This window comes from Miscanthus floridulus, chromosome 14 (genome assembly GCF_019320115.1).
Source record: "Miscanthus floridulus cultivar M001 chromosome 14, ASM1932011v1, whole genome shotgun sequence".
NCBI lineage: Eukaryota > Viridiplantae > Streptophyta > Magnoliopsida > Poales > Poaceae > Miscanthus > Miscanthus floridulus.
In genome coordinates this window covers 17,617,644-17,688,985 of record NC_089593.1, presented here as the reverse complement: position 1 = coordinate 17,688,985, position 71,342 = coordinate 17,617,644, and the positions used below count along the sequence as shown (strand labels likewise).

Here is a 71,342-nt window from a genome sequence, read left to right as displayed (position 1 = left end):
GTGAGCCTGGCTCGAACACCTTCCCCCCGCACAGATCCACGACTGGCGCGACTTGGTGAGGGTCTTCGTCGGGAATTTCCAGGGCACCTACGTGCACCCCAGGAACTCCTGGGACCTCAAAGGTTGCCGCCAGAAGCCGGACGAATCTCTTCGAGATTTCATCTGGCGCTTCTCCAAGAAATGCACCGAGTTGCCCCGCGTCGGTGACTCGGAAATCGTCCAAGCATTCCTCTCTGGCACCTCCTGCCGAGACCTGGTCCGAGAATTGGGCCGGAACATACCAACCACAGCGGCCGCACTCCTTGACATCGCCACCAACTTCGCCTCGGGCGAAGAGGCGGTTGGGGCCATCTTCCCCAACAACGACGCCAAGGGGAAGCAGAAGGACAAGGCCCCTGAGGCCTCGCCCACCCGCATCCCCAAGAGAAAGAAGAAGGGTCGCCCAGGGAAGCAGGAGGTCCTCGAGGCCGGCCATGTCGCCACAGCAGATCGTAGGAATCCCCGAGGCCCCCGGGGCCCCGGGCTATTTGACGACATGCTGAAGAAGCCCTGTCCTTACCATCAAGGTCCGATGAAGCATGCCCTCGAGGAGTGCACCATGCTCCGGCGTTACTACGCCAGGCTTGGGCTCCCCGACGACGATGACGCCAGGAAAAGGGGCGCCGGTGAGAGGGACGGCGATAAAGATGATGGGTTCCCCGAGGTACGCAACGCCTTCATGATCTTTGGCGGACCCTCGGCATGCCTCACGGCGTGCCAGCGAAAGAGGGAACGCCGGGAGGTCTTCCCGATCAAGGTGGCCACCCCCCAGTACCTCGACTGGTCTCGAGAGGCAATCACCTTTGATCGGGATGACCACCCCGATTATGTTCCAAACCCCGGGCAGTACCCGCTTGTCGTCGACCCGATCGTCGGCAACACCCGGCTTACCAAAGTGCTCATGGATGGAGGCAGCGGCCTCAACATCCTCTACGTCAACACTCTAGAGCTCCTGGAGCTCGACCAGTCACGGCTCCGAGGTGGTTCCACGCCCTTCCACGGCGTCGTGCCAGGAAAGCGCACACGACCCCTCGGGCGCATCGACTTACCCGTCTGCTTTGGCACTCCCTCCAACTACCGCAAGGAGGTCCTCACCTTCGAGGTGGTTGGATTCAAGGGGGCTTACCACGCCATCTTGGGGCACCCGTGCTACGCCAAGTTCATGGCGGTCCCCAACTACACCTACCTCAAGCTCAAGATGCCAGGCCCCAACGGCATCATCACCGTCAAGTCCACGTACGAACATGCATACGACTGCGACGTCGAGTGCATCGAGTACGCCGAGGCCATCGTGGAGGTCGAGACCCTCATCGCCGATCTCGACCAGCTTGGTAGCGAGGTTCCCGATGCCAAGCGGCGCGTCGGGACCTTCGAGCCCGCGGAGGCCGTCAAGCTCGTCCCCGTCGATCCCACCGTCCCCAACGGCCGAGGACTAAAGATCAGCGCCACCCTCGACAGCAAATAGGAGGCTGTGCTCGTCGACTTTCTCCATGCGAACGTCGATATGTTCGTGTGGAGTCCCTCGGACATGCCAGGCATACCAAGGGAGGTCGCCGAGCACGCCTTAGATATCCGGGCGGGCTCCAGGCCGGCAAAGCAGCGCCTGCGCCGGTTCGACGAGGAGAAGCGCAGGGCCATCGGCGAAGAAGTGCAGAAGCTCATAGCGGCCGGGTTCATCAAGGAAGTATTCCATCCAGAGTGGTTGGCTAACCCTGTATTAGTCAGGAAGAAAAGTGGCAAGTGGAGGATGTGCGTGGACTACACTGGTCTAAATAAAGCGTGCCCGAAGGTCCCATTCCCACTACCACGAATTGACCAAATCGTCGACTCCACTGCAGGATGCGAAACCCTCTCCTTCCTTGATGCGTATTCCGGTTACCACCAAATCAAGATGAAAGAGTCCGACCAGCTCGCGACTTCTTTCATCACTCCATTCGGCATGTACTGCTACATGACCATGCCGTTCGGCCTCAGAAACGCAGGGGCTACTTACCAGCGGTGCATGATCCAAGTCTTTGGCGAACACATCGGGCGAACCGTCGAGGCCTACGTGGATGACATCGTAGTCAAGTCCAGGAAGGCCGGTGATCTCGTCGGCGACTTGGAGGTTGCCTTCACATGTCTCAGAGAGAAGGGCATCAAGCTCAACCCCAAGAAGTGTGTCTTCGGGGTTCCCCGAGGCATGCTCTTGGGATTCATAGTCTCAGAACGTGGAATCGAGGCCAACCCGGAGAAGGTCTCGGCCGTGACCAACATGGGCCCGATCTGAGACCTCAAAGGGGTGCAGAGGGTCATGGGATGCCTTGCGGCCCTAAGCCGCTTCATCTCGCGCCTCGGCGAAAAAGGCCTGCCCCTGTACCGCCTCTTGAGAAAGTCCGAGCGCTTTTCTTGGACCGCCGAGGCCGAGGAAGCCCTCGCCAGGCTCAAAGCACTGCTCACCAACCCCCCGTCCTGGTTCCGCCCACCGAGGGCGAGCACCTCTTGCTCTACGTCACCGCGACGACCCAAGCGGTCAGCGCGGCCGTAGTAGTCGAGAGGCAGGAGAAGGGACATGCTCTACCCGTCCAACGACCTGTCTACTTCATCAACGAAGTACTCTCTGAGACTAAGACACGTTACCCCCACATCCAGAAGCTGGTTTACACCGTAGTCTTGGCTCGACGCAAGCTGCGTCACTACTTCGAGTCCCACCTGGTGACTGTGGTGTCGTCTTTTCCTCTGGGAGAGATAATCCAAAACCGGGAGGCCTCGGGTAGAATAGCCAAGTGGGCTGTCGAACTCATGGGGGAAACCTTGTCTTTCGCACCTCGGAAAGCGATCAAATCACAGGTCCTGGCCGACTTTGTAGCCGAGTGGATCGACACACAGCTGCCACCCGTTCAGATCCAATCAAAATGCTGGACCATGTACTTCGACGGGTCTCTGATGAAGACTGGGGCTGGCGCGGGCCTGCTCCTGGTCTCGCCCCTCGGAGTACACATGCGCTACATGATCCGGCTGCACTTCGCTGCCTCCAACAATGTGGCCGAATACGAGGCCCTCGTCAACGGCCTGCAAATCGCCATCGAACTTGGAGTGCGACGTCTCGACGTACGGGGTGATTCGTAGCTCGTCGTCGATCAGGTGATGAAAGAGTCAAGCTACCATGACCCCAAAATGAAGGCGTACTGCACGATAGTACGTCACCTAGAGAACAAGTTCGACGGTCTCGAACTCAACCACGTTGCGCGAAAGTTCAACGAGGCCGCAGACAAACTAGCAAAGATGGCGTCGGCGCGGACCCTGGTCCCCCCGAACGTCTTCGCCAGAGACCTCCACAAGCCATCCGTCGACTACGCCTCGGCGACGGAAGAGGGCCCATCGGCCGAGCCCACCGCAGGGCCCGAGGCCCCCTCTGCCACCGAGACCCCGCCAGCTGAGCCCGAGGCCATGGCGATTGACGCAGAGCCTCCCAAGGCCGACCAAGGAACGGACTGGCGAGTCCCTTTCCTTGATCGCCTCGTTCGAGGAGAGCTTCCTGCGGACAGAGCTGAGGCCCGACGGCTTGCGCGACGAGCCAAAACCTACATCCTCTGCAACGGCGAGTTGTATAGGCGTAGCCCATCTGGTATTCTCCAACGATGCATCACCACCGAGGCTGGCCAATCCCTACTTTGGGACTTGCACGCGGGAGTCTGCGGGCACCACGCGGCGCCTCGGGCGCTCGTGGGTAACACCTTCCACCAAGGTTTCTATTGGCCAACAGCGGTGGCCGACGCCACGAAGCTAGTACGCTCCTGCGAGGGATGCCAGTACTACGCTCGACAGACGCACCTCCCGGCCCAAGCCCTCCAAGCCATCCCCATCACATGGCTATTCGCTGTGTGGGGACTGGACATGGTTGGGCCTCTACAGAAGGCACCCGGGGGCTATACCCATCTGCTGGTAGCCATCGACAAATTCTCCAAATGGATCGAGGCTCGTCCGATCACTCAGATCAAATCCGAGCAAGCGGTGCTGTTCTTTACGGATATCATCCATAGGTTCGGAATCCCAAATACCATCATCACCGACAATGGGACACAATTCACCGGCCACAAGTTCCTGACATTCTGCGACGACCGCCACATCCGTGTGGCCTGGTCAGCCGTAGGACATCCCAGGACAAACGGCCAAGTAGAACGTGCGAACGGCATGATCCTACAAGGTCTCAAACCTAGGATACACAACCGGTTGAAGAAATTCGGCAAGAAATGGCTTGCCGAACTCCCATCGGTCATTTGGAGCCTGAGGAATACACCGAGCCGAGCCATGGGATTTACACCGTTCTTCCTGGTCTATGGGGCCGAGGCCATCCTCCCCACTGACCTGGAATACGGTTCCTCGAGACTACAGGCCTACAACGAGCAAAGCAACCGCACTGCCCGCGAAGACGCCCTCGACCAACTGGAGGAAGCCCGAGACGTCGCGCTGCTACACTCGGCCAGGTACCAGCAAGCCCTACGACGCTACCAAGCCCGGCGCGTCCAAAGCCGAGACCTGAAGGTGGGCGACCTGGTGCTGAGACTGAGGCAGAGCAACAAGGGCCACCACAAGCTGACCCCACCCTGGGAAGGGTCGTACATCGTCGCTCAAGTGCTGAAGCCCGGGACCTACAAGTTAGCCAACGAGAAGGGCGAAATCTTCACCAACGCTTGGAACATAGAATAGCTATGTCATTTCTACCCTTAAATTTCCAAGCATTGTATATTTTGTTTCTTGAAATACATTAAAGAAGCGTCTTTAGTTGTTCTAATTTTTCGAGAAACCCCCATCAAGGGGAACCTGTCCCGTACTAGGACAAGTCGATTACAGAAAAAACCTAAGGATCAGAGGTTCGCCTCAAGAGCGAAAGGCTGGCCGAGCCGAGAGATAAGCCTACGCCTCCGGGCTATGGCAACTCCCTCACCACCTTTTACTCGAGAGGCAGCCCAGGCTCCGAGGGGTTTTTTTTCAAAGGACTTGTCTAGAAATCGGAACAGAAGGTAAAACGCTTTACGATAATGCTTCAAGGGAGACTCGGCCATGCCTCCGCAGGGCCGAGCCTCCCTCGGGGGCTAGAAGGGGGGAACCCCCCTAAGTCCCGGACACCATTTCTTAATCGATTTTCAGTTAAATTCCTACGCCAAACTCTCTCTAGCGCGCTCTAACAGACCATTTGTAAAGAACCTAAGGACCAAAAGTATGTCTCAAGGCTAAAAGGCCGGCCGAGCTGTGAGAACGACCTACGCCTCCGGGCTACGGCAACTCCCTCACCACCTTTTACCCGAGGGACAACTTAGGCTCCAAGGGAGTTTTTACAGATGATGCGTTCGGAGGCAAGACAGAGGACAGAGGCTTGGAAATACAATAAAACGATTAGAAAAAAACGCATATATATACAAGCACCTCACAAAGGCCTCGACGGCCACAAACGTCATGATATAGTAACAAATCTAACTTATTACATGGCCCCCTCGGCCCAGGTCAAGGCGCAGGGTCTCCCGCATCGGCAGACGGCGAAGGAGGGACCACCTCCTCTTCGAACAGCTTCGCCAACGCCGTGCCGGGGCCCTCGACTGCCGCTTCTAGCCTCGTCAGCTCCTCCTCGGCCTCGACGGCATCCTCGGACAGGACATAGCCGTCACTGACGCCTTCGACGTCGACGCCGGCGTAGTGCGAGGAGACAACGGCTAGGGCGCGTTTGACGCCTGTGTGTAGCGCCTCTCGCAATCGCTGACGTGTTTGGCCAATCAACGCAGTCAGGCGGCTCCTAAGGGAGCTGCCCGATTGAACCCCCTCCATCTCCAGGGCCTCGCAGACGGCACGAGCGGCGCTCTGCAGCACGTCGTGCTCCTCGATCTCGCGATCGAGCACTGTCTGCAGCGCGGCGGAGGCCTCGGTCAACCGCGAGACCTCATCGTCCAACCCTGCGCCAAAACAAGTAGAATGGGATTAAGCGTCGAAGAAAACAAGCCAAACAGGGGCGCGAGGCCTACGGGACTCACCCTTGGCCTTCTCCTCCTGGCACCGGACCTCGACCTGAGAAGCCTCGGCCTTCTCCTTCCAGCGCTGGACCTCGACACGAGAGGCCTCGGCTGCCCTGGAAGCCTCCTTCTCCAGTTCTGCGTCGCAACAAGAAGTCAGGTGTCGAACGCATGAAAAAACGAACGAAACAAAGGGAATAGGACTCACCCTCGGCCGCCTTGGTAGCCTCTGCCAAGGCACCTTTCGTCAACTCGTGTGCCCGCTGCTCCGCACCCAGCTGCCCGGCGGTGGCTATGGCGGTGGCCCTCGCTTCTTCCGCCCGGGAGTTGGAGGCGTCTCGCTCGTCGACCACACGGGTCAGTTCCTCCTCCAGCTCCTTGACCCGTGCCGCCAAAGGGGCGACCTGCCCCTGAGCCGTGGCCGCCTCAGCCTCCCGGTTGTCACAGCGAAGACGGAGATCCTCCGCCTCCGCGCTCCGCGCCGACAGAATCTCGTTGGCATGGGCGAGCAGCTCCCTCTGCCGACAGAGCTTGTCCCAGACGCCCCTCTCCCGCCGAAGGAACAGCGACTTCCTGAAAGACCGGGCCTCGAGCTCCTGGATAGGCAGAACACAAGTTGAGCACTACGAGTAAACCCGGAGAAAGACGACGTCACACGAGAAAAGGGGGATACGTACCTGCGAGACCCCGGGCAGGTCATTGGCCACGACGGACAGCGCTGTCCACAGCGACCGTTCCGCCAGGCTATGGTACTGCTCGAGGGTGTCCCAGCGACCCCCCTCGGCCACGTCCTCAAGTGCAAAGATGGGCTCCCCCTCGGGGTCGTCCCGGCTCCGCCACCAGACGCGCGGGTGATCCCACCCGTACGGCTCAGGCCGCACTCGCACGAGGGCCGCACTTCCCTCGCCCGAAGCCGAAGCCGGCTGTTCCACGGCGCTGGCTGCCCCGGCATCGGCCACCCCCTTCCCCCGGGAAGCATTGTCGGTAGGGATCGGGCGGACCTCCGCCTCCCGGGCGCTCCCCTGTACCGGAAGGTCGCTCTAAATTGGCGGCAGGGTTGAGGCTTGCCTCGCCTCCGTCTCCACCTCCAGGGCCGCCGCGCTCATTCCGGCCTCCACCACTTCGGCCCTGAAGTTCCCGGGCGCCGCGATCTCCACCACCTCGGCCCCTGAGGTCCGGGGGGCCTCGGCAACCGTGGGGGCCTCGACCTCGACCTCGCCCTCGGTGGCCTCGACAACCGAGGGGGCCTCGACCTCAACCTCGCCCTCGGTGGCCTCCACGGCCGAGGAGGTCTCGGCCGCACCCACAGTGGCCTCGACAGCTGCAGGTGCTGCGGCCTCGCAGAGTATAGGCTCCTCCTCCTCCTCTCGCCCCACGGCCACCTGGGTAGCCCCTACCTGGGCGACCAACTCCTGTATGTCCACCGCCCCTAGGGCGATGGAACCCGTGCCCACCTTGAGCGCCTTGCGTGGCACAAAGGCAGGCACTTCCGCCTGACGCTTCCGGCTGAAGGCAAAACACGGTCAGACCCGCGACCAAAACAAAAGCAGGAGATGTTAAAAAACTTCACTAACAAAATGCTCACCTCGAGTGGATGCCCAACCGCTTCTTCACTGCGTCCCTCCTCTGCAATGGCGGCGGTGGCGGCAGCAGCACGGCCTCTGTGTCCACCGGTGCCAGCTGGCCTCCGCCGGAGCCCAGCTCCTCCTCGACCCTTCGCGGAGACAATGGGGTCGCCCCCACCGTTGCTCGCTCCACCTCCACCGTCGAGCCCATCAGGCTGACGGCACGCTCCTCTGACATCCACGCCTCGGGCGGTCCGGCCTCGGCCCCGGGACGGGCCGCCACCGGCCCCGGGACACCTCCTCCTCCTAGGAGCGTCAGGCTCCTTGCCGGCGCCCCGGGCACCATCTCCCTAATGTCGGGAAGGTGTTCCAAGCAGGCCGTCCCCACCTCGCGCCCGCCGCCGTCGCCCGAAGAATCCGACACCGACGACGAGGGAGACGGCTCCAACGGGAGACCGTCGAGCTTCTAACGCCGGCGACGGGCATCCAGCTTTTCGCACGCGAGGAGCTTCTTCGTGCGCTTCGCCTCCTTGGCGTCTTTCTTCTTCTTCTGCTCCTCGGCGCGCGCCCTGTTCACGGCTCACCACCGGGCGTCCTTAGGAACGGGCGGCGGGGAGTCTCGCACGTCTCTTATCCCCTGTGGGAACGACGAAGTAAGACAACAGACAAAAAAGGCGAAAAACAAGAAGGCCGCGAAAGCCTCGGCAACATCCAACTTACTAGTGAAATGTGCCCCCGCGACGGGCGCATCGGGAACGGCATCAAATCGTCGATCTTCGGCTTCCCGTCTACCGCCTCTCTCACCCGACGCAGGGTCTCGTCGTCGGTAAGAGCGAGGGCGGACATCCTGATACCGGCGATCGGATCGCTCGGGGTCATCTCAAACAGCCGCCGCCGCCGAGCCATCAGCGGCAGCACCCTCCGGCGGTGAAAAGCCGCCACGACCATGGCCGCCGAAAGGCCGTGGTCACGCAGCTTCCCCAAGGCCCTCAAGAGCGGTTCCAGCCAAGGCTGATCGACCTTGATGACGCCGTATCCCCATTTCTCTGGCTGACTCTCTACAACCCGCCCGATATAAGGGGGAAGTCCTCTGTCGTCGTTGCGGAGGTAGAACCAACTGTGATACCAATGACGGTTGGACGATGATAGCTAGGCCGGGATGTAGAGGGACTGCCGGTCTTGGCGCACATGAAGAGTGCAGCCGCCGGCCCTCAGCACCTTCCGAGCCCCCTTCGTTCCCCCTGGCTTGGTGGTGTAACACCCCGGGGTTACGATCCTTTTTAGCACCACGATTTAGGCCTCAGTAAAGTTTTTGAAACGAGTTTCACGGATTTTTAATTTAAAACGTACTTGAGGCGATAAGCGAATCTTGTGACTCAGTTTTGTGGACTCGAATCAAATGTGCGCCCATGGACATTTAACCACAATTTACTAGTAAGACACGGGAAAAACTATATTCCTGCTGATGCGTACAGACTAGTATTATAACAATTTTGTACATGTTTATATTATCAGGGTGTAATTACGCAAGTTCGGAGCCCGCATTAGTGTAATAATTATCTAACCATTTTGTCATGGTTAACGCTGAGGCTCTGCATTGCTCTCCATTGGGAATCCACATTTTTGTACTTCTACTCGTCACCGCCAGCGAGTCAACAGTTTGTACATAGGTGAGCGAGGGAGGATTATGTGACAGTACTAGTTTAATATTCTCCAGTTTCAGCAGCCAAGAACATGCATGGTCTGTTTCTGGCTGGCACACAGGTTTAGCGGAAGCGCTGCGAGTAGGCTGCGAGGTGATAATGACCCAGGATGGGAGAGAGGAGCCTTGTCTTTTGCTCGCAACGCATAATATATTTCCTAGCTTAATTGAACCGTGCCGTCGTTAACCTGTCAGGCCACTCTGTCCTCTCTCACTGTATATTTGACCGACTATTCTTTTTCTTTTCTTTTCTCCGCTGCAGCCTGTCATGCCTGTCTCTGTCTTCGCGTCCCGCCAGGGTGACTCGTCCCATCTTTGCACTGTCTGTTCGTGCCGACTCGCTGCCTGGCTTGTTGGCCGGCCACCGCGTTTTGGCTCACCGGCACCATCGCTGCATAGCGACGCCGTCCACGTCGCGTACGGCTCTGCGGACCCCTGCTGTGCTGCCGTGTCCTTTCAATTTCCTGTCCGCGCGCTGGAACGCCACTGCTGGCCGCGTGGTACCGTGCTGCCCTGTCGGTCTCCCTCGGCTTCTTGTATACGAAGCCTGCTGCCTTCTTGCTTAAGCCGAAGACCGAGCTACTCCAAGCGTCTCTCCTTGCTCCTGCTGTGCTGCACCGCAGCAAACACCGACGCCTCCCTTGTTTTCCCTCACGTGCGCACGTGAAGTCCACCACCGCACTGGACCGAGCCCTCGCGCGCATCCCTTCCTCCGTCGCCCCGCGGCTGCCGGAGCGCCTCACCGGAGGCCACAGATGACCAGCTTCTGTTCTTCCCCGCAGCGCCCGTCGGGCCCACGCCGTCTGGTGCCGGGCCCTCCTCGCGCGAGCACGCAAGCCGCAGCACGTCGTTGCCGCGCCACCGCCCAGGACCGCATCGAGCACAACTCCACTACCATGCGCGAGACCCATGGCGCCATCCTCCTCCTCCCGCGCTGCCTTCCGAGCGCCTAGGCCTGTGCTGTTGCCGCGCACCACGCCGTGGCGGCAGCTCCCCACCTATGCCGGTTCTGCCTCGCAGCGCCGCGCCGCCGAGTCCTCCGCAGGAGCCGCCGATGTTCCCTGCTGCGCCCTAGCCGGAAATCGCCCACGCTCAGCCGAGTCGCAGCTACCGCGCCCTGTAGCGCGCCAGTGCCTCTTCGCCCTCTCTGGACCATCAGTCCCGCAACGCTGGACCGAGCCCCTCGCGCATGTGACCCCGGCCGAGCTGTCACCGCCCGGGCCGCAGGGCTTCGCCGTCGCCTGCGCCCGGCTTCTCCTGCTGCCGTGCGTCCTGCACTCCGGCGTGACCGCACCCTTGCTGCCTCTGTGCGCGCTGTGCGTCCGTGCACGCCGTGGCGCCGCTGTTCCTCGGGCTGGCCACGCTCTCGGTCCCTGTGCTGCCCGCGTTGCCGTGGCCGGTCCGCTGCCGCTGGGCCACCTTCGTCGGCGCGCCGCGACTTGTCAGCCGGTGCAAGGAGTCCGCCGTGCGCCGTCCAGGTGCCTGCCACGCCGCCGGTGCCTGCGTACCCGGCCGGGCCGCCGCTGCCCCGCGGCTAATTTTTCCGCCGTCGACTGGTTCCCCTGCTTCGGTGATGAGCTCTGTTTTTGGGGATGACGTGAAGGTGAGAAATCCAAGAAATAGAAATACGCAAGGTGTTTACTGCTAAGTACACGACTCGTATGAATAGTGCAAATAGGGTTTGGCGATTAGCAAAACGAATAAGGGGTTTTTTCTGCAAAGCGCGCCCACGCCCTGGGCTTGACCAGCTGGGCCGGCCTGTTGGCGCCGTGTCTGGGCCGCTCGCTGCCGCACGGTGGGGCCGGCCAGTTGCCAACGCGCCTGGGCCGCGCTCTCGCCGGACTGGTCGCGTGCCTCTCGCACCGCCGGGCCGCGCCTGGCTAATGGGCCGTGCGCGGAGCTGCTGGGCCGTCGCGCCGTGTTGGGCCACGCGCGTGCCTTCGGGCCGAGTTGGCCGCCTAGGCTCGTTCCTGTTGAGTGTTTTGTTTTGCTAATTAGTTTCGAGAATAAATTGATAAAATCAATATAAATTTATGTACCAGTCCAAAAATTATGAAACCAGTTTGGTTGAGTTCCTACAATCATGATCCATCCAATAGTGTATTTTGTTCACATAGTTTGATGATATTCTTAGGAGTCATATAATTAATCTAAGATATTTAATATTGCAAAATATAAATTTGTAGGAACTTTCGTGACAAATTGGCAATAGTATTAGATCTGAAATCTTTACAGTAGGTTTCTAGCAATATTAGCGGCTCACCATAATTTTGTAGCTCTAGAATAATTAGTTGCTAGATAAATAATAATGTCCTATTGCGAGTAAAGAAACACCGTTGGTTTATATAACTAAAAGAATTATTGAGAAATAATGCCTTGTTCGACAACATGGATACGTAGCTAAGTACGGTCGTAGTTAGAACTAGCCCGTTAACTTGAGAGGCGTAAAAGCGTATTTATACGAGTCACGATTGCAGTCAATTAATTATATCTTTGCATGGCATTACATTGCATATCATAATAGGGACGTCGGTGGATCACGGAGTTGTCGGGAGTTGCTGGAGAAATGGTGCTTTTGGAGATCATGTCGCCATGATGGAAAGCTAACTTCTGATTATATTTTACCCAGGCAAGCCCCGGTGCATAACCCCTACTTTCTGCAGTTTAAATAATATTTGTGCATTAAGTTAAGGAGTTGAATGAAACCCACTTGCATATATATCTTTATTCCTATAAGTCTTACTAGTATGACAGGATCGTGTAGAATGCTATGCTACAGGACTCCGGTAGAAGTCGAGTGATTGCCTGTCACTCGCGAGAGATAGGAAATATATTATTAGATTACTATCACTTGGAAAATAATAAATGGTGGAAAGGAAAATGGTGATCGGGCAGGGATATGGTTTGGGTATTGGTGGGTGTAAGAAGTTGTGTCGCCGCGGAGGCGGGTCATAGCTTGGTTACACCGTCTTCCCTGTCTGGTCGATTAAGGACCGATCGTGCATATGACTCTAGGCAGGTCACAGACTTATTATCCCGAGCACATACTTGTGTATGGGCGCTTGGAAGACTTGTTGCTCTCTTGTCGCGGATCCGGCTCTTTCCGGACCGACTGTCAGGGTTTGTTTTTGGTGGAGGAGGTCCTTGCACCGCACTGAGTCCGGGACTCAGAGGCGGGGGCTTGGAGTCCCAGTTTGGACGGGGACCTGGATACTCGGGACAGGAGAGTGATGGGTTGGTCCTGCTTGTGCCTGGGGTACAAGCGGGGCGTGTGTTTTCGGGGTACCCAGCTGGGGGCATTGATTCGCGAATCGCCGGGCTATCCGGTACGGCTTGTCTACGGTTTAGCATCGTAGTAAGAACTGAAAGATGAAGGATGGAAGATGGACAAAGGAATTCTGATTGCTTACCACCTACTTGAAAGTAGCACAGGTGCTTACATAGAATGGTTAGTAAATGAACCAATGCGGCTATTAATAAAAATCGAACATAAGGACACATGCTTAGTAATGCTTCCTGCAAATGCAATAAACCCACAAGCCAGATAGCCACGCATATCCTTGGAGTCTTTTCTTTTCTTCTGTCGGATAAGTCTTGCTGAGTACAATTGAGTACTCAGGGTTTTATTCCCCCTGTTGCAGGTGACAGGTGGATGCTAAAGCTGACTCTTGTGTGTGGATTCCTCCTGGTGGGCTCAGAGAGGATTTCCTTTACGCTGCGATCGTAGTTTTTATTTATAACTCTCACCAAATGCTTTTAAAAATGGAAGTTTAATAATCTGTTGTCGTAGTCTATATGTCAATACTTCCTCACGTCATGTTTAGATATTTATTTCCGCTGTAACTCTATTCACATGTTTCTATTCCGCTGTTCAAGTAAATTGTTTATAACTCTGATAATATGATTTCATTCCGCTGTTATATTAATAAATATTATACTCTGCTGTTGTGTTAAAAGTGATGTAAGAAATGATTACGAATGATGTAAGCTTTATTCTCTCATTTGTGATCCTGATGGCAAAAATGTGGATTTTCGGGTTCTCCCCTGGGGTGTGTCCGACGGAACCGAGTAATTTAGTGTTCTCCCTCGAGTGCTTAGTGTCTAATGGAAGACGAGCACTCCTGTGAGGCATTAGATTAGGCGGTTCTGCCACAGGTGGTATCAGAGCATAAATGAGGAAATAAAGCTTCGAAAACCTTTTCTAAACTAAAATTTGACACCCCATTGTTGCAAAAAGTTAGGACGTTTATATGCGAAGTTATATAAGTAGCCCTATTACTATGGTTTTGTATCCAGGATAGATGGCACTCAGCTGACTTAGATAGGGTTAATCAAGTTTCTGCAGGTACACTGACTCGAGCATAGTCCGATAGTATCGGCTAGTTACAGGGAGAGAACGATGTGCCAAAACTTTGAGAACGGTTGCCCTATATGTGGCAACAGTGAAAGGACGAATAGGATGTGCATTCATGCATATCCTGCCTATGCATTGTAGTACTCGTATTACTTGCAGATACGCCATCCATAGGTGTCACGCGTGTCGTATTGTGCACGACTGACTCGTCCTGTGCTAGAGTTAGGTCTGAACTGTGGCTTCGTGTTTCGCGTTCGCCCGTGGTTCACGCCGGTCGTGACCCACGTCTCCCCATACCCCTTTCTGCGCTCTTGTTGGACCCTTGCCCTGCAGCCGTACTAGTCAGTAATGGCACCGCACGTCGCTCGCCTCGAACTCATGGAATTTGGTCGATCCACCATAGTGATTTCGCGCGGGAACCCTGGTGAACCGCGCCAGGACCACTGAACGCTCCACCTTTATAAGTAGAGCCTGGCTTAGCCATTGGTACCACCACTCAGCGCACTTTAGCTCGCTTAGCTTCTCCCTTGAGCTAGCTTTTCGCTCAGCCTCCCTTGCAACCACCGCCAGAGATGGCAGGAGCCTGGGTTAGCACCTACTGCCTGAATGTTGAGGGGTTTCCCAAAATCCTGCATGCCACCCTGCAAAAGCTCGGAGTCAATGATCGCCCCGAGTATGAGGGCCGTGAGTATGAGGAGCATGGCACTGAGCGGTGTGAGGTTACCGTCTACATCGGGAAGAGTGAAGAGTTCCCCGACCTCACCGAAGCCTGGAGTGTGACCGCAACCGGATTTAGCTTCACCGACACCTACCAGGTTGTGGCCCGCAAAGCCTTACGGTACCTCTACCAGATCTATGAGGAGCCCATTGCCCGTACCCCCATGCGGTTCTTTCCACCTTTGGATAGGAACCGGCGGGCATGGAGGGCTCGCATGGAGGCTTTGCAAGGGCGGGATGTGCAAGAGGACAGTCCCACTATGGTGCACTTGACCACGTACCTGCTCGCTCTGGATGAGCAGTACGACCGTCAAGCCTTGGAGCTGAGGGCGTGCCTTCGGCGCGCCGAGGAAGCCGAGGTCTTCAACCGGATGCTCCAGGTGCAGCTCGCCGAAGCGCATGCCAGCGCTGCAGCTGCTGAGAGCCGAGAGGCCACCATGGAGGAATCTCTGAAGGAGGCTGAAGATCGGCATGTCCATCAGCTGGGTGAGGCCTATCTGTTCACTAGGGCCAGGCGGAGGTCGCTGGTTGATGGAAGGCAGGATGCCCCGATCTTGGAAGGGATCCCTCTCCACCCGCCAGAAAGAAGAAGAACTGGTGTTATAGCACCGCCCGCACCTCCACCCTCGGAAGTGTCAGATGAAGAGCCCTTGGTTCCTCTCACTCAGCCGTTGCCCCGCGAGGATGTAGACTAGTTGCCTTGGGACGTTGTGCCCGTAGTAGTAGTAGTGTTTTTCATCACTATCCCCCAGTATTGTACTCTTGTCTGCTATTCGTCCTTCGGATTTGTTGAGATCATTCGATCGTAGGTGAATGCTGTGTCGGGAACAGGAGCCTGAATGCCTGTACGTTGTACCCGTGTAAGATCATTGGAACATGCATTTTTATTATTTCGCTGTGTTTATTGCGTTCATTTACTTTAAAGTCTTGTTAGGCTTGCTCTAAGTTTTCAAGGGCGATGATAAGTGAGTTACAAGAGAAGTTGGCATTCAGATGCCAAGCAGATCAGTCGTGATTGGATGTTATTGGACACTGTAGCGACTAATTGTGGATGTCCCAACAGAATACTTGAATCTTTTTAAACCAAATCCGTCATTGGATTTAAAATTCCTTGTCCCTTGTTGTGGAGGGAAAACCTTTGTTGTTGAATTTTTCCCTTGCGATACCCTTTACTCTGTGGTCTATGACCCCACTGCCTTCTGGGCGTGTAAGTTGGTAATAGTTGCCTGGTTAAAAGCTTATGGTGCCGCGACAAAACCGAGGGCTCCATGTGGAACAGCTGCCACATGTGACGCTGCTTGGCACGCGCTGGTATCGAGGTTGTTAACCAAGTACCTTTACCAAGTTACACTGCAGTACTATTTTGTTTTAAAGTTTTCTCCTTGAAAATGTTCGGGTGTTCAAATGGGAAATCCATAATGGGGATGCAAAAGTGTCTTTCAAGGTAAAAAGGAGATGGTTTGGAGAAAGGAAGTATGACATGATCTGGGTTTACAGAAAAGACGGATGTGGTCAAGGAAGGTCAGCAGTGGATAGTCGGGAGTAGTTGCAAAAGTCAGAGTGGACGTTTTGTCCCAAGCCCTGTGCTTAGTTGACCGTGCTACGCATGCCGGGTTATTTCGCTGCGTGCCCTGCAAACGCCGTCGATGTCGGGTCCATTATCGTCCCGTTTTCGCGTGACCGCGACATCGTGCAGTGCTCGCCGTCCTTGTGCACTGTGCACTTTTCCTTTCCTGGCGTCCAGTTGGCTCTCTGCCTCGCACCGTCGTTCCCTGTACCGGACCCCCCCTTCCCCTCCCTCTTTTCTTCTTTTGTGAACATGGTCGCCCGCACGCCTGCCTCGTCAAGCGGACCCCTCTACTCTCTTTTATTTTCCCCCTCCGCCGCTCGCGCAGGAAGCACACCATGGTTGTGCTTATCCCCACAGCATGAACCATCTGTGTATCCCATTCACTCCGCCTCCACCTCTGGTGCGTTGTTTCCCCTCTCCGTTCTCCTCTATAAAGTCCCCTTGGACCTTGCTCTTTTTCTTCATCCCATTCCCTCGCATGCGGAGCAGAGCTACGAAATTCAGTCGACCTGGTGAAGCTAGGTTCGGCAGTCTAAGGTGATAGTGTGATCTGAGAAGAAGGAAGGATCCGGTTCGTCGAAGAAGTTCAAGTTCCCTTGGTTAGTTGGCCTTAGGGTTCACGATGTTTTACTTCTCAGTCGACTGTTTCTGGATTTGTTGGTGCTACGCCATGTTTTGGATAATCATTATCTTGTTGTTTCTCCATTGTCCTCGTCTATCCCGACTTTGGGAGTAGGTCTTGGGTGTATCAAGTTGCTCTTAACTAGGTATTCCTAGATCCCCATGTGGTTTAGTGTTCGAAGTCGTGTAATCTTTCGTGTAATCCCTGACCTACGGAATGTAATCGCGTTTCCCCTTTTCTGCTTCCAGTTTCGAATCTCGGGACGAGATTCTTTTTAAGGGGGGTTGGTTGTAACACCCTGGGGTTACGATCCTTTTTAGCGCCACGATTTAGGCCTCAGTAAAGTTTTTGAAACGAGTTTCTCGGATTTTTAATTTAAAACGTACTTGAGGCGATAAGCGAATCTTGTGACTCAGTTTTGTGGACTCGAATCAAATGTGCGCCCATGGACATTTAACCACAATTTACTAGTAAGACACGGGAAAAACTATATTCCTGCTGATGCGTACAGACTAGTATTATAACAATTTTGTACATGTTTATATTATCAGGGTGTAATTACGCAAGTTCAGAGCCCGCATTAGTGTAATAATTATCTAACCATTTTGTCATGGTTAACGCTGAGGCTCTGCATTGCTCTCCATTGGGAATCCACATTTTTGTACTTCTACTCGTCACCGCCAGCGAGTCAACAGTTTGTACATAGGTGAGCGAGGGAGGATTATGTGACAGTACTAGTTTAATATTCTCCAGTTTCAGCAGCCAAGAACATGCATGGTCTGTTTCTGGCTGGCACACAGGTTTAGCGGAAGCGCTGCGAGTAGGCTGCGAGGTGATAATGACCCAGGATGGGAGAGAGGAGCCTTGTCTTTTGCTCGCAACGCATAATATATTTCCTAGCTTAATTGAACCGTGCCGTCGTTAACCTGTCAGGCCACTCTGTCCTCTCTCACTGTATATTTGACCGACTATTCTTTTTCTTTTCTTTTCTCCGCTGCAGCCTGTCATGCCTGTCTCTGTCTTCGCGTCCCGCCAGGGTGACTCGTCCCATCTTTGCACTGTCTGTTCGTGCCGACTCGCTGCCTGGCTTGTTGGCCGGCCACCGCGTTTTGGCTCACCGGCACCATCGCTGCGTAGCGACGCCGTCCACGTCGCGTACGGCTCTGCGGACCCCTGCTGTGCTGCCGTGTCCTTTCAATTTCCTGTCCGCGCGCTGGAACGCCACTGCCGGCCGCGTGGTACCGTGCTGCCCTGTCGGTCTCCCTCGGCTTCTTGTATACGAAGCCTGCTGCCTTCTTGCTTAAGCCGAAGACCGAGCTACTCCATGCGTCTCGCCTTGCTCCTGCTGTGCTGCACGCAGCAAACACCGACGCCTCCCTTGTTTTCCCTCACGTGCGCACGTGAAGTCCACCACCGCACTGGACCGAGCCCTCGCGCGCATCCCTTCCTCCGTCGCCCCGCGGCTGCCGGAGCGCCTCACCGGAGCCACAGATGACCAGCTTCTGTTCTTCCCCGCAGCGCCCGTCGGGCCCACGCCGTCTGGTGCCGGGCCCTCCTCGCGCGAGCACGCAAGCCTGCAGCACGTCGTTGCCGTGCCACCGCCCAGGACCGCATCGAGCACAACTCCACTACCATGCGCGAGACCCATGGCGCCATCCTCCTCCTCCCGCGCTGCCTTCCGAGCGCCTAGGCCTGTGCTGCTTGCCGCGCACCACGCCGTGGCGCAGCTCCCCACCTATGCCGGTTCTGCCTCGCAGCGCCGCGCCGCCGAGTCCTCCGCAGGAGCCGCCGATGTTCCCTGCTGCGCCCTAGCCGGAAATCGCCCACGCTCAGCCGAGTCGCAGCTACCGCGCCCTGTAGCGCGCCCGTGCCTCTTCGCCCTCTCTGGACCATCAGTCCCGCAACGCTGGACCGAGCCCCTCGCGCATGTGACCCGGCCGAGCTGTCACCGCCCGGGCCGCAGGGCTTCGCCGTCGCCTGCGCCCGGCTTCTCCTGCTGCCGTGCGTCCTGCACTCCGGCGTGACCGCACCCTTGCTGCCTCTGTGCGCGCTGTGCGTCCGTGCACGCCGTGGCGCCGCTGTTCCTCGGGCTGGCCACGCTCTCGGTCCCTGTGCTGCCCGCGTTGCCGTGGCCGGTCCGCTGCCGCTGGGCCACCTTCGTCGGCGCGCCGCGACTTGTCAGCCGGTGCCAAGGAGTCCGCCGTGCGCCGTCCAGGTGCCTGCCACGCCGCCGGTGCCTGCGTACCCGGCCGGGCCGCCGCTGCCCCGCGGCTAATTTTTCCGCCGTCGACTGGTTCCCCTGCTTCGGTGATGAGCTCTGTTTTTGGGGATGACGTGAAGGTGAGAAATCCAAGAAATAGAAATACGCAAGGTGTTTACTGCTAAGTACACGACTCGTATGAATAGTGCAAATAGGGTTTGGCGATTAGCAAAACGAATAAGGGGTTTTTCTGCAAAGCGCGCCCGCGCCCTGGGCTTGACCAGCTGGGCCGGCCTGTTGGCGCCGTGTCTGGGCCGCTCGCTGCCGCACGGTGGGCCGGCCAGTTGCCAACGCGCCTGGGCCGCGCTCTCGCCGGACTGGTCGCGTGCCTCTCGCACCGCCGGGCCGCGCCTGGCTAATGGGCCGTGCGCGGAGCTGCTGGGCCGTCGCGCCGTGTTGGGCCACGCGCGTGCCTTCGGGCCGAGTTGGCCGCCTAGGCTCGTTCTGTTGAGTGTTTTGTTTTGCTAAATTAGTTTCGAGAATAAATTGATAAAATCAATATAAATTTATGTACCAGTCCAAAAATTATGAAACCAGTTTGGTTGAGTTCCTACAATCATGATCCATCCAATAGTGTATTTTGTTCACATAGTTTGATGATATTCTTAGGAGTCATATAATTAATCTAAGATATTTAATATTGCAAAATATAAATTTGTAGGAACTTTCGTGACAAATTGGCAATAGTATTAGATCTGAAATCTTTACAGTAGGTTTCCTAGCAATATTAGCGGCTCACCATAATTTTGTAGCTCTAGAATAATTAGTTGCTAGATAAATAATAATGTCCTATTGCGAATAAAGAAACACCGTTGGTTTATATAACTAAAAGAATTATTGAGAAATAATGCCTTGTTCGACAACATGGATACGTAGCTAAGTACGGTCGTAGTTAGAACTAGCCCGTTAACTTGAGAGGCGTAAAAGCGTATTTATACGAGTCACGATTGCAGTCAATTAATTATATCTTTGCATGGCATTACATTGCATATCATAATAGGGACGTCGGTGGATCACGGAGTTGTCGGGAGTTGCTGGAGAAATGGTGCTTTTGGAGATCATGTCGCCATGATGGAAAGCTAACTTCTGATTATATTTTACCCAGGCAAGCCCCGGTGCATAACCCCTACTTTCTGCAGTTTAAATAATATTTGTGCATTAAGTTTAAGGAGTTGAATGAAACCCACTTGCATATATATCTTTATTCCTATAGTCTTACTAGTATGACAGGATCGTGTAGAATGCTATGCTACAGGACTCCGGTAGAAGTCGAGTGATTGCCTGTCACTCGCGAGAGATAGGAAATATATTATTAGATTACTATCACTTGGAAAATAATAAATGGTGGAAAGGAAAATGGTGACCGGGCAGGGATATGGTTTGGGTATTGGTGGGTGTAAGAAGTTGTGTCGCCGCGGAGGCGGGTCATAGCTTGGTTACACCGTTCTTCCCTGTCTGGTCGATTAAGGACCGATCGTGCATATGACTCTAGGCAGGTCACAGACTTATTATCCCGAGCACATACTTGTGTATGGGCGCTTGGAAGACTTGTTGCTCTCTTGTCGCGGATCCGGCTCTTTCCGGACCGACTGTCAGGGTTTGTTTTTGGTGGAGGAGGTCCTTGCACCGCACTGAGTCCGGGACTCAGAGGGCGGGGGCTTGGAGTCCCAGTTTGGACGGGGACCTGGACACCCGGGACAGGAGAGTGATGGGTTGGTCCTGCTTGTGCCTGGGGTACAAGCGGGGCGTGTGTTTTCGGGGTACCCAGCTGGGGGCATTGATTCGCGAATCGCCGGGCTATCCGGTACGGCTTGTCTACGGTTTAGCATCGTAGTAAGAACTGAAAGATGAAGGATGGAAGATGGACAAAGGAAATCTGATTGCTTACCACCTGCTTGAAAGTAGCACAGGTGCTTACATAGAATGGTTAGTTAATGAACCAATGCGGCTATTAATAAAAATCGAATATAAGGACGCACGCTTAGTAATGCTTCCTGCAAATGCAATAAACCCACAAGCCAGATAGCCTTGCATATCCTTGGAGTCTTTTCTTTTCTTCCTGTCGGGTAAGTCTTGCTGAGTACAATTGAGTACTCAGGGTTTTATTCCCCCTGTTGCAGGTGACAGGTGGATGCTAAGCTGACTCTTGTGTGTGGATTCCTCCTGGTGGGCTCAGAGAGGATTTCCTTTACGCTGCGATCGTAGTTGTTATTTATAACTCTCACCAAATGCTTTTATAAATGAAAGTTTAATAATCTGTTGTCGTAGTCTATATGTCAATACTTCCTCACTGTCATGTTTAGATATTTATTTCCGCTGTAACTCTGATTCACATGTTTCTATTCCGCTGTTCAATTAAATTGTTTATAACTCTGATAATATGATTTCATTCCGCTGTTATATTAATAAATATTATACTCTGATGTTGTATTAAAAGTGATGTAAGAAATGGTTACGAATGATGTAAGCTTTATTCTCTCATTTGTGATCCTGATGGCAAAAATGTGGATTTTCGGGTTCTCCCCTGGGGTGTGTCCGACGGAACCGAGTAATTTAGTGTTCTCCCTCGAGTGCTTAGTGTCTAATGGAAGACAAGCACTCCTGTGAGGCATTAGATTAGGCGGTTCTGCCACAGGTGGTATCAGAGCATAAATGAGGAAATAAAGCTTCGAAAACCTTTTCTAAACTAAAATTTGACACCCCATTGTTGCAAAAAGTTAGGACGTTTATATGCGAAGTTATATAAGTAGCCCTATTACTATGGTTATGTATCCAGGATAGATGGCACTCATGCTGACTTAGATAGGCTTAATCAAGTTTCTGCAGGTACACTGACTCGAGCATAGTCCGATAGTATCGGCTAGTTACAGGGAGAGAACGATGTGCCAAAACTTTGAGAACGGTTGCCCTATATGTGGCAACAGTGAAAGGACGTATAGGACGTGCATTCATGCATATCCTTGCCTATGCATTGTAGTACTCGTATTACTTGCAGATACGCCATCCATAGGTGTCACGCGTGTCGTATTGTGCACGACTGACTCGTCCTGTGCTAGAGTTAGGTCTGAACTGTGGCTTCGTGTTTCGCGTTCGCCCGTGGTTCACGCCGGTCGTGACCCACGTCTCCCCATACCCCTTTCTGCGCTCTTGTCTGGACCCTTGCCCTGCAGCCGTACTAGTCAGTAATGGCATCGCACGTCGCTCGCCTCGAACTCGTGGAATTTGGTCGATCCGCCAGTAGTGATCTCGCGCGGGAACCCTGGTGAACCGCGCCAGGACCACTGAACGCTCCGCCTTTATAAGTAGAGCCTGGCTTAGCCATTGGTACCACCACTCAGCGCACTTTAGCTCGCTTAGCTTCTCCTTTGAGCTAGCTTTTCGCTCAGCCTTCCTTGCAACCACCGCCAGAGATGGCAGGAGCCTGGGTTAGCACCTACTGCCTGAATGTTGAGGGGTTTCCCAAAATCCTGCATGCCACCCTGCAAAAGCTCGGAGTCAATGATCGCCCCGAGTATGAGGGCCGTGAGTATGAGGAGCATGGCACCGAGCGGTGTGAGGTTACCGTCTACATCGGGAAGAGTGAAGAGTTCCCCGACCTCACCGAAGCCTGGAGTGTGACCGCAACCGGATTTAGCTTCACCGACACCTACCAGGTTGTGGCCCGCAAAGCCTTACGGTACCTCTACCAGATCTATGAGGAGCCCATTGCCCGTACCCCCATGCGGTTCTTTCCACCTTTGGATAGGAACCGGCGGGCATGGAGGGCTCGCATGGAGGCTTTGCAAGGGCGGGATGTGCAAGAGGACAGTCCCACTATGGTGCACTTGACCACGTACCTGCTCGCTCTGGATGAGCAGTACGACCGTCAAGCCTTGGAGCTGAGGGCGTGCCTTCGGCGCGCCGAGGAAGCCGAGGTCTTCAACCGGATGCTCCAGGTGCAGCTCGCCGAAGCGCATGCCAGCGCTGCAGCTGCTGAGAGCCGAGAGGCCACCATGGAGGAATCTCTGAAGGAGGCTGAAGATCGGCATGTCCATCAGCTGGGTGAGGCCTATCTGTTCACTAGGGCCAGGCGGAGGTCGCTGGTTGATGGAAGGCAGGATGCCCCGATCTTGGAAGGGATCCCTCTCCACCCGCCAGAAAGAAGAAGAACTGGTGTTATAGCACCGCCCGCACCTCCACCCTCGGAAGTGTCAGATGAAGAGCCCTTGGTTCCTCTCACTCAGCCGTTGCCCCGCGAGGATGTAGACTAGTTGCCTTGGGACGTTGTGCCCGTAGTAGTAGTAGTGTTTTTCATCACTATCCCCCAGTATTGTACTCTTGTCTGCTATTCGTCCTTCGGATTTGTTGAGATCATTCGATCGTAGGTGAATGCTGTGTCGGGAACAGGAGCCTGAATGCCTGTACGTTGTACCCGTGTAAGATCATTGGAACATGCATTTTTATTATTTCGCTGTGTTTATTGCGTTCATTTACTTTAAAGTCTTGTTAGGCTTGCTCTAAGTTTTCAAGGGCGATGATAAGTGAGTTACAAGAGAAGTTGGCATTCAGATGCCAAGCAGATCAGTCGTGATTGGATGTTATTGGACACTGTAGCGACTAATTGTGGATGTCCCAACAGAATACTTGAATCTTTTTAAACCAAATCCGTCAGTTGGATTTAAATTCCTTGTCCCTTGTTGTGGAGGGAAACCTTTGTTGTTGAATTTTTCCCTTGCGATACCCCTTTACTCTGTGGTCTATGACCCCACTGCCTTCTGGGCGTGTAAGTTGGTAATAGTTGCCTGGTTAAAAGCTTATGGTGCCGCGACAAAACCGAGGGCTCCATGTGGAACAGCTGCCACATGTGACGCTGCTCGGCACGCGCTGGTATCGAGGTTGTTAACCAAGTACCTTTACCAAGTTACACCGCCGTACTATTTTGTTTTAAAGTTTTCTCCTTGAAAATGTTCGGGTGTTCAAATGGGAAATCCATAATGGGGATGCAAAAGTGTCTTTCAAGGTAAAAAGGAGATGGTTTGGAGAAAGGAAGTATGACATGATCTGGGTTTACAGAAAAGACGGATGTGGTCAAGGAAGGTCAGCAGTGGATAGTCGGGAGTAGTTGCAAAAGTCAGAGTGGACGTTTTGTCCCAAGGCCCTGTGCTTAGTTGACCGTGCTACGCATGCCGGGGTTATTCGCTGCGTGCCCTGCAAACGCCGTCGATGTCGGGTCCATTATCGTCCCGTTTTCGCGTGACCGCGACATCGTGCAGTGCTCGCCGTCCTTGTGCACTGTGCACTTTTCCTTTCCTGGCGTCCAGTGGCTCTCTGCTCGCACCGTCGTTCCCTGTACCGGACCCCCCCTCCCCTCCCTCTTTTCTTCTTTTGTGAACATGGTCGCCCGCACGCCTGCCTCGTCAGCGGACCCCTCTACTCTCTTTTATTTTCCCCTCCGCCGCTCTCGCGCAGGAGACACACCATGGTTTGTGCTTATTCCCCACAGGCATGAACCATCTGTGTATCCCATTCCCTTCCGCCTCCACCTCTGGTGTCGTTGTTCCCCTCTCCGTTCTCCTCTAGAAAGTCCCCTTGGACCTTGCTCTTTTCTTCATCCCATCCCTCGGCATGCGGACAAGGACTACGAAATTCAGTCGACCTGGTGAAGCTAGGTTCGGCAGTCTAAGGTGATAGTGTGATCTGAGAAGAAGGAAGGATCCGGTTCGTCGAAGAAGTTCAAGTTCCCTTGGTTAGTTGGCCTTAGGGTTCACGATGTTTTACTTCTCAGTCGACTGTTTCTGGATTTGTTGGTGCTACGCCATGTTTTGGATAATCATTATCTTGTTGTTTCTCCATTGTCCTCGTCTATCCCGACTTTGGGAGTAGGTCTTGGGTGTATCAAGTTGCTCTTAACTAGGTATTCCTAGATCCCCATGTGGTTTAGTGTTCGAAGTCGTGTAATCTTTCGTGTAATCCCTGACCTACGGAATGTAATCGCGTTTCCCCTTTTCTGCTTCCAGTTTCGAATCTCGGGACGAGATTCTTTTTAAGGGGGGTTGGTTGTAACACCCTGGGGTTACGATCCTTTTTAGCGCCACGATTTAGGCCTCAGTAAAGTTTTTGAAACGAGTTTCTCGGATTTTTAATTTAAAACGTACTTGAGGCGATAAGCGAATCTTGTGACTCAGTTTTGTGGACTCGAATCAAATGTGCGCCCATGGACATTTAACCACAATTTACTAGTAAGACACGGGAAAAACTATATTCCTGCTGATGCGTACAGACTAGTATTATAACAATTTTGTACATGTTTATATTATCAGGGTGTAATTACGCAAGTTCAGAGCCCGCATTAGTGTAATAATTATCTAACCATTTTGTCATGGTTAACGCTGAGGCTCTGCATTGCTCTCCATTGGGAATCCACATTTTTGTACTTCTACTCGTCACCGCCAGCGAGTCAACAGTTTGTACATAGGTGAGCGAGGGAGGATTATGTGACAGTACTAGTTTAATATTCTCCAGTTTCAGCAGCCAAGAACATGCATGGTCTGTTTCTGGCTGGCACACAGGTTTAGCGGAAGCGCTGCGAGTAGGCTGCGAGGTGATAATGACCCAGGATGGGAGAGAGGAGCCTTGTCTTTTGCTCGCAACGCATAATATATTTCCTAGCTTAATTGAACCGTGCCGTCGTTAACCTGTCAGGCCACTCTGTCCTCTCTCACTGTATATTTGACCGACTATTCTTTTTCTTTTCTTTTCTCCGCTGCAGCCTGTCATGCCTGTCTCTGTCTTCGCGTCCCGCCAGGGTGACTCGTCCCATCTTTGCACTGTCTGTTCGTGCCGACTCGCTGCCTGGCTTGTTGGCCGGCCACCGCGTTTTGGCTCACCGGCACCATCGCTGCGTAGCGACGCCGTCCACGTCGCGTACGGCTCTGCGGACCCCTGCTGTGCTGCCGTGTCCTTTCAATTTCCTGTCCGCGCGCTGGAACGCCACTGCCGGCCGCGTGGTACCGTGCTGCCCTGTCGGTCTCCCTCGGCTTCTTGTATACGAAGCCTGCTGCCTTCTTGCTTAAGCCGAAGACCGAGCTACTCCATGCGTCTCGCCTTGCTCCTGCTGTGCTGCACCGCAGCAAACACCGACGCCTCCCTTGTTTTCCCTCACGTGCGCACGTGAAGTCCACCACCGCACTGGACCGAGCCCTCGCGCGCATCCCTTCCTCCGTCGCCCCGCGGCTGCCGGAGCGCCTCACCGGAGCCACAGATGACCAGCTTCTGTTCTTCCCCGCAGCGCCCGTCGGGCCCACGCCGTCTGGTGCCGGGCCCTCCTCGCGCGAGCACGCAAGCTGCAGCACGTCGTTGCCGTGCCACCGCCCAGGACCGCATCGAGCACAACTCCACTACCATGCGCGAGACCCATGGCGCCATCCTCCTCCTCCCGCGCTGCCTTCCGAGCGCCTAGGCCTGTGCTGCTGCCGCGCACCACGCCGTGGCCGCAGCTCCCCACCTATGCCGGTTCTGCCTCGCAGCGCCGCGCCGCCGAGTCCTCCGCAGGAGCCGCCGATGTTCCCTGCTGCGCCCTAGCCGGAAATCGCCCACGCTCAGCCGAGTCGCAGCTACCGCGCCCTGGAGCGCGCCCGTGCCTCTTCGCCCTCTCTGGACCATCAGTCCCGCAACGCTGGACCGAGCCCCTCGCGCATGTGACCCGGCCAAGCTGTCACCGCCCGGGCCGCAGGGCTCCGCCGTCGCCTGCGCCCGGCTTCTCCTGCTGCCGTGCGTCCTGCACTCCGGCGTGACCGTGCCCTTGCTGCCTCTGTGCGCGTTGTGCGTCCGTGCACGCCGTGGCGCCCCTGTTCCTCGGGCTGGCCGTGCTCTCGGTCCCTGTGCTGCCCGCGTTGCCGTGGCCGGTCCGCTGCCGCTGGGCCACCTTCGTCGGCGCGCCGCGACTTGTCAGCCGGTGCCAAGGAGTCCGCCGTGCGCCGTCCAGGTGCCTGCCACGCCGCCGGTGCCTGCGTACCCGGCCGGGCCGCCGCTGCCCCGCGGCTAATTTTTTCGCCGTCGACTGGTTCCCCTGCTTCGGTGATGAGCTCTATTTTTGGGGATGACGTGAAGGTGAGAAATCCAAGAAATAGAAATACGCAAGGTGTTTACTGCTAAGTACACGACTCGTATGAATAGTGCAAATAGGGTTTGGCGATTAGCAAAACGAATAAGGGGTTTTTCTGCAAAGCGCGCCCGCGCCCTGGGCTTGACCAGCTGGGCCGGCCTGTTGGCGCCGTGTCTGGGCCGCTCGCTGCCGCACGGTGGGCCGGCCAGTTGCCAACGCGCCTGGGCCGCGCTCTCGCCGGACTGGTCGCGTGCCTCTCGCACCGCCGGGCCGCGCCTGGCTAATGGGCCGTGCGCGGAGCTACTGGGCCGTCGCGCCGTGTTGGGCCACGCGCGTGCCTTCGGGCCGAGTTGGCCGCCTAGGCTCGTTCTTGTTGAGTGTTTTGTTTTGCTAAATTAGTTTCGAGAATAAATTGATAAAATCAATATAAATTTATGTACCAGTCCAAAAATTATGAAACCAGTTTGGTTGAGTTCCTACAATCATGATCCATCCAATAGTGTATTTTGTTCACATAGTTTGATGATATTCTTAGGAGTCATATAATTAATCTAAGATATTTAATATTGCAAAATATAAATTTGTAGGAACTTTCGTGACAAATTGGCAATAGTATTAGATCTGAAATCTTTACAGTAGGTTCCTAGCAATATTAGCGGCTCACCATAATTTTGTAGCTCTAGAATAATTAGTTGCTAGATAAATAATAATGTCCTATTGCGAATAAAGAAACACCGTTGGTTTATATAACTAAAAGAATTATTGAGAAATAATGCCTTGTTCGACAACATGGATACGTAGCTAAGTACGGTCGTAGTTAGAACTAGCCCGTTAACTTGAGAGGCGTAAAAGCGTATTTATACGAGTCACGATTGCAGTCAATTAATTATATCTTTGCATGGCATTACATTGCATATCATAATAGGGACGTCGGTGGATCACGGAGTTGTCGGGAGTTGCTGGAGAAATGGTGCTTTTGGAGATCATGTCGCCATGATGGAAAGCTAACTTCTGATTATATTTTACCCAGGCAAGCCCCGGTGCATAACCCCTACTTTCTGCAGTTTAAATAATATTTGTGCATTAAGTTAAGGAGTTGAATGAAACCCACTTGCATATATATCTTTATTCCTATAAGTCTTACTAGTATGACAGGATCGTGTAGAATGCTATGCTACAGGACTCCGGTAGAAGTCGAGTGATTGCCTGTCACTCGCGAGAGATAGGAAATATATTATTAGATTACTATCACTTGGAAAATAATAAATGGTGGAAAGGAAAATGGTGACCGGGCAGGGATATGGTTTGGGTATTGGTGGGTGTAAGAAGTTGTGTCGCCGCGGAGGCGGGTCATAGCTTGGTTACACCGTCTTCCCTGTCTGGTCGATTAAGGACCGATCGTGCATATGACTCTAGGCAGGTCACAGACTTATTATCCCGAGCACATACTTGTGTATGGGCGCTTGGAAGACTTGTTGCTCTCTTGTCGCGGATCCGGCTCTTTCCGGACCGACTGTCAGGGTTTGTTTTTGGTGGAGGAGGTCCTTGCACCGCACTGAGTCCGGGACTCAGAGGCGGGGGCTTGGAGTCCCAGTTTGGACGGGGACCTGGATACCCGGGACAGGAGAGTGATGGGTTGGTCCTGCTTGTGCCTGGGGTACAAGCGGGGCGTGTGTTTTCGGGGTACCCAGCTGGGGGCATTGATTCACGAATCGCCGGGCTATCCGGTACGGCTTGTCTACGGTTTAGCATCGTAGTAAGAACTGAAAGATGAAGGATGGAAGATGGACAAAGGAATTCTGATTGCTTACCACCTACTTGAAAGTAGCACAGGTGCTTACATAGAATGGTTAGTAAATGAACCAATGCGGCTATTAATAAAAATCGAACATAAGGACACATGCTTAGTAATGCTTCCTGCAAATGCAATAAACCCACAAGCCAGATAGCCACGCATATCCTTGGAGTCTTTTCTTTTCTTCTGTCGGATAAGTCTTGCTGAGTACAATTGAGTACTCAGGGTTTTATTCCCCCTGTTGCAGGTGACAGGTGGATGCTAAAGCTGACTCTTGTGTGTGGATTCCTCCTGGTGGGCTCAGAGAGGATTTCCGTTACGCTGCGATCGTAGTTTTTATTTATAACTCTCACCAAATGCTTTTAAAAATGGAAGTTTAATAATCTGTTGTCGTAGTCTATATGTCAATACTTCCTCACGTCATGTTTAGATATTTATTTCCGCTGTAACTCTATTCACATGTTTCTATTCCGCTGTTCAAGTAAATTGTTTATAACTCTGATAATATGATTTCATTCCGCTGTTATATTAATAAATATTATACTCTGCTGTTGTGTTAAAAGTGATGTAAGAAATGATTACGAATGATGTAAGCTTTATTCTCTCATTTGTGATCCTGATGGCAAAAATGTGGATTTTCGGGTTCTCCCCTGGGGTGTGTCCGACAGAACCGAGTAATTTAGTGTTCTCCCTCGAGTGCTTAGTGTCTAATGGAAGACGAGCACTCCTGTGAGGCATTAGATTAGGCGGTTCTGCCACAGGTGGTGAACGTCGCTCAGAACAAGTGGAGCCACAGCTCCCAGTGGGGAGCGATCCCCAAGTACCCCTCGCAGACGGCGACGAAGATGGCCGCCTGCGCGATGGAGTTGGGGCTGAAGTTGTGAAGCTCCACGCCATAGTAGTGCGGGAGCGCCCGCATGAACTGATCCACCGGCGACCCGAGGCCTCGCTCGTGGAAGACGACGAAGCTCACCACGTAGTCGTCACGCGGCCTCGTCTCTGACTCGTTCCCCGGAGCGATCCACTCCGGCTCGTCGGGGTCGGTGATCGGGCGAAGAAGACCGGCCTCCACGAGCGACTGCAGCTTCTCCTCGGTGACGTCAGACCGCTCCCAGGGATCCGCCGGGAGGATGACGGGACCACCAGCCATTACGCGGTGGAGGACGCTGCTACGGCGGTAATCTCTCTCTCTCTCTCTTTCTTTCAGTCTCTCGCTCTCGCCCTTCTCCTCCCCGGCGCTCTATGCTCTCAGCAACGGCACGGAGGCAGCGAAAGCGAATGCGGAAAAGGTAAGGAGGGGGAGGGCGAGGCTCTTTGCGTATTTATGTAGGGACGAGACGAAATCGTGGGCGACGAAATCAGGGAGGTTTCCCCCAAAAATCCGATGCGGTTATCCAGATCCGGTCTTACCGCCCACGCGCCCACTCCCTCCTCATTAATCACGAGTACGGTTACGTCCCGTCGGCTGACACCACGTCGCGTCCAACCGCAGCAGCAGCAGGCGCCGTTTCGCCTCCCCGAAAAAGCCGCCTCAAAAGACGCGCCTGCCGTTGTTAGCCGTAGGGAGAGAAATAACCCCCACCAGATTCCTTTCAGGCAAAGGAACTGGGCACCGAGCCCACTATGGTCCAGGGGTTCGAAGGCTGGGCCCTTAGGGGTTTCGACAGCCGCCCCAGGGCAACAGAGTCAGGGGTGACTACGGGCGAGCCTATACGAGGCCGAGGCCCAAGCAAGCGAAACGCTTGGGACGCCCTGTGTCGTGTCCGAGACCGGCAGGGAGGTCTCCGAATGGGATCCCACCGTAAGGAGGCACCGAGCCACCGAGGCCCAGCGAACGGCCTCGGCACCCACTAGAGAAACCCTCCGGTACTCTTGGAGCGCGTCTCCGGACCACTAGCCGACCCCCAGCGAACGGGGTACGGGCCTCCACTCGGACTTACCCGATAATAGCTCACCGGAAATGCCATCGCTCGCGCCCACCGAGGGTAGCGTGGCACATTCCACCCCTCCTTCCGAGCGAAAAGGAAGCGCGAGGGTCGAATAAAAAGTCAGGAGAATCCCTGACGGCCCTCTTGCTCCGCGCAGAGGCTAAGGGACTCTTCCTGCAAAACATTGCCGAGGCCCAGCGACTTGGGCTCGCACACGAGGGGGCTCGGCAAAACAAACCCTCCTTCCGAGCGAAAAGGAAGCGCGAGGGTCGTTCAAAAAGCCAGAAGAACTCCTGACGGCCCTCTTGCTCCATGCAGAGGCTAGGGAGCTCCTTCTACAAAAGACGCCGAGACCCCGCGACCTAGGCTCGCACCCGAGGGGGGCTCGGCAGATAGACCCTCACGCGCGAGGGGCGAACCAAAAGCCAGGGGGACCTCTGACCGCTCTCTCGCTCCGTGCGAGAGACTCGGGGGCTCCTCCTGCAACTTTGCCGAGACCCAGCGGCTCAGACTCGCACACGAGTGGGCTCGGCAAACAACCCCCTGTCCGAGCGAAAAGGACGTGCGAGGGACGAACAAAAAAGCCAGGAGGACCCCTGACCGCCCTCTCGCTCCGTGCGGAGGCTCGGGGGCTCTTCCTGCACCCAAGATAAAGACAAGCGACCCAAGCCTGTTACGGTCCAGGGGTTCGAAGGCTGGGCCCCCAGGGGTTTCGACAGCTGCCCCAGGGCAACAGAGTCAGGGACGACTACGGGCGAGCCTGTACGAGGCCGAGGTCCAAGCGAAATGCTTGGGACGCCCTAAATCGTGTCCGAGACCGGCAGGGAGGTCTCCGAATGGGATCCCACCGTAGGGAGGCACCGAGCCACCGAGGCCCAGCGAACGGCCTCGGCACCCACTAGAGAAACCCTCCGGTACTCTTGGAGCGCGTCTCCAGACCGCTAGCCGACCCCCAGCGAACGGGGTACGGGCCTCCACTCGGACTTACCCGATAACAGCTCACCGGAAATGCCATCGCTCGCGCCCACCGAGGGTAGCATGGCATCTTCCACCCCTCCTTCCGAGCGAAAAGGAAGCGCGAGGGTCGTACAAAAAGCCGGGGGAACCCCTGACGGCCCTCTCGCTCCAGGCAGAGGCTAAGGGGCTCTTCCCGCAGCATCGTCGGGGCCCAGCGATCCGAACTCGCACCCACGGGCTCGGCAAACACAATGAAAACCCCTCACTCGAAAGAGAAAAAAGCCCCTGAAGAAGTGAAATCACTCCTCCAGGGCCTCGGGGGCTACACCCGGCGGGTGCGCTCGCGCGCACCCACCGAAACCTCGAGTACAAAACACCATCCCAACAGGAACTATCAAGAGCCAATTCTTGTCAGAACCTCAGGGGGAGTGCCTCCACTCCCCCAAGGCTCGGGGGCTACTGTCGGATACCGTGAGAAGGGGTACCCTAAGCAAGAACCAAAAAATGACTGCTTAGACTTCGTAAAGATCGAAACCAGCTAACAACCGCTGGCCTCGGCCGATTCTCCGACTCGCCCGAGGCCCCCTCACCGCTGACCCCGGGCGATCCCCCACCGAAGGCCTCGGCCGACCCCCTCTCGTCGCAGGCCTCGGCCGGGTCGCCGACCCTCCGTCTCGCGCGAGGCGGGCTCGGCAGCACTCCGCTGCCTCTTCCTTCACCCGTCCCTCTGACAAAACGTCGTGTCGCATTAACTCAGCCAACTGCTGCCCCTGACATCGGCCGCATGCTCGGCACAGTACAGCGGAATGGCCGACGGGACAGGAGGCAGGACTGGGCAGGGGTTACCCGCCACTGTGCCAACCGCTATGCACATGGTTGACGCCCATGCCTCACTGTGCTGCCAACTCCTGCTCCGAGAACAACGCGGCGTGGGGAGCCACGTCTGGGATACTGTGGCCTCGGAATCAGTACCCAGGACCAATAATTCCCTCCAAGGCCTCGGCAGTTTGCTTCAGGGGCTCGGCAGCCTGAGGATCCATGTCCGCCGAGCCCCCCACGATGGCTCGGCCTCGGCATCTGCAGAGCCACGGCTCCCTACGACGTCATCGCACGATGACCAGCACGTCGCCCGCCATGTCCTGCCTCAAGCTGTACTGGAGCCCCACGACGCACAAGACCAAGTATAACCGGCGCGTCACTTCTGCACGACAAGGACGGGGCCACTCCATCGACCATACCACAACAGTGGCCGGCTACAGGGCTCGGACACGCCACCCCCATTTATAGAGTGCTATGTAGCAACATATGTACGTTCCTGGTTCTCACTTAGAGTATAAAAGGGAGGGACCGGGGCCATTTCTAGGGTGAAAAAAGGAACGAGTAGAAAGAGGAACTCAAACTACACGCTTCTACGCTGCTTGAGAACAACGCCTCAAGTAGCCCGCACCACCCACGCCAAGACCTGGGGCTAGCTCACTCTCTCACCTAGCTTGTAACCCCCTACTACGAGCACTCCGGTGCAAGGAATACAAGATCGATCTCTCAGACTGGACGTAGGGCCTCGATTGCCTGAACCAGTATAAACCTTGTGTCTCTTTGCATCACCATCCGGTTCGGGAGCACGCAGCACAAATTTACTCGTCGGTTGAGGACCCCCCCGGTCCGAAACACCGACACATGAAATTAGAACTGTTCCGTCATTCGAACCAAACACTAGGACGCTGTCACCCTCCGACCGCTGCCGTCTCAGGAGAGAGATGGAGGGGTACGCGACGTGGTGGGGCATAGAGGGGAGGGGAGGGGAGGGAGAGGAGTCGGAGTCGCATGGGGAAGAGGAAAAGTCGCGCATGCGAAAGAGGTGTGTCGATGGGGGGGGGGGTGGAGAGAGAGAGCCGCGCGTGGGGTGGGCACGGGGTGGGATGAGCTATGAGTGCTGAAGTTTGATCCAAATAATTTGGGTCTTTGGATTTGAGTAAGAGAAAGAAGATGTTAGAGTGAATCTTGCGTTTGTTTCAAAGGTGTGCTTTTTCTGGGTGCAATATTTTGGGTGCACCTGATCTAGGAGAGTCATTGACTGTGGGGTCATTGGTTGGTGTAGCTGTAGGAAAGTTTGCAACTGGTGCTTTTTATTTACTAGCAAATTTGTTCGTGTATTACAACGGGACGTATAAGCTATTGTGCAGTCACTTACTATTTATCTCTACACCTAAAAAGATTCCAGAGGAATCGTTCATAGGGCAAAATCTTCTCTGGCAAAAGAAAACGCCGACTCTAAAAAGAACGGACTCTGGATCGGACCGGACTCTTGTGGAACTCCTGCGAACAAAGTCTCGCGAACAAAGTCTATGCGGTTTCAGCGCCGAAGTCCAACCGGTTCCTGGCCCTACCTCAACTTCGCGCCCTGCTGGACATACATGATTAGGCCTCTAATTTGCTTGCAATGCATGCATGCATATGGGGCTCGCATTGCATCAAACAGTTGAGCCTCTGATTTGCTTGCCATGCATGCATGCAATCCTGCGTTGCTAACAAACCAAAAAAGAAAAAGAAAAAAAGGAAAGAAAATCAATCATGAATTCCATGGATGACAAGGAAGCGAGCGGGCGGTAATTCTTTTTCCTATTTTCTATTTTGCCATGACGGTCACGAGCCATCAGATGTGGCAGTGGACGGCAGATTGTGTCGTAGGTCCACGTGGAGAAATACTACGTATGTGTTTGGAGTATTACACGACACGTCCAAACGACGGACCAACGTGACCGTACATTAATAAGAGTACGTACCCCAATTGGACCCCAATTGGTAATATATATTAGAATCGGACTCAGTATCATCGCTAGATACGTGTTGTTCTAACATATATGAACACGGTATATAAGTTCGGGTCACATACACGACCCAATACGTTTTGGAATCGGACTCCGTATCACGCTTGACAAAAGTTATTCTAACTCGTTTGAGCACGGGTTATATATATAAGTCCGGACGGAATAAACTTCCCATTGTCCAGTAGTTAGAGGGGGACAAAAAAAAATGGACGAACCAAAAAAAATAGGTGGAGAGAAATTTTGCCTCTTTATTATTAGGGTGTTCTAACTTTTTCAATGAATAATAATTATTTTTCTCTCACAGCAAATCAATCGACGGTATTTTCAGCCGTCCAACCAGCAGCAGGGCATCAATTTCGACGATGGGAAAAAAATTACGGTCAGAGAAGACCCGCTGACTATCTCTCTCAGTGTGGGTCATTCCGTCGAACACCATCGGCGCAGGAGGAGATGTCTCCCCACCCGGCGAACCAGCACCCGCTGCGCGCGTCTGGGGAGCGGTGGGATGACGAGGAAGGGTCTGGAGCTCGGAGGGGAACGAGAATTCGAAGGAAGCCGAGACACCGAGGAAGCTGCCGATCGGAACCGGGCTGCGACACTTGGAGGGAGAGGAAGGACGGAGACGGGTGCCGAGGTGCTAGAGGTGAGCGACGAGAGGAAATCTCAACAAAATTGAGCACGTGGGCTGGTAGGGGAAACTCCGGATAGGGGCATACGGCCCGAAAGAGTGCCTGGTTTAGCAGCCCAATAGCGTGGAGCCCCTTAGGATGAGTACTCGTGGCTCGTTTCGGCCCAGTTACCTGCACCTATCGCGCTGTGTTTGTGTGTTCTGCCTGCGGCTTCGGCCCTCAGGTTGGCCACAGGTGTATCTAGGTGTGGGTATTCAGGTTACCCAAAAAGTTCAGGTTGAGTCATTTGATTTTTTTTAAAAAAATGTTGTTTTCAAATCGATACCCGAAATTTGACTTTAGAATTAAATAACGACAAAGTATACTATATATGTTTCTAAATTATCTAGTTGTACCGGTGCTCAATTTGAAGGAAATATGGATGTCATGTGTCACCAAGTATATATGTATACATTAGCGATGAAATTATTTCTTAACAAACCAAACTCTATCACAATAAACTTTGTAAGTTATTCCTTTATATACATTTTGACTAAAACATTATGGCATGTCAAAATTCAAAACTAGTACCTTAATTGTAAGAGTTTTATTTTTAATATAACTATATTACTATACATATGATTGATAGAGGAAAAATTCAACATTCTTAGTGTCGTGGTGTAGGCTGAAACTACTGTTTATGTCATCGTAATAACTAAGAGTATAATGTATGATCTAGAATCCATTTTCTAATATAATAGGAATTTTTGAATAAAAGATACATAATAAGCTCTAGTGTCTTGCAACAACCAAAAACATAAAGTTTTGAAAGCCAAATATATATGATGCCTCAAAAAGATGTAGCAAGAGCTGATATAACTTAGGCTAAAGTTTCAGCAAAGTACATATTAAAAACCAACGGATATACAATGCTAGAAAACATAGAGTAATTGGTAAAAAAGATATCAGAACTGTAAATGGATTATAAATTATCTAAATGTTATGGTGTTAGAAATAAAGATAGAATAAAGATAATCAATTTTGATTAGTTATGAGTTACTCCCCCGTCCCAAATTATAAGTCATTTCAACTTTCTTGTAGAGTCAAAACATCTCAACTTTGACCAAATTTATATAATAAAACAATAGCATTTATGATACCAAATAAGTTTCATTAAATTCTTTATTTATTATATTTTCATAGTATACCTATTTTATGTCGTAAATCTTTGTAAATTTATCTATAAATTTGGTAAAACTTGATATGCTTTGACTCTAAAAAAAAAGTTAAAATGACTTACAATTTGGGACAGATGGAGTATAAATTTGTCCACATAGGGTTTAGGCGGTGCAATGCAACAGTGTAAGAAGGTATGGATCACATCAGATGATCACTACTCAGTTGATCAGTTCACGTCGCACGAGTCATTTTTTGTCCTCCACGACCACAACACATGAGGATAGACAGGAATATCATTCCGGCCTGGGTGCATTCCTCTTAGTTTCTCCACGCTGCACTTTTCGGGAAAGAGATGGTCATTTACAGTCACCGATCCATGTCGCCGAGTGCGTGCTGAAACCCTTTTATAATCAACCTTTTTAACACTGAAACTCGGTACAATACAATAAACCAGCGAGCAGTGAGCAGAGACTTGAAGTAAACAACTTAAAATTATACTGTGTAAACAGAGAGATTTCTTTCTTTATGCAGAAAGATACTGTAGATCAGCCTGAATGCCTGTTTCAGCAAACCACCTAGGTGCTGTTTGGTTCGTGCCAGGCAACGGCAACGTTAATGGCAATCGAAACCGTTACGGTGAAGAGATACCGCCACTTTTGTTTGTTTGGTTGTATTTCTCTCTTGTATGTTCTGTAACATTCACTGCATGGGCCATGGAAGAATCTCTAGAGCGATATGTAAACTGCTACAAATTAAGTCCAAAAGGCACCCAAATAAAGAAAAGAATCATTAGCTGCATTTGATTGTGCACAGTCGTTCAAGAGTATCTAGTAGGGTATCTCTGAAGGTGCAACTAACTGCAAAGCGTACGTAGTGCAGTGGAAGTGGAACACATATGCCTGCACTCACTAACTGCCATCAGCTAGCACCGCTATTGCATTGCCTAAGCAGGCCACAGGATTTGGTCTAAAGAAAAAACAAATGCACCCATTGGCCATATATATATAAAATAAAAAGGCGATGAACACTTGCCTGAAATGGAACCAAACGACGCTCACTATTCTCCTTTTGTCAAATGCCCGGATCGGATTCTCAAAAAAAAAAAGCCCGGATCAGATATTATAAACCTCTGAAAAGAAGTGTCGGCAAATGGCACCTACGGGACTGAAATTCTGTGAACCAAATACAACCTGTGCTGTTGCTCACTTGCTCTCACTCTCAGGCTGCATTCCACTCTCAGTGTTTTCAGTTGGGTGGTGAATCGATGGCGGTGGAAGAAAACTTTAATCCCTCCATGCAGCAGCCGCCCTCTGCTCCTGAGTGGATAAAGGATTTGATTCTCGCACTGATAGATCGTTTCGGAGACATAGAGAATGAGTTATCTTGACATCTGGAGATTTCGCTTTTTCTGAAAGCACAAAGCAGGTTCACTAAGGAAAATTTATTTACAGATTAATTTGTAAGATGCAACTAATGCCACTCTTACGTACGTACATATTAGCAAAAGCAATTCTAAAACGTGACAGTATTGATGTGCAGAAAATAAAATGTCTGTCAGCATCAAACAGGCCACAAAGGAAAATGATAGATGTCTCGTTATATTTTGTTTCGATATATACATGTCAGATGCCACACTCGTTTCCATTTATTAATTGCGACTGATCGAGGTGATAAAGCCATTTGATGTGAACGAGAAACGCAAAAGGAAGTCCACAAGGTTGAAAAAACTAAAAAATATTCAGACTTTTTATCGAAACATGCAGTACAGTGGGTAGCACAAACAAAAATAAAGATGCATGTGTCTTGGGGGGCGAATTATTGCCACCAGCTGTACCAATTTTATTTCCATCCCATCAAAAGATAACTCCAATTATGTTCTTCGATCAATCCTCATCAGTCATCACCCAACCCAAAGCCTGCTATCTTGAGTGTTTCTATGGATGCAAAATATTCAGAGAGCAAAAGCACCAGATATATATGGGACTAATACAGAACAGTCAGCAGCAAGCATTAGCACGCAGTGGCATCAAATCCGAATTGAGGTAGTGGCAATTCTCTAGTCACTTCTTCTTGACCCTATTTTTTCCTACCTACCAGATAAAAGTCTGCCTGTCTGTGCATGCCCTCACCTTCAATATCTTGCACATTTATGTATATACACACACACACGTTCTTCCAAACAGACAGACATTTCTAGACACACAATGTGGAATATATATAATGTGCGGTGTAGTAAGACAGTGATGAGAGAACGGCAATCCACCCTTTTTGTTTTCCAATTCCACGAGCAAATTTTTCAGGTGCGGATCGGAGCAGATTTTCCACGAGTCCTTTTGGCAGAATCCAACTGAAAAGAAAAGGAGAAGGAAAAAAAAAACATGTGTCTGATCCATCGATCTCAATGCGTGCAATCGTGCGTGCGTGCGGTGGATCAGGATCATCTCGTCGGCCGGGCTCGAGTTCGACCGTACGTCGCGACACAAGATCGGCATGCGAAAACGATGTCGATCCGGGTAATCATCATATACGCTGGCTATGGCTACTACTACTACTAGTAGGGTGTAGGGTTCACATGGTCGGAGCCGGATCGGAGTAGCCGCGCGCGACCAATCACCAATGGAGCGCTAGCTGCGTCGTCCCTGCATGCATGTTCTGAAAGGTTAATGGAGGTCACCATCTGCTGATCTGCTCGTGGCGAATGTGCAGTGTTCGCGGCGGCGCGATCGTGGGGTTTTGGATTTGTGCCGATCTCGCCGAGGGGACACCATTGCACTGCACTGCACTGCCCAAGTGGAGATGCAATGCAAGTGCGCGGAAGGATCGGAGGTACATACTCGTGTGCTTTTCCTTCTCCGGTTGTGGAGTGGAGAACGCTAGCTCTGTTGTTTGATGGCGTCGGTCGGCTTTACACGTGTGCTAGCATTTATTTATAACTTTGAGAACATGTAGATGGGCCTATCTGATGTTGCTCATACGACATGTGTCACGTGTGTAGTCAAGGGTCTGTTCATGTACTGTAGCTGCTATAGCATGAGTTGGTTGAAGCCCTAAAATTGCACTAGAGAGTCCCTTCTCTCCTTCACATGTGACCAATATATATGCAAGCTAAGAACACATCTTTTAATTGGCTATGGGTCCCACTGTACCAATGCTCACGGTAGGGGGGAAACGAGCTATTGAGCTATTGGAGGGATTGGCCACGCTCGTGGCCTTCGGTGGAGATCCAAAGGTTTTTGGTGGCAACCGAGATAGATAAATTAGGTTGTGATGTCAATATTCAGTCTCTCTTCACTTGTTACATGGTTTTAATATTTATAGGAAAGATGGATAGCCGTCTCCAAATTACAAAACCCCAATAGTTTGTAGGACGTACTCTAAGTTCATTTAGGAACAATATTGTGTTCTTGGGAACATGTGAAGGTCTTCGTTCTCTTGGGCCACGCGTCCTTGGCCCCTCAAGTACAACTTTGAATGTCGTGTACCTTTGCTAGGAGATCACTTTCGTAAGGGTCTTTCTTGGTCAATCTTCGGGGGACGCCTCCGCAGTGCTTCTGAGTTTCTCTTAATGGCCTGTTCAGCGAAACTAGATGATGAGTTATTCACACCATGGCCCCGGCCACGTGAAGCGCACGTATGGGCCAAGAGACGGCTAGCCAAAGGTATGGTCCCGATTCCTGAACATAAACCAGCCTACACATCGACTTGTCGTAGGCTCGATGTTAGTAGCTAACACTGAAGTTGCCCTTATTAGGTTAGTCTTTTGCATAATGGTTGTGTAATTTTTATCAACATATGTAATTTCTTTTTTTGCAAACCACATTACACTTTTCTGCCCTCTCTTTATTCCTTAGCTTTTTCATTCTTTTTCCATGTAAACCTAGTATTTTGCTTCTGTATACTATTGACAAGTAAGTTTGAAACAAGTCATGTATAAAAGTTATGTTGAATAATAAGTTGTATGTTGTTGTTTTTTCAAAAGACGTTACGTGTGTAAGTTATTTGTCGAACTTATAGTGCTAGAAAAGTTATATGTAGAAATTGTTACAATAAGAGTTAAATGCATGGGTGGTCCATCAACTTGCGCTCTAGTTTCACTTAGGTCCATCAACTCTGAAAGTAGGTTTTTGGGTCTATAATCTTTGTTAGTGGCGCATTCCTAACCCATACCCCCTTTGTTTCAATTTTTTAACCGACGTGGCACCTCCGGGTCCAGGTGGACGCTGCACACACGCATGCATGTGCATGCATGATGCATGCACGTCGGCGTCTTGGCGAAAGACAGCGGACTGGGCTGCCGCTGCGCCAGCTGCTGTTGCTGCTGGCCATCGCCGTCCCCTGCGCCGCTGCCCCTGCTGCTCCCGTCGCTCTTCATCAGGGCGTCGCCCACGTCCGCCACGTGGCACGGCACGAACGACGAGACGCGCACGCCCGCGATGCGCAGGTCCACGGCTGTGGCGCCTGCGTGATCGGCGTGGCCCTGCGGGAAGTAGTAGACGGCGGCGCCGACGGGCAGCACGACGCATAGGGAGCCCGTGCATGCCTGCCACAGCTGCGGGCGTGCGAGCAGAAGCCGATGCAGTCACCGTGGGTGCGCGAGCATGCGCGCCACGGCCCCATAGGCGCACGGGCGAGCCGCCACTGCGGGTGTGCGAGGTGCCGTCACCACCGCTGTGGGCGCGGGCGAGTTGCTGCCGCGGCCACACAAGCATCACTCAACCTAAGCGGGAATGTGTTCGCGGGGGAGTTCCGGCCACGGCGGTGTTCCAGCTCCGGCGGCTGGAGTCGCTCGACGTCAGCCACAAGTTCTTCAGCGGCACGTTCCTGGACGGCGTCGCGGCGCACGGTGGCGCGCTCACCGTGCTCGATGCCTACAGCAACTGCTTCGTCGACCCACTGTCGCGTAGCCTCGGCGAGCTGTGTCAGCTCCAGCGGCTCAACCTCGGCGGCAGCTTCTTCAACGGGAGCGTCCCGGCCGAGATCGGGCAGCTCCGCTCGCTGCGGTTCCTGCACCTCGCCGAGAACGCGCTCACCAGGCAGCTCCCTTCGGGAGCTCGACGCCCTCGCGTCGCTAGAGCAGCTATAGATCGGATACAATGCCTACGACGGCGGCGTTCCCACGTAGCTCGGCAACCTGACGTGGCTCCAGTACCTCGACATCGCCATCACTAACCTGTCTGGCCTGCTGCCGTCGGAGCTCAATGAGCTCGCGCGGCTCGAGAAGCTGTTCCTGTTCAAGAACTGGCTCGCCACCGCCGCCCATACCACTAGGACGAACGCCGTGAAGGCGCTCGCTGACGTGCAGAGCCCCACGAGGAAGTAGACGCACACGGAGTAGAGCAGCGCCACAGCGAGAAGGTACGGTAGGAACACCAGTGTGGCCGCCCCCACGTGCGACGACAGCCGGTACAGTCCTACCGCCGTCTCCGCCAGAACGATGGGCCGCTCCGTCACGAACGTCGACAGCGTCTCGGTCGTGGAAGTCAGCAGGAACGTGAGCGTGAAGGCGAACAGGCCCAGTCGCTTGTGCGTGCCGGCCTCGCCGTAGCCAGCGTGGATGTAGATCGTGCCCAGCAGCGTGCCCACAAGCACGACCTCTAGGAAATTGGTGAGAGGCAGCTACTTGCTCCGGTACACCACCTTCCATGCCGTCTTGTACAGTACCACCAACTCGTGCAGCCTCGACGATGGCGAACCAGTAGACGACGTCGTCGTCGTGGCCATCTTGTGGTGGTGGCTTGACGACAGTGAGTTGATCTCTTGCGTCGTTGGCTCGAGTTCAGGGGTAGAGGGGGTGGGATGAGGGAGCTGGTCGAGGACCTCAAGGGCGAACTCGAGTGGGTTGAGCTGCGCGGGGACGACGAGGCCTTAGGAGAGCCGAAGAGGAGGGCATCGTCGAGGGATGCGAGTGAACCGTGGTGGAGGACGGTGCCACGGGAGAGGAGGAGCAGGCAGTCCACGACGGAGTGGAGGCGTGCGCTTGGCCGGTGGATGGAAAGCACCACCGTCGTGCCCCGAGCGACCGCGACGGCGTGGAGGCAGCTGACGACCACATGCGCCGAGGAGCGTAGGACGACGAGGCCGATGGAGAGTTGCCCGAAGCCGGAAGAGCCGCCGAGGGGCGCGGCGTGCACCCGCAGCTGTGGCAGGCGTGCGCGGGCTCCCTGTGCGCCGTGCCGCAGGCGCCGCAGCCGTGGACCTGCGCGCCGCGGGCGTACACGTCTCAGCCGTTCGTGCCGTGCCGCGTGGCGGCCGTCAGGCTCACGGCCGAGCCCGACATCGACGACATCTACGCCTGGATATGCCTCGTCCCGCTCCGCCCCTGGGAGCCGGTGGCGGACATGGGCGACGCCCTGATGAAGAGCGACGGGAGCAGCAGGGGCTGCGGCGCCGGGGACGGCGACGGCCAGCAGTAGCAGCAGCCGGCGCAGCGACAGCCCAGTCCGTTGTCTTTCGCCAAGACGCCGACGTGCATGCATCATGCATGCACATGCATGCGTGTGTGCGGCGTCCACCTAGACCTGGAGGTGCCACGTCGGTTAAAAAATTGAAACAAATGGGGTATGGGTTAGGAATGCGCCACTAATAAAGATTATGGACCCAAAAACCTACTTTCAGAGTTGATGAGCCTAAGTGAAACTAGAGCGCAAGTTGATGGACCACCCATGCATTTAACTCTTACAATAAATTTATTCAGTAATAACTGTGAATAAAATTTGAGTTGAAAAGGTCACCGATTGTTGCTCATGATTATAACATTATTGGCAATACATAAAGCTCTCTTTCAATAAAGAAAAAGAAAATGTCATCATGAAAACTTGTTATGATAAGTTCCGCTATAAAGTTGTAACAAAAATCGTATAAAAAGTCACAGTAAAAATTGGTCATAGATTTTATCATGCAAAATGTTATACATAAAAGTAAATTCATGAGGTTGATCAAATCATTCACCCACAGCATCACAATATTTTCGAAGGAAGTCCATTGGATTATATTTATATGCATCTATCTTTGCTTGGCATATACATTTTTCATCTTTGCAAAGTTACTAGAAACATGCGTCATTAGCATTGGATTATATTTAAATGCGTTGACGGGGGTGGCGGTGCGGGGGTTGACCCGGGCGAGCCACGCCGGCATGACGCCAGAGCGGCCGATGACGCACAGGTACCGCGCCTGCCCCAGCATGGCCACCATCAGCGAGGTGAGGATGCCGAGGCTGGCGCCGGCGCCGATGACGTTGGACACCCACGCGCACCGCTCCCGCCCCTTGAACGCCCCCGAGAACGGCGCCTCCGGGTCAATCTGCACATGATCAGCAAACGAAAAAAAGAGAAACATTCAGACAACCAGACCAGGTGGTGAAAAAGAACTGTCGCAGATTCTAGGCTGCTTGACTGAGAATTACTCCTACTGGCTGTCACTGTTATTCGTGGTCGCAGGTAGTACTCGGTACAGTAGAAGCCAGCCACACTATCGAAAAAGGTAGTGAAAAATCTCGGTGCTTTTCCTCGTGTTAATCGCCTTTTCCTCGTGTTAATCGCCTGTTTGCTTATGCTGAAATTTAGCTTAAGGCGCGTTTATTTGGCCGAAATTTGGATGCGCAAAGTTTGCATAGTGCCAGATTCCCTACTGTAGCATTTCGTTTGTATTTGTTAATAATTGTCCAACCGTTGACTAATTAGGCTCAAAATATTCGTCTCGTAAAGTACAACCAAATTGTGCAATTAGTTTTTAATTTCGTCTACTTTTAATATTCCATGCATGTACTGCAAGTTTGATGTGACGGAGAATCTTCTTTTTGCATAGTGCCAAAGTTGGGAGTTTAGAAGGAACTAAACAAGAGCTTATAGTGATGCTTATGCTGAAATGTTGTGAGAGAAAAATACCGAGTAAGCTGACGAATATTTACGGTACAAAAGTGGATTCGAGGCCGCCGGTCCAGGAGCGATTGGGACGGCAGATTCATCCCAAATCACGGCACCAACATCCCAGAAAAAAGCTGAGGGGGACATGGAACAAGCAGAAGCCGGTGCCAAGAATCAGATGCAGATGCAGTGGCTGCCTGGCACCAAATCCTCTACTAGTAGTACTGACCACTGAACTAGCCCAATTGACCATATATTCCCCTGAGGTTAGGTGAGGTAACCTACGCAACCAAAGATGAGCTCTAAATATAGGCTTTTCCACTACAAGAAGGAAATTGAAGGCCTCCAAGGACCGTGTACTGTAAATCAGTACTAGCAGCATCAATCGTGTCGTCTGCAACTATAGCCAGCCAATCGGCCTTTTAGAGAGCATATCCCCATTGTTATCCCAAGAATTTCCCTAGACCTCTCTCTCTCTCTCTGATTCTCAAATGCTGTTATGTACTTATGTTAGATGGAATCTTGAACTAGGCAGAATTTTGGCATCTTCGGAGTTTCATAGACTGATCAGTGAGCAGAACAAGAGGCCATGCTAATGACGCATGGGCCAGGCAGCGTCAGAGCAGAGGAGCGCACGCACGCACGTACCGCGTCATAGGGAAGGAGCATGGACATGGAGGCGGCCATGAGGCAGTAGAGCACGGTGACGAGGACGACGGATCCCGAGACGCCGACGGGGATGTCGCGCGCGGGCCGCTGCACCTCCTCGGCCATGGTGGACACGGCGTCGTAGCCGATGTAGCTCAGGTACACCATGGCCGCGCCGTTGAACACGCCCACGGCGCCGTGCGGGAAGAACCCGCCGGGGCTGCGGGACCGGTCCGCCGGCCGCGTCAGGTTGCGCGCGTCGCCGTGCCGGAACCCCATGCCGATGATGAACAGGATGAACGCCACGTGGACCGCCGTCAGCACCATGTTCACCACCGAGCTCTCCTTGGTGCTGCCGCCGTTGAAATGGGAAACCTGTCAGAAAAGAAAACAAAACGAACTACTAGTCGTTTTTCCTAGCAAAATTTACCGTTTACACCTCTCTCTGTCTCTCAATCATTCAGATCACGGCTGCGCTAGAGCCTAGACAAGCATTTGTGTGGTTCTTGAACGATATGAGGTGTAAAGAAAAGTACGAGAATTCAGACATCAGTCGTGCAGTAGCTAGACTACTAGCTTTTGATTTGATCCTCATCTTTCGACGAAGTTAACCCGCATTTGGCGTAATAAAAACATTCGATCACGTAACTAAAAGGAGGGTACTCCAACACTGGAAAACAGAGGCCGACAAGATTCCTTGCCACGGAACAAAATCTCCATTTGATCGACCCTGCTTTGTCTGAACCTTCGGAATATTTCCGGAGAAGACATAAGAACCACGGAGTACTGCAACCACAAGAGGCAGCGAAATGACGAGGACACGAGAGTGTCGTGCACTTGCTTTTGAGTGCGCAGAAAACAGGTGTTCCTTTCCTTGTCATCGTGCCACTCCCCAGTCCCCACTAACGCAGACAGGAGAGGCATCCGCCAATGGAGAGTGACACACGAAGAGGCAACAAGAAGAGTGACACTTGGAAGCAATAACAAGTATCTTTTTCGCAACCACGATAATCTCTTTTTTTATAAAAACAGAAAGAAGAAGGAAAAAGCCGAGTGCTACGGTGACACATGAGCGAGCCTGACATCACGAGATGAGAGATTCAGAAAAAGAGGAAACCTGTAGCAGATGCAGACGGTGATGAGGAGGATGACGGCGACGGCGACGAGGTCCACCTGGTTGAACCCGTCGGGCAGGCCGTGCACGGTGATCCGCCACTGGCTGGGCGCGTCCACGCCGACCGCCGTGCCGAGGTACGCCGTGAAGCTGCGCGCCACGGCGGCGTTGGAGAACACGTACTCCATGATCAGGTTCGCCCCCGTCAGGAACGCCGCCAGCTCCCCTGCAGAGTGCAGACGACGATGCAGCAGTCGCTGTCAGTCAGCCCGAGGTCACCGGAACAAATTAGGATTTACTGACGGAGGTCGCGGCACCATGCGAATCTGCACGGCAAATGCAGGGTGGTTGCGAGCGAAACGAAAATGACCGTGACCTTTGTCCTGAAACAGGTATTGCTTGGGTCGGCGGTCTCCGTCTCCGTCTCATGCGGATGTGGGCGAAAAGGGCAAGCCCGTTTGGGTTTGGGCCCGTGATATATTCTGTTGGACGTCGCCGTCGTCCCAGGGACTTTTTTTTAAAAACCGTTCGTGCCGGGAAAAAAATCAGGAGTCAAGGAATCCATGAAAGGAAAGAAAACATCACTTTGGATTCCTAGCTCGCGTGTGTACCTCGCCAAGAGAGAGGCAGATGGAAATACAGTGATTTTTTTTGGATAAAATATGGTCAAATAGGTATACGTAGTCTCGTGCCGGCTCGTTGGAGAAACAGCAATTTGCAGTTTAATTGTATCCAAAACAAATTTGCATGCCAAACATGGGTCCAGCTTGAGCAGCGCGCGGGCATAAAGAGCACCATGCAGCACCGCAATGCCGCGACCCGCAGGAACGGAAGAAACGGAACGAAACCAAGCGACGGGCCGGGGCGGCCACTGGCCCACGACAAACGACTCAGGACTCACCGAACGTGACGCGGAGGTAGCTGAATGCGCCGCCGGCGACGGGCAAGTCGACGGCGAACTCGGTGTAGCAGAAGGCGGAGAGCAGCGCGCATAGCCCCGCAATGGCGTAGGAAACCACGACGCCTGGGCCCCGAGTAGAGCCTGGCGGCGCGGCCCGTGGTGACGAAGACGCCCGCGCCCACCATGCCGCCGAGGCCCAGCCCGACGAGGTCCCACCACCGCAGCGCGCGCGCCATGTCGGTGCCCGACCGCGCGCGCACGCGGCTCATCTCCTCCCGGGCCGCCGTCGCGGCAAACGCGCGGCGCGACAGGCGGCGCGGGGTCTGCGCTAGCGCGCGACCGTACGCACGCCAGCTCGCGAACGACGACGACGAGGAGGACCCCGTGCCGTCGATGCCGATGGCTGTGACCCCCGCCGGGTGGTGGTGGACGGCATCTGAGGAGGCCAGCGCCGCGCCCTTGTCCATGGCGCCGCCGCCAAGCGACCACGGGCAGGGGTTGGGTTGGTAGCTGGTGGAGCGGTGGTGGCGGCGGGAGTGATCAGGGGGGGGTTTGGAGAGAAGAGCGGGACGGAGAGGCGTGGCGAGCTGGCGAGGACGAGGGGGTGCGGTATATAAAGAGGCCGGGCGAGCGGGCGGGGCGGGCACCGCCACCGGGCACGGGTGGTAACTGCCACTAGCACGCTGAGCGCTGGTGATCGGTGAAAAAGCAACGGCATAATTCCGGGATTTTTTTTTAATTTTAACTGTTTTTTTAATATAATTTTAAATCTAACTCTGTCGGATTTTTTTTAAAACTAACACTTTTGGCCGCGCCTATTTTCGTGACGCGGCCAAATGCCTGTGCCGCGCTATGCATGCTGGCGCGGCAGAGGGCTGACGTGGCGAGGGCCGACCTGGGGGACCGATGACGTGGCAGGTCCTGCCGCGCCACCGACCTTGGCGCGGCAGTGCTGCGCCCTGATCCGTGGCGCGGCAGGACCAAATATACCGCCCGAGCAGGTACACCACCTGGCCGCTGCGCCTGTCGCCCGCCTGTGGTACCTGACTGGTTGAATCGAAACGCGTCGCGCCCGTATTTTGTTGAGTTTTTTTTCACGGCCGATAGAGAATTTTATAAGTCAATGATTAGTTTTTCGTCTTTCATAATACGGTTATTAACTAATCGATTACGAAAAAACTGCCACCGGCGTCCAGATACACTGGGACTGCCGGTTCTCGAAGTAGTTGGTACTTAATCTCGCCGGCAGTGCTACCGCGACTCAAAGAAACGAATAAGAAGCAAGTTGACAAGCTGCCACATAATATATTCATTGTTTTGACATAAGTTAGAGGATAACATAACCAAAGAACCCCGCAAGTTTCGGATGCCAATATTCGTTTGACCTAACATACTAAGACCTAGGAGTAGTAGTAAGGATCCCTCGGACGCCTCTGTCTTTTCGGATTTGTTGGCAACACATTGGGAGTGTATCCAACGTCGGTATGGTCGCGTCGACGGTGCGTACGGCTCGTACCCTGCAGGTATATGATACGCACGATTACTTATAATTCTTTATGATCGTTAGTTCATGGAGCCTGCGTATTGAAACAAACTATCTTTGTTAGTACCTGTGAGGCTCCTTGGGTGCCAAGTGGGGCACCACCTAGCTGAGACATACCGATCTCGTCCTGAGGCCATTCGTCCCACTGGTCGTGCTGTCCATGGAAGCCCGGGGGTTCGTCGTCGTCGTCATCCTCCTCCTCCTCCTCGTCCTCGATTGCAGGGTCCTTCCCAGCGCTATGATATGGTGGTGTACGTACCGCAGAAGTGGCACCTGTCATCGACTGAGAAGAGCCGGCTGGTGTCCTCAAAGAGGCTGAAGACGTGCCACCCGACCGCGCCGGGAGTGGCGGTTCCTCATAAGGAGTGTCCATGCAGCTCAGCTTCTGAGCTAGCTTTCCTGCAGCTCTTCTTCACCTTCTGCATAAATAGACGTTAAAGTTAGTTCATTACCCAAACGCATATGCACTAAAGAAATATTTTTGAAACGGACAAGTTTATGTTTACATCCACAAAAGCCGCGAGAACGCCTAGCCCCTGCCCTCTAGACTCGTGAAGCCGGAACTGCTGCTTCGTTGGACTATCCTTGACAATTGTGTCGTCTGGGTAGAGAAACGCTGGTTGGACAGTTTTAGTATACATACTTAATACTAAAAGGATAACAAATTGTACCATTCAAGTATCTTACCACGTATCTCTGAAAGCGGGGCTCTCTGTAGCTGTGTGTCCTCCCTAGTGGTAACGTCGTACACATCTTCGATGACATCTTCCTCGAGTCCTCGTCAATCGCCACGTCAGTGTACTGGGGACTTGATATGTGTCCTCGTAGACCTGTGAAGCCACCGCAGGTACTCGTCGAAGGTGTGCTGGTTGTGTGGAGGACCCACAAGGACCTGCATGTGGTACCCTGGTCTGCCACAAATGGATGTACGATCTGTGTGTCACGCGTCAGTCCTTGGTCTTGTACCTCTTCCTAGCTGGTCAAACCTGCAATAAAACGATGTTAGTTGTACCAAACACACATCTGAATTATAGCATTGTTATTAATCGATAACGCACCCGTGCAATTCTTGGTTGGTGGAGTAAAGAGGTGGTGGGCAGCATGACTATTCTTCCAAACTATCTGCAGACCTAGATAGGCAAGTGAATCTCGACCACATGAAAGAAAATAAGAGGGACTGTTGCAGCGATACTCGTGTGACTCATCCCTAGTGACAGGGCTGAGATAGTCCTGGAGCTCCGGAGAATCCCAAGGACACCAATGCTACCTAAAATTTCGTAATTGAGTTAGGCTGTGATATAGTGTACATCAAAGAAGACACAGGTATGATAGCAAAGAGAGCGTAACCTGGTGCTGTGTCAGGACGTCGAGACCGTCCGTATACTCCCTATACTTGCGCCACGCATTCCCTCTAACTAACTGTGCTTCCAGTCCAGATATAGAGCTGTAGGGAGTGTATCATAGTCCGTTCCATAGCTGCATTGAAAACGATATTGAATTAGCAAAAAAAATCTCATCATATCTAATTGCCTGCAATAATATAATGAACCGAAGTACTTACCGGTAAACCATTATTAAGGGGCCTCCCAACGGGACAATCGTTCCCAACACCAAACCTGGAGTAGGTAGGAGCAACCACCAAGGTTCGTATGTTCTGAGGTGCGACGACAGGCAACGCATAGCTGTCGATACGTTTATGCCAGGACTGCGCTACCCTAGCTGTACCCCGCTATGTTCTCCCACGGCTAGCGAAGTATGTCAAGGAAGATCTAGCTGATGATGTTGCCCGAGGCGTCTGGGAGGAGGAAAGCACCAAGAAAGTGTCCAAAGCCACACTCGAGCGAACCTGTCGATATGAGCCTCCTCAGCTTGTGGGCCCAAGTACTCAAAGCGCTCCAGTGATCCAAGGACGACGAAACACCAAAACTTTTTCTGTAATTGATCAAAGAAAATTAGACCCGATGCCAGCTGTAAAGCAATGCAAGTATTAAATAGGCTTGAATTTCTCACTTATTTTTTTTGGAGGCCTCGTCGTCCGGTGGAAGAAAGCCAGTAAACTGAGCCACCAGCTCCCTCTAGTGATCGTTGTCAACTATCCCTGTCATTGGAAGTCCCCCCAACCGAAGGCCTAAAATAGCCTTCACGTCCTGCAACGTCAAGTTCATCTTGCCACAAGGTAGGTGGAACGTGTGGATCTCAGGCCTCCACCTGTTATAAGAATAGAACGACTATTAGTAGTCTCAAATTTGTTAGAAGAAAGTTTACGTACAAAGAATGTACTCGCACCTGTCTACAGCTGCAGTAGTAGTGCTGGGTCAAGGGGCGGAAGACCGTGATTCACAACACGGACAAGCTCGAGGAAGCCGGCACGCCGTATGTACGGCGCGTAACGCTCGTCCCACTGATAGCGCCCTGGTGTGCGTGTGGGGCCTCAAAGGAGGCAATGCCACCTCTGCGTCGTTGTCGCTCAAGATGTGTGCTCGGTGCTGGTCATCGTACTCCACCTCAAGAATGGGGTACAACGGGTGCTGCATGGGAGGGGCCATTCCTGTTACAAATTGATAAACAAACGTTAGAGTATTCAAATTAACAAAATTTAAATTAACTATTATATAGCATTGCAAAATTTGAACTACTTGTAATGCAATATGAAAGCACATGTATATATCGTCACAAGGCTAGGAATAAACAAGCGAGCAAAAGAGGTAAAGCCCGATGGTCATGTGCTATGGACGTGGATAGGGGCTAGTGATCGTAAAATAAACACCAACCAAGAAGCGAGGGAGCGAGTTACGCTTAGCGTACGGCCATGGTAGGATTAACCCACGATCGAAACGTTCGAATGAATTACGATCCTTCGACCGGCTCGCTACAATCCCTAACTAAATAACTAACTACAAACTAAATAATAAATACCTAATCAATCACAAACTAAATATCCTAAAACAATAATAATCACAAACTAAATAATAAATACGTAAAATCTAAAAAACTACCTACCTAAATCCAAACTAATTATCCTAATTACAATAATAATAAAAATAACTTTAAAATCAAGAGAGAGTACCTTAGGAGAGGCGGCCTTGACGCGCCGGCGTTCGTGGCGCGGCGGCGAGGGTACTGCGAGGTGCGGGCGGGCGTGGCGTGGGCGGGCACGGCCGCGTGCGGCTGGGCGGTGGCGGGGCGCGGCGGCTGGCTGGGGAGCTGAGCCGGGCGGGGGTCCTCGCGCGCTATATTTATTTGGCCCTGCCACGCCATGGATCAGGGCGCGGCAGTGCCGCGCCAAGATGGGTGGCGCGGCAGAGCCCTGCCCCGTCAGCGGTCAGCGGACCGGGTCGCCGCCACGTCAGCCCTCTGCCGTGCCAGCCTGCATGGCGCGGCACAGGCATTTGGCCGCGCCACGAAAATAGGACGCGGCCAAAGTGATAGTTTAAAAAAAATCCGACGTGTTAGATTTAAAATTATATTAAAAAACATTAAAATTAAAAAAATTCTAATTCCTGGGGGTCGGTCAATTGACCGGAGCACAAGAACCGGCGTCACGGATCCTACACCTGTTATTACCGGAGAGAATTTGCTCGTTGCCATCTAAATCTATAACAATGTGTTCATTGCCATAAAAAATCATAGCTTTCCTTAACTGCCATCAAGTTGTGGTTTTTGATTCCCTAACTGCCATTATGTTAGTCTTCTGTTAGATAGGATGGGGAAGACAGTTTACCCCTCCAAGAATTTGATCCAAGAATTCCTTGAATGCCCTTGCTGTCCAGAACCATATACCAGATAAAATGGAGATCAATAAATGACAGCAACATAAATACGACGGCATCAATATAAATATTATAGGAACATGGCAGGCAACATTTTTAAGAAAAAACAAATCAGAATATAACATGTGAGATCTCCAAAAGTACAAGCTCGGCAATATTTTCAGACTTTCAGTAATTTCAATGGAAATAGCATGGTAAATCTTCAGCACACCAGTACGCAAAATGGTATAAATTGTGCATGTATCTATGTGAATATAGTGACAGCCAGACACGAGAGGCATCTATTGTAGGATCTTAAAAGTAAAAAACAGTGGATGTCCACCTTTGTAGTGTAGTGTGTGACTCGGAACATGAGCATTTGTACAAATCAATGGAAAAATATCTGCATCAGGTGATTGAGGTTGTCAAATTCAAACCCATTTTGGTTTGGCCATGCATTGACGGTTATAAGCTAGCGTCACCGCCGGACAATTGTTTGGAAACAAAACCGAAACTTGCATTGAGTGCCTTGGCCCAATATACCCGCCGGGGTGGTGCATGCTAATGTAATAAAATCTTAAGCAGCAGCAGGCAAGCAAATACCGAAGGTTTTCCACTGATTTAACGTTGATTGGGAGGGGGGTCGCCGGAAATCAGATAACAAACTGATGGTCTACACACACACACACCCGTGACCTGCAGAAAGGCGCAAGTTGAAGCTTTGCTTTTGTCGTTTTGGGAAAGAAAAAGAAGCCGCCAAGTTGGAGATCGCTGCTCACGCACGTACATTACGTAGTACATAACTGTCTCCAATGTCGTTCTTGTGAAGCGCTGTCGTCCGGTTTCTTCTTTTACGCGTCTTGCAACTTCTGTCCTTATCGATCCTCCCCACAAATGGATGGTATAGGCATCCACGTAATGCATGGCCGACACGCCCAAAACAAAAGTTCAAAGTCCAAACCCACGTTATCGGGTCTACTCCTATATAAAAACCTAAACTTGATGCATGTCGTACCCTTCATTTCTGGACACCACGTTACTTAGCCTATGTTTAGAAAACACAACTGACTATTTTGGTTTCTACTTATTTGACCTAACATACTAAGACCTAGGAGTGTAGTAAGGATCCCTCGGACGCCTCTGTCTTTTCGGATTTGTTGGCAACACATTGGGAGTGTATCCAACGTCGGTATGGTCGCGTCGACGGTGCGTATGGCTCGTACCCTGCAGGTATATGATACGCACGATTACTTATAATTCTTTATGATCGTTAGTTCATGGAGCCTGCGTATTGAAACAAACTATCTTTGTTAGTACCTGTGAGGCTCCTTGGGTGCCAAGTGGGGCACCACCTAGCTGAGACATGCCGATCTCGTCCTGAGGCCATTCGTCCCACTGGTCGTGCTGTCCATGGAAGCCCGGGGGTTCGTCGTCGTCGTCATCCTCCTCCTCCTCCTCGTCCTCGATTGCAGGGTCCTTCCCAGCGCTATGATATGGTGGTGTACGTACCGCGGAAGTGGCACCTGTCATCGGCTGAGAAGAGCCGGCTGGTGTCCTCAAAGAGGCTGAAGACGTGCCACCCGACCGCGCCGGGAGTGGCGGTTCCTCATAAGGAGTGTCCATGCAGCTCAGCTTCTGAGCTAGCTTTCCTGCAGCTCTTCTTCACCTTCTGCATAAATAGACGTTAAAGTTAGTTCATTACCCAAACGCATATGCACTAAAGAAATATTTTTGAAACGGACAAGTTTATGTTTACCTCCACAAAAGCCGCGAGAACGCCTAGCCCCTGCCCTCTAGACTCGTGAAGCCGGAACGCTGCTTCGTTGGACATCCTTGACAATTGTGTCGTCTGGGTAGAGAAACGCGGTTGGACAGTTTTAGTACACATACTTAATACTAAAAGGATAACAAATTGTACCATTCAAGTATCTTACCACGTATCTCTGAAGCGGGGCTCTCTGTAGCTGTGTGTCCTCCCTAGTGGTAACGTCGTACACATCTTCGATGACATCTTCCTCCGAGTCCTCGTCAATCGCCACGTCAGTGTACGGGGACTTGATATGTGTCCTCGTAGACCTGTGAAGCCACCGCATGTACTCGTCGAAGGTGTGCTGGTTGTGTGGAGGACCCGCAAGGACCGCATGTGGTACCCTGGTCTGCCACAAATGGATGTACGATCTGTGTGTCACGCGTCAGTCCTTGGTCTTGTACCTCTTCCTACGGTCAAACCTGCAACAAAACGATGTTAGTTGTACCAAACACACATCTGAATTATAGCATTGTTATTAATCGATAACGCACCCGTGCAATTCTTGGTTGGTGGAGTAAAGAGGTGGTGGGCGGCATGACATTCTTCCAAACTATCTGCAGACCTAGATAGGCAAGTGAATCTCGACCACATGGAAGAAAATAAGAGGGACGTCGCAGCGATACTCGTGTGACTCGTCCCTAGTGACAGGGCTGAGATAGTCCTGGAGCTCCGGAGAATCCCAAGGACACCAATGCACCTAAAATTTCGTAATTGAGTTAGGCTGTGATATAGTGTACATCGAAGAAGACACAGGTATGATAGCAAAGAGAGCGTAACCTGGTGCTGTGTCAGGACGTCGAGACCGTCCGTATACTCCCTATACTTGCGCCACGTATTCCCTCTAACTAACTGTGCTTCCATCCAGATATATAGAGCTGTAGGGAGTGTATCATATCCGTTCCATAGCTGCATTGAAAACGATATTGAATTAGCAAAAAAAATCTCATCATATCTAACTGCCTGCAATAATATAATGAACCGAAGTACTTACCGGTAAACCATTATTAAGGGGCCTCCCAACGGACAATCGTTCCCAACACCAAACCTGGAGTAGGTAGGAGCAACCGCCAAGGTTCGTATGTTCTGAGGTACGACGACAGGCAACGCATAGCTGTCGATACGTTTATGCCAGGACTGCGCTACCCCAGCTGTACCCCGCTATGTTCTCCCACGGCTGGCGAAGTATGTCAAGGAAGATCTAGCTGATGGTGTTGCCCGAGGCGTCTGGGAGGAGGAAAGCACCAAGAAAGTGTCAAAGCCACACTCGAGCGAACCTGTCGATATGAGCCTCCTCAGCTTGTGGGCCCAAGTACTCAAAGCGCTCCATGATCCAAGACGACGAAACACCAAAACTTTTTTTGTAATTGATCAAAGAAAATTAGACCCGATGCCAGCTGTAAAGCAATGCAAGTATTAAATAGGCTTGAATTTCTCACTTATTTTTTTTGGAGGCCTCGTCGTCCGGTGGAAGAAAGCCAGTAAACTGAGCCACCAGCTCCCTCTAGTGATCGTTGTCAACTATCCCTGTCATTGGAAGTCCCCCCAACCGAAGGCCTAAAATAGCCTTCACGTCCTGCAACGTCAAGTTCATCTTGCCACAAGGTAGGTGGAACGTGTGGATCTCAGGCCTCCACCTGTTATAAGAATAGAACGACTATTAGTAGTCTCAAATTTGTTAGAAGAAAGTTTACGTACAAAAAATGTACTCGCACCTGTCTACAGCTGCAGTAAGTAGTGCTGGGTCAAGGGGCGGAAGACCGTGATTCACAACACGGACAAGCTCGAGGAAGCCGGCACGCCGTATGTACGGCGTGTAACTCTCGTCCCACTGATACGCCCTGGTGTGCGTGTGGGGCCTCAAAGGAGGCAATGCCACCTCTGCATCGTTGTCGCTCAAGATGTGTGCTCGGTGCTGGTCATCGTACTCCACCTCAAGAATGGGGTACAACGGGTGCTGCATGGGAGGGGCCATTCTATTACAAATTGATAAACAAAACGTTAGAGTATTTAAATTAACAAAATTTAAATTAATATTATATAGCATTGCAAAATTTGAACTACTTGTAATGCAATATGAAAGCACATGTATATATCGGCACAAGGCTAGGATAAACAAGCGAGCAAAAGAGGTAAAGCCCGATGGTCATGTGCTATGGACGTGGATAGGGGCTAGTGATCGTAAAATAAACACCAACCAAGAAGCGAGGGAGCGAGTTACGCTTAGCGTTACGGCCATGGTAGGATTAACCCACGATCGAAACGTTCGAATGAATTACGATCCTTCGACCGGCTCGCTACAATCCCTAACTAAATAACTAACTACAAACTAAATAATAAATACCTAATCAATCACAAACTAAATATCCTAAAAACAATAATAATCACAAACTAAATAATAAATACGTAAAATCTAAAAACTACCTACCTAAATCACAAACTAATTATCCTAATACAATAATAATAAAAAATAACTTTAAATCAAGAGAGAGGTACCTTAGGAGAGGGCGGCCTTGACGCGCCGGCGTTCGTGGCGCGGCCGACGAGGGTACTGCGAGGTGCGGGCGGGCGCGGCGTGGGCGGGCACGGCCGCGTGCGGGCGCTGGAGGCGTGCGCTGGGCGGCGGCGGGGTGCGGCGGCTGGCTGGCGGCGTGCGCGGGCGGGGTCTCGCGCGCTATATTTATTTGGCCCTGCCGCGCCATGGATCAGGGCGCGGCAGTGCCGCGCCAAGATGGGTGGCGCGGCATAGCCCTGCCCCGTCAGCGGTCAGCGGACCGGGTCGTCGCCACGTCAGCCCTCTGCCGTGCCAGCATGCATGGCGCGGCACAGGCATTTGGCCGCGCCACGAAAATAGGCGCGGCCAAAAGTGATAGTTTAAAAAAATCCGACAGCGTTAGATTTAAAATTATATTAAAAAAACAGTTAAAATTAAAAAAAATTCTAATTCCTGAGGAGTCGGTCAATTGGCCGGAGCACAAGAACCGGCGTCACGGATCCTACACCTGTTATTACCGGAGAGAATTTGCTCGTTGCCATCTAAATCTATAACAATGTGTTCATTGCCATAAAAAATCATAGCTTTCCTTAACTGCCATCAAGTTGTGGTTTTTGATTCCCTAACTGCCATTATGTTAGTCTTCTGTTAGATAGGATGGGGAAGACAGTTTACCCCTCCAAGAATTTGATCCAAGAATTCCTTGAATGCCCTTGCTGTCCAGAACCATATACCAGATAAAATGGAGATCAATAAATGACAGCAACATAAATACGACGGCATCAATATAAATATTATAGGAACATGGCAGGCAACATTTTTAAGAAAAAACAAATCAGAATATAACATGTGAGATCTCCAAAAGTACAAGCTCGGCAATATTTTCAGACTTTCAGTAATTTCAATGGAAATAGCATGGTAAATCTTCAGCACACCAGTACGCAAAATGGTATAAATTGTGCATGTATCTATGTGAATATAGTGACAGCCAGACACGAGAGGCATCTATTGTAGGATCTTAAAAGTAAAAAACAGTGGATGTCCACCTTTGTAGTGTAGTGTGTGACTCGGAACATGAGCATTTGTACAAATCAATGGAAAAATATCTGCATCAGGTGATTGAGGTTGTCAAATTCAAACCCATTTTGGTTTGGCATGCATTGACGGTATAAGCTAGCGTCACCGCCGGACAATTGTTGGCAACAAAACCGAAACTTGCATTGAGTGCCTTGGCCAATATACCCGCCGGGGTGGTGCATGCTAATGTAATAAAATCTTCAAGCAGCAGCAGGCAAGCAAATACCGAAGGTTTTCCACTGATTTAACGTCTGATTGGGAGGGGGTCGCCGGAAATCAGATAACAACTGATGGTCTACACACACACACCCGTGACATGCAGAAAGGCGCAAGTTGAAGCTTTGCTTTTGTCGTTTTGGGAAAGAAAAAAGAAGCCGCCAAGTTGGAGATCGCTGCTCACGCACGTACATTACGTAGTACATAACTGTCTCCAATGTCGTTCTTGTGAAGCGCTGTCGTCCGGTTTCTTCTTTTACGCGTCTTGCAACTTCTGTCCTTATCGATCCTCCCCACAAATGGATGGTATAGGCATCCACGTAATGCATGGCCGACACGCCCAAAACAAAAGTTCAAAGTCCAAACCCACGTTATCGGGTCTACTCCTATATAAAAACCTAAACTTGATGCATGTCGTACCCTTCATTTCTGGACACCACGTTACTTAGCCTATGTTTAGAAAACACAACTGACTATTTTGGTTTCTACTTATTTTGTCTTAGAAGTGGGTAGTTCAAATGCAAACTTATGGAGTTGCTTTAGAGTTTAGACTATCTTTTTATGGAGGCACATATGCAATGAAACTTCTTTAGGTTATTTTGAATGATGGTAGATACAACTAATTTAGAGAGTAACTTTAAATTATCTATTATAATAGCATAGATGGGTAATTAGAATACGTTTTTTGGGGGGTTAACTTAGATTCACTAATAGAGAAACGACTTTTGATCCACTTCAAAATTTGGCTTTAGTCCTGGTATTTTTCGCGTCCGGGACTAGAGAAACCTTTAGTCCCGGTTGGTAGCTCCAACCGGGACTAAAGGTCCCTGCCCAACGGCTACTGCGGCAGGCTTTTGCTGCAGGGGACTGTCGATGTTTCACCACCGATAGCCTGCCATGGGGGTACCCGGGGCAGTTTGTTCGGGCTTCAGCGTATGCAGAACTCGACGGTAAACGCAAGAGACAGTCGATTTATCTTGGTTTGGGCCCTCGACTATGATCGAGTAATAGCCCTACGTCTAGTCGGCGTTAGACTTTGCGTTGGATTGATTGTCTAGTGTTGTCTCTAACTCTAACTCAGGTACCCCGCCCTCCTTTATATAGTCAGGAGGTCAGAGTCCTAGTCGGTTTACAATAAGAGTTCCTAGTAGGATTACAGAGTAATACTACTACTAAGATTACATGAAAAGAATCCTAGTTAGACTAGATCTTCTCCCTCCCTTGTGGGGTATCCTGTAGGTCCCGAATCGACAAGCCCCCGAGCACTTCATGGTTGAGCTCTGGAAGCCTCGTTTTGTTCCTTCAGGTCTTGCCGAGCAGGAACAAGCGTCGTCCGAGTGCTTTCTTGAGTGAAACCGTGTAGCGCTTCTTGGGATCTTTGAGTGGTGTGTGCTTTTTTGAAGAAAAAAGTACTCCCATCTGGGTGTAGCCCCCGAGCCTCTTGCTATTTGGAACAAGGAGCTGGAGGGTCTTGTCTTGAAACTGCTCTGATTCTTCGTCGAAGGGCTCCCGAGCATATACCCGGGTTCTTTATCAAAAAGAACTCGGATATGGCTTAGTCCGGGTTCTTTTCGTCTCGTGGCCTTGAAGTGGTCTGTCTTGAAGAAGTCTTCTTGGTGACGTGCGCTTTTTCGAAGAAAAAAGTGCACTCACTGAGTGTAGCCCTGTCGATGTTTCACCACCGATAGCCTGCTATGGGGATACCCGGGGCAGTATGTTCGGGCTTCAGCGTATGCAGAACTCGACGGTAAACGCAAGAGATAGTCGATTTATCCTGGTTCGGACCCTCGATCGTTGATCGAGTAATAGCCCTACGTCCAGTCGGCTTTAGCCTTTGCGTTGGATTGATTGTAAAGTGTTGTATGTTGTGTTATATTCTCCACCCAAGGAGCCCTGCCCTTCTTTATATAGTCAGGAGGCCAGAGTCCTAGTCGGTTTACAATGATGGTTCCTAGTAGAATTACTGAATAATACTACTACTAAGATTACATGGGAAGAATCCTAGTTAGACTAGATCTTCTCTCTTCCTTGCGGGGTATCCTGTGGGTCCCACATCGACAAGCCCCCGAGCACTTCATGGTTGAGTTCTGGAAGCCTCGTCTTGTTCCTTCAGGTCTTGTCGAGTTGGAACAAGTGTCGTCCGAGTGCTTTCTTGAGCGAAACCATGTAGCGCTTCTTGGGATCTTCGAGTGGTGAGTGCTTTTTGAAGAAAAAAGTACATCCATCTGGGTGTAGCCCCCGAGCCTCTTGCTATTCGGAACAAGGAGCTGGAGGGTCTTGTCTTGAAATTGCTCTGATTCTTCGTTGAAGCTTTATAAAAAACAACTCGGATATGGCTCGGTCTAGGTTCTTTTTGTCATGAGGTCTTGAAGTGGTCTGTCCTGAAGAAGTCTTTTGGGTGACGTGCGCTTTTTCAAAGAAAAAGGGCACTCACTGAGTGTAGCCCCCGAGCCTCTTGCTTTTTGGAACAAAAAGTTGGAGGGTCTTGAATCTTTATGTTGTTTGAAAATCCCTGTTTGAGTGTAGCCTCCGAGCCTCTTGCTATTTGGAACAGAGAGTTGGAGGGTCTTGAATCTGAGTTGTGCAAAAAAATAAAAACTTTTCCTGTTGCAGCCCCCGAGCATATATCCGGGTTCTTTTATTCGAAAAGAACTCGGATGCAGAGCCTTGGCATATTTTCCGGTAGTCTGCTGTTGTCAGATATAGTTGTATGGTGGTGGTTCGATATAAATGCTGTTTGTTCACGAGTTGTATAGTGTTGGTATATTCTTCCAGATATGGCCGTACTTGAGTACTGTTTCTTCACGCCTGAGTACTCCTTTATTGAGTTTTGTCTTTTCACTGGCTCGTACTTGAGTACTGTTTCTTCACGCCTGAGTCCTCCCTTATTGAGTTCTGTCTTTTCACTGGCTCGTACTTGAGTACTGTTTCTTCATGCCTGAGTCCTCTTTTATTGAGTTCTGTCTTTTTACTGTGTCCTTTGTTGGACTTGTTCCGTTGGTGCTCCTAGTTCATGTGCACCGCTTCTTTGGTCTATAAATACCCTCCTAGAGTGCTGTTTTGATTCATCGAGCATTTTGTTGCTTGTTCTAAAGTCTCTGTAGTCATGAATATGATAGTTTGTGAAGTAGAGCAGCCCCCGGGTGTATTTTGTAGTTCTTGTATATCTTGTCGTAGCTGGAGGAAGTCTTGTGATAGGAATTAGAGGTAGACTAATCCCGCAGCGGCATTGCACCAGGAAGTAGGTGGCGGTAGTTGGAGGAAGTCTTGTGATGTGGGATACGTTCCTTCATCCTGCAGCTCTGTGCTGATCCTCCTTGCCTGCCCTGCGACTGTCCGGTGTAGATCAACACCTGATCTGGTGTCACATCGGACTTGGGTAGACAGATGCCTGCAGGCCTTCCCTGGTCCATGTTGTCCTGTCGTGCTGCTGATTTTCGTCTTGGATGCACTGCGTTCGTTCTTTAAAGAAAACAGTGTAGCCGAGTGCGGTTTGTTCTACCGAGTAGAAATTTGGAACACGTAGTCATTCCAGAGCCTAGTTGTATCTGGGTTCCTTTTTGCTACCTTGCTCGCCGTAGTACCGAGTTCGTTGGGTCTTGTAAGATGTGTAATCTTGTATTTTTTGAAGCCATTTATAATGGAAAGAATCTTGTCTTCCGAGTTGTCATTCTTTATTCTGCTGATGTTCCGGTTGTTTATGAGATTCCTGAGTTCTTTCTATAAGGCCTGGGTTGTTGTGTTCCTTGTGAGGTAACCCTTTGTTGCTTCATGGTTGATGAGTTCTTTTTGTAGCAATATGATAACTCCGCCGTGGTGCTGGATGGAGAAGTCTGAAACCTGCCCGTTGAACTGTACCGTTGTGTGGATTTGTGCCTTTCGTAATTTTAGATGTGTCAGTAAATGGACCATTGCGTCCTCATGCCATGTTAAAACGGGCCTGGTGGGCCGCGTTTTTACTGGTGTAAAATCTATTTAAGGGCCTTTCCTCATCTTTTTCTTTACTTCCCTGATTTTCCCTTGAAACCCTAGTCTTCAAACTTCCGCCCTTGAAACCCTAGTCTTCAAACTTCCGCTGCCGCTATTGTTGCCGTCATGTGAGTGCCGCCGTCTGAATCATCATTGCCTCCTAGTTCTTTATTGCTCCCGCTAGTATATGGGTAGGAAGAAATTAGCGAGCAAGTCCCAAGCAGCCTTTGTAGATGAGGAGGCATCACTTTCCGTGATTGAGAATCAAGAGTTTATGGCCATGAGGGCTGCTCAGAAGATTTGGCCGGCTCCGACAATGACTGAAGATCAGCTTCGCGAGCTTGTTAGTGATGGTCTAATTCAGAGCAAGGACATTGTTGAATGGAAAGCTCCGGGCGAGCATCGGGTCCCCACTCCAGGTCCTGGTGAGATTGTCCTTTTTGTCTCCTTCATCCGTGCTGGACTCTGCCTTCCTGCTTCTTCTTTTCTTCATCGATTTCTCGGTTATTTTGGGGTTAGCTTGAACCATCTTGCTCCCAATGTCGTCCTCTATCTTTCTGTTTTTGTTCATCTTTGTGAAACTTTCCTTGGAATTCCTCCTTCTCTTTCTCTCTTCCATTATTTCTTCCATCTAAAGCCCCATCCCCACCGCGATGACACCAATGTTCTTGGTGGCTGCGGGATTCAATTTCGCCATGGTTTCAAGAGTAAATTCTTTGATTATGACTTGATTGATTCTGTGAGGGTTTGGCGTGCTGACTGGTTTTATGCCGCTAAGATGATTCCTCCTCTTTCTGTTCATTCTAGATCTGGTCCCGTGGTTAATGACCGGTGGGAAAAGAATCATGTGACGACGGCTGAGGTTCAGGTGATCAAGCCGTTTCTTGAGAGGATTTGTACTCTGAAACAGCAAGGCTTGACCGACTTCGGGATTATTTCTAGTTTTCTTCGCCGCCGAGTTCAACCTCTGAAGGAGCAAGAAAATTACGGTTTTGAGTACTCTGGGGCAGAGGACCCTTCTCGTATGGTCCCTGCCCTTGAGTTGACTGATGAGGAGGTGCTCGAGCATCTTCAGAAGATGCTAAAAGGAGTGAGCGTCGTCCCACTTGCTGTCCTTGAGTATAGTGCTAACAACCCGCCTCCTGCTGTGAGTTGTTTTTTATTATGTGGGTACTTTTTGTATTTACTTTGCTGTCTCCACTTTCGCTTATTCTTTCTTGTCTGGTTGTTTTACTCGTTTATAGGAATTGGGGCGTAACTTCGTCAACCCTATCTCCCATGATGTTTGCTCTGGCATTGCGGAGACTGGGGATGATCTTGCTGGGGCATCTTTAACCAGTAAGTTTGAAGCTACCACGATGCTTCCTGGTGTTTCTTCCGTAGTTTTTGACGTATATGAAGAGTATGTTCCTCGTCCAATTCCCCGAGCTCCTCGTAGTGGCGGAAAGAGGGGACGGGCGGATTGTTCTTCCTCTGGTTTGCCTGCTTCCAAGAAATCTCGTCAGTCGAGTACTCGTCCAGGTACTCCAGTTATAGGTAGCGTGCTCTTAGGTGAGCATATTAATATGTTTTGTTTCCTTTGTTGTTTGTTTGTGCCTTTGACCGAGTACTTTTCTCCTTTTTCAGATGGCGCTGTGGCTGTCTTGTTGGAGACTGATGAAAACAAGGCTGATGATGAGCCCCTTGTCGCGCGTCGGTGAGTTGTTTCCTTACTTTTCTATTGTTGAATACCTCTTTTTGTTCTAACTTTGGACTTGTTGTCTTGTAGTAAGCGGTCGTCGAGCTTGAGTTCTTCTGGGGCTCTAGTATCGACCATGCCACTCCCGTCGCAGGGTGGTGGTGATGTTTTTACTGCTTTAGTTCCCCCTGCAAGGTCCTCTGTTGGTTTTCTAAAGAAGAGGATAGCTGAGTGAGTGATTCCTTGTTATGTTTATTTGCTCCTATTTTCTTTTTCATGACTCATATTTTTATCACTGAGTTTTCTTATCATCTTGCAGACCCTCGCCTTCTCTTACTCCTTAGCCGCTCTCTTGTCAGTCCTTTGGTGCGCCCCATGTACTAAGTCAAAGGACTCAGAAAGTACGGTCGGTGAGGTGGCTGTGAGGGAGACGGGCCCCCCTGGTGATCATGCTGCTTTGGATCTGCTAACTCCGGGGGTGACCGTGACCGTGGGGGTGGATCCATCTAAGGAGGTAGCTGGGGCTTCCCAGGATACGGCCCTGGTTTTGCCTTCTTTGCCTGCGCCAGCTTCTCCTTCTCCCTCTCTTGGTATTGGTGGTCCGCGTTTGGATGACGATGTGTTGCATCAATTTGATGCTACTCATTGGTTGTTAGAGTTGACCACTGCCTAGGGAAACTTGGCGGCCTTTGCGACTTCTTTTGGGGAAAAGCTCCAGGTAAGTTTTTCTAAAGTTCTTTCTTTGGATGTTCGTCTTTCTTCTGTCCTTATGTCTTGTTTTTCTCTCTCTTTTTGCTCAGTCTTTTTCTCATGATCATACCAGCTTCTTTTTCTCGTCTAAAATCGAGAAAAAGTTGCCTTTTGAGGTGAGTACCCTAAAGGCAGAGCTTGACCTCTGTCGGGCCAAGTTGGAGACCGAGCGTCAGATGCATCAGAAGGAGGAGAAAGCTCTCCGTGCCTGGGTGGTTGAGGCTGAAAAGCATAGGGATGCAGCTACCCAGGAGGCCTTGAAAAATGTGGAGGCCATGAAGAAAGAGTGCACTGGTATTGCGAGTTCTTTTTCATTCCTTTTGTATTCAAATTTCCTTTTCTGCTAACTTGTTTTTTGTTGCCTGGTCTAGCTCTCCGAGTTGAAAAGCAGAAGCTCTTGGAGGGTATCGAGGAGATGAAGACACTTGTTCGTACTAACCACAATAGGGCTGAGGAGGTAATTACTCGAGCTAAAGAAGAACTCGCGCTTGCTAAGTTGATTAGGCGTGGAGCTAACAGGGATCTTGTGCAGGCCCAAAAAACTATCGAAGTCTTGACTTCTCCAGACTCCAGCAGATGATGGTCAACCTTGGGCTCAATTTATTCCCCAAGTTCCAACTCGTTTCTAGGAGTTCGTGAAGAGGTGCGTCTGCTTATGTACCAGAAATGTTCTTGCCCAGGTCTGGGTTCTTGCTCCGGAGTTCCCTTTGTCCAAGGTTGCAGAGGAAGCCGAGAGTCAAGAGTATCTGGATGCTGTTGAAAAGGTGGAGCCTGAGGTCGAAGATTTAGCCAGTAGGATTGTGGACAATCCTAATATTGATGTTTCTTCTCCTGATGACAATGCTTGATCTAATTGACCTTCGTACTCCAGTTTCTGTAATATGACATTATACTTCTTTTTGAACGAAGATTCTTTATTTTTGTTGATGTCTTCTTTGTCTAGATGTCTTCGCCTTGTTTATTCTTCAAATGAGTTGTCCAAGTGATAAGGATTTTTCCTAGGTAGTTGTGTCTTGGACGTGGTGTGCATCTGAAGCTTAGAGTGGTCATGTTCTTTCATCCGTTGTAGGAGCTTTCTTGATGGGTCACGCGTTTGTATGGCTTTTATCTAAGCCTTGACTTGTCGAGTGCTTGTTTGGCTTTTATCTGTGCCATGTAAACAACTCGGTGTATGTTGATTGTTGGCTTGATGAAGTTTCTTGATTTGTCGAGAGCTTGTCTGGCTTTCGTCTGCGCCTTGTAAACAACTCGGTATATGTAGATCGTCGTGTTGAGAAGCTTTCTTGATCTTGTTATTACTAAAAAGACTTAGCACTGGCGGGTGTTAGCTTATTAGCTACCCTCATCGGCGGGCTCAAGCATTGTCTGGCTTTCGTCTGCACCTTGTAAACAACTTGGTATATGTAGATCATTGTGTTGAGAAGCTTTCTTGATCTTGTTATTACTGACAAGACTTAGCATTGGCGGGTGTTAGCTTATTAGCTACCCTCATCGGCGGGCTCAAGCGTCTTTTCAGCTCTTTTGCTCTCGGCCGGTATGCTCAGGTATATTATTAGCCATTTTGCTTTTTTGGTTCGGGTGTTAGCTTGTTAGCTACCCTCATTGGTGGGCTTAAGCGTCTTTTTAGCTCTTTTGCTCTCGGTCAGTATGCCCAGGCATATTATTAGCCATTTTGCTTTTTGGTTCGGGTGTTAGCTTGTTAGCTACCCTCATCGGCGGGCTTAAGCGTCTTTTCAGCTCTTTTGCTCTCGGCCGGTATGCTCAGGCATATTATTAGCCATTTTGCTTTTTGGTTCGGGTGTTAGCTTGTTAGCTACCCTCATCGGCGGGCTCAAGCATCTTTTCAGCTCTTTTGCGCTAGGCCGGTATGCTCAGGCATATTATTAGCCATTTTGCTTTTTTGGTTCAGGTGTTAGCTTGTTAGCTACCCTCATCGGCGGGCTCAAGCATCTTTTCAGCTCTTTTGCTCTCGGCCGGTATGCTCAGGCATATTATTAGCCATTTTGCTTTTTTGGTTCGGGTGTTAACTTGTTAGCTACCCTCATCGGCGGGCTCAAGCGTCTTTTTAGCTCTTTTGCTCTCGGCCGGTATGCTCAGGCATATTATTAGCCATTTTGCTTTTTTGGTTTAGGTGTTAGCTTGTGAGCTACCCTCATCGGCAGGTTCAAGCGTCTTTTCAGCTCTTTTGCTCTCAGCCGGTATGCTCAGGCATATTATTAGCCATTTTGCTTTTTGTTGGAAACAACTCGGGGAAAGCCATAATAGGACATGTTGTCGAGGAACACCATCTTTATTGATCATGAATGAAAGTCATAATACATATATTGTCGAGGAACACCAACTTTGTTGATCATGGGCGTTGGTTCCTTGTGGCTCATATATATATTCTTCCTTGAGTTATTTTCATGCGTAGAATCTTCTTAGTTGGCTGATGTGCCATGTGTTGTTGACTTCTTTTCCATCTTCAGTTATCAACTTGTACGTACCTGGTCCGGTGACTTTTGTGATAATAAAAGGACCTTCCCATGGACTGAGTAGTTTATGGCATCCGTTAGTTTTTTGTATTCTTCTTAGTACTAGGTCTCTGACTTGGAGTGATCGAGGCTGGGTGTTCTTGTTATAGTGGCGTCTTAAACCTTGGAGGTATCTTGATGATTGAAGTGTAGCGTTTACTCTGACTTCTTCTGTACTGTCGAGTTCTAATCTTCGGGTGTGTTCTGCTTCTCCCTCGTCATATTGTTCTATCCTTGGTGATGTCCAGATCAAGTCGGCAGGTAGTACGGCTTCTGATCCGTAAACTAGGAAGAAAGGTGAGTATCTGGTGGCTTTGCTTATTTGAGTTTGTAGCCCCCATACAACTTTGGGTAATTCTTCAATCCATTTGGATCCATAGTCCACTAGTTCTTCATATAATCTTGGTTTCAATCTGGCTAGTATGAGTCCATTAGCCCTTTCTACCTGTCCGTTGGCTTCTGGATGTGCGACTGATGTGTAATCTATGCTGAAGCCGTAATCTATGCTGAAGCCGTAGTCCTATGCCCAACTTTGGAATTCTGTGGCTGTGAAGGGAGAACCCAAATATGTGATGATTCGATTGGGCATGCCGAAGCGGTGCATAATGTCTTGGATGAACTCGACTGCTTTGGCTGCGCTGTATTTTGCGAGTGGTTTGTATTCAATCCACTTGGAGAACTTGCCCTTTGCTTTCTTGAGAGGTCCTACTTGATCCAGCCCCCAGCAGGAGAAAGGCCAAGCAGGTAGGATGCTGATGAGATTGTGGGCTGGTACGTGAGCTTGTCTTGCGAACATTTGACAACCTTTGCATTTTCTAACTAGTTCTTCTGTGTCTTTCAAGGCGGTTGGCCAGTAGAATCTGGTGCGGAATGCTTTGCCGACTAGAGTTCTTGAGGCGGCATGATTTTCATAGCAACCTAAGTGAATTTTGTCTAGGATCTCTTTGCCTTTTTGAAACGAGACACACTTTAGTAGTACTCCTGATGATGCGGCTCTTCTGTAGAGCTTGTCTCCTACTAGGACGTAGTTCTTGCTTCTGCGAACAACTCGGGTAGCCTCTTCTTTATCTGCTGGCAACTTAGTCTCTTTGATGTAATCAATGAAAATCTAGGTCCATGAGGTGGTGATTACCAAAATCTGGATGCCTTTAGCTTGTAGTTCAGGGGTTATCTCACTGAGTTGTTTGATAGAGGGTGCTGATAGCTCCTCTATGAATACGCCGGGTGGGACCTTCGCCCTGTCTGATTCAAGCTTGGCAAGGACGTTTGTTGCAATATTAGAATCACGCAGGACATGTAGAATTTCTAACCCTTGAAAATGTTTTCGAGCTTTCGTATTTCAGCGCAGTAAGCACCCATGTTTTCTTTGGTGCAGTCCCAATCTTTGTTTACTTGGTTGATGACTACTGCCGAATCGCCATATACGAGTAATCGCTTGATTTTGAGTGTAATTGCCACTTTGAGGCCGTGGATGAGAGCTTCATATTCTGCTTCATTGTTTGTAGCTTGCCACAATATCTGAAGTACATACTTGAGTTGTTTTCCGTCTGGAGAAATGAAGAGGACGCCTGTGCCGGCGTCACCTAGCTTGAGTGATCCATCAAAGTACATCTTCCAATGGTCAAGGATGGTATTTGACATGGGTTGTTGAATTTCTGTCCACTCAGCAACAAAATTGACCAGGGCCTGAGATTTAATTGCCTTCCGTGGTGTGAAATTGATATTGAGAGCACCAAGTTCAACTGCCCACTTAGATATGCGCCCTGTTGCGTCTCTATTGTGTAGGATGTCTCCGAGTGGGAAATCCGTCACCACGGTAATCTTGTGTCTTTCAAAATAGTGGCGAAGCTTGCGTGAACTGATCAGTAGGGCGTAGAGTAGTTTTTGCACATGTGGGTACCAAATTTTTGATTCTGACAGTACTTCACTGATGTAGTATACGGGGCATTATACTTTATATACGCTCCCTTCTTCTTCTCTTTCTATGACTATTGCTGTGCTGATCACAGTAGAAGTAGCCGCAATATACAACATCATGTCTTCGTCTTTCTTTGGAGGTGTGAGGATGAGCGAGGAGGTAAGGTATTCCTTAAGTCTTTTGAAAGCTTCGTCGGCTTCTTTTGTCCACTCGAACTTGTCTGTCTTCTTTAGTAGTTTAAAGAAAGGTAACCCCTTTTTGCCGAGTCTTGATATGAAACGATTGAGGGCCGCCATGCAACCTGCTAGTTTCTGCACGTCTTTGACACTTCGAGGAGGGCCCATCTCTGTTATGGCTCGAATTTGCTTGGCGATGGCTTCAATTCTGCGATGACTGACCAAGAATCCGAGTAGTTGTCCTAGAGGAGCTCCGAATACACACTTGTTTGGGTTCAATTTCCACCTCCACCTTTTTAGGTTCTCGAAGGTTTGCTTTAAGTCTTCAATTAGTGTATCCGGGTTCTTTGTTTTTACTACTACGTCATCCACGTATGACTCTACATTTTCGCCGATCTGTTCACCAAGGCACGTTTAGATAGCTCTTTGGTAAGTTGCACCAGCATTCTTTAGTCCAAATGACATGGTCTTGTAGCAGTAGGCACCGAACGAAGTGATGAAAGATGTCTTGCTCTAGTCTTGTTCTTTTAATGCGATCTGGTGATATCCTGAATAGCAATCAAGAAAAGATAATAGGGCAGATCCTGCTGTTGAATCAACTATCTGATCAATGCGTGGTAGCCCGAAAAGATCTTTTGGGCAGTGTTTGTTGAGATCTGTGTAGTCGACACACATGTGCCACTCATCCGTATTCTTCTTCTACACTAGAACCGGGTTTGCTAGCCAATCTGGATGAAGGATTTCTCTGATGAATCCGGCCGCCATTAGCTTTGTGATTTCTTTTTTAATTGCTGCCTTCTTGTCGGGTGAGAATCGTCGTAGCCGTTGCTTTATAGGCTTGGAGCCTTTGTTGACATCGATTCCGTGCTCAGCCAACTCCCTTGGGACACCTGGCATGTCGGCCGGCTTCCAAGCGAAGATATCTTTGTTGTCCCGAAGAAAGTTGGTGAGCGCGAGTTCCTATTTTGTCGAGAGGTGGGCGCTGATGGTTGCCGTTTTGGAGGGATCACCGGTGCCTAGGTCGATTTGCTTGACATCGGCTTCTTTTGGCGGTGCTAGGATGCTGGGCTTTTTAGCCAGTATCTCTAGCTCTTCTGGGCTCATTTCTGCGGCAATAGTGGCTATTTCTTTTCTGCCATTGGCGTCTTGTGCTTTGGCTGCAATTTGGATTGCTTGAACATCGTAGTCAAAAGCGCGCTTCAAGTCACTTCGAAGGGAAAGGACTCCATTAGGTCCTGACATCTTAAGCAATAGGTACGGGTAATGCGGCATCGCCATGAATTTTGCTAGTGCTGGTCGCCCAAGGATTGCGTGATATGATGATTCAAAGTCTGCAACTTCAAACTTGATGAACTCTATACGGTAGTTTGAGGGAGTTCCGAAAGTAACCGATAGAGTGATTTGTCCAAGTGGTATGGCTGCCTTGCCGGGTACTATCCCATAAAAAGGGGTGCTTGTTGGTGTAATCATCCCAGTGAGTTGTAGTCCCATCTTCCTTATTGTTTCTGAGAATATGATGTTGAGTCTGGCTCCCCCATCGATTAGTACTTTTGTGACAGTCATACCGGCGATAGTTGGATCTAGAACTAGTGGATAATGGCCTATGTTTCCTACGCTAGTCCATTGGTCTTCTCTTGAAAACTGGATTAGATACTATGACCAATTGAGATATCTTGGAGTAGCCGGTTCTGCTGCCATGATGGTTCGTAGAGCTAGCTTTTCTTGATGTTTGCTTCTAGAGTCCGGAGCCCCGGCGAAGATCAATGCTACTGTCCCCCTGGATTTTTGGAATCCCTTGTCTTCGTAGTTGTCTTCATCTTTTTTCTGATTGTCTTCTTTAGTGTTCCCCTTACTATCTTTTCTTGTGTAACGATCTTTGAAGGTGTAGCACTCTCCGATGGTGTGATTCCCTTTAGGGTGCCTGATGCAGCGCATGTTTTCGATGTCGTCATAACTTCTGGGTTTGTAAAACTTCCTTGATTTTTCAGTCACCGCTATGGTGTTGTCTGGTCCATGTTTTCTTTCCTGATGTCTGTTGTTTCGGTGATTTTGCTTGTCCGGGTTGTCTCGGTTGTTTCTATCCGGGAACCTTTCTCGTGTCTTCTCTTCTATAGTAATCATCCTTTCTACTGTGCGTCTGAATTCTTCATTGTTTCTCGGGTTTTCTTTGCAGAAATCCTAAAATTGCCACCTAGCCATGATTCCGTGAGAGCGAGCTTCGATTACTTCTCGTTCGGTGATGTCATGTACTTGAGCACGTAGTTCGCCAAATCGTCGATAGTAATTTCTAAGACTTTCGCCCCCTTTCTGCTTGAGTCCCTTTAGTTCTGCGTTTGTGATGGGGTGCGTAATGATACCCGCGAAATTTTCACAGAAAGCTCTTTGCATGTCCTCCCAATTTCTGATTGACCCTGGATTCAATTTGTCGAACCATTGTAGAGGCATGGTTTCTAGAGCCATTGGAAAAAACAAGGTCTTGATATCGTCATCTCCTCTGGCTAGTTCAATTGATTGCGAGTAGATCCTGAGCCACTGCCTTGGTTCGGTCTTGCCATCATATTTTGAGTGGTTAGATGGCTTGAACTTGTGAGGTAGTCATATTGAAGCAAGTCTATTTGCAAAACAGGGGAATCTATCGTGTGTTCTAGCTTCTATGTATTCTGATTTAGCACCCCCTTCTAGCCAACTGTTGTTTTGGTGAGAGTAGTTCCTCGTGGCTATCTGAATAGGTGC

The 71,342-nt window shown here is 51.0% G+C and overlaps 1 protein-coding gene and 1 pseudogene across 1 annotated transcript; both read right to left on the bottom strand.

The window, feature by feature from the left end:
- Nucleotides 1-5,523: 5,523 nt before the first annotated feature.
- Nucleotides 5,524-7,934, bottom strand: LOC136503120 (uncharacterized). The gene is made up of 6 exons (XM_066498299.1): nt 7,609-7,934; nt 7,109-7,529; nt 6,701-7,045; nt 6,232-6,619; nt 6,045-6,161; nt 5,524-5,966 (listed from the first exon to the last, which is right to left on the bottom strand). Exons 1-6 carry the CDS (start codon nt 7,932-7,934, stop codon nt 5,524-5,526), a joined length of 2,040 nt encoding a protein of 679 aa, XP_066354396.1.
- Nucleotides 7,935-43,190: 35,256 nt separating this feature from the next.
- Nucleotides 43,191-47,278, bottom strand: LOC136505634 (cationic amino acid transporter 6, chloroplastic-like; annotated as a pseudogene).
- Nucleotides 47,279-71,342: the final 24,064 nt, after the last annotated feature.

What these genes read in the sequence shown, in the direction of transcription:
- LOC136503120 (XM_066498299.1), bottom strand. Translation starts at nt 7,934, where the DNA reads ATGGTGCCCGGGGCGCCGGCAAGGAGCCTGACGCTCCTAGGAGGAGGA. An exon ending in CGGTTGGGCATCCACTCGAG is followed by an intron (nt 7,530 to 7,608) that starts GTGAGCATTTTG and finishes TTTTGCCTTCAG; the next exon opens with CCGGAAGCGTCAGGCGGAAG. An exon ending in TGAGCGCGGCGGCCCTGGAG is followed by an intron (nt 7,046 to 7,108) that starts GTGGAGACGGAG and finishes CTTCCGGTACAG; the next exon opens with GGGAGCGCCCGGGAGGCGGA.